This window comes from Corvus cornix, chromosome Z (assembly GCF_000738735.6).
Source record: "Corvus cornix cornix isolate S_Up_H32 chromosome Z, ASM73873v5, whole genome shotgun sequence".
Taxonomy (NCBI): Eukaryota; Metazoa; Chordata; class Aves; order Passeriformes; family Corvidae; genus Corvus; species Corvus cornix.
In genome coordinates, this window is record NC_046357.1 from 69,741,324 (window position 1) to 69,813,412 (window position 72,089).

Consider the following 72,089-nt stretch of genomic DNA (forward strand, 5'->3'; position numbering starts at 1 on the left):
TTGGAATTTATTTTAATCTCTCAACACAACTTCATCTCTGAATATCATAAAAAAGATTTAATTTTTTTATACAACAAGGAATTGAAACATAATATAAAGGTATACATATTTTTTTGAAAAAGCAGTGATGATAGAAGGAAACTAGTTTTGTGTTCTGTGTCAGTAATGGATACATGTGTTCTGAAATTTAGAAAGAACACACAATGTCATGGTACAAGGCTCTTAGGAAGTAGCTAATGGAAGATGTTTCTAAGAAATTATAAGATTCATCAAAAGGGTAGGGACATGCTGAAAATTAGTACCTTCAATTACCTTGCATGTGCATTGGAAAAATCAGAGAGCATATGAGTCCTCAACCTAAAACTCAAAGGTATTTGGAGGTTTATTGTATATTTCTTAGCCTAAAGCTAACTCTCAGTACTGTAAGGTTTTCACAGCATCCTTCTGGACCAAATATCCATCATACAGCAGGAAATGTTCACAAACATGATGGGTAAACTGCCTGAAGGGCCAGGAACAAAGGCATGTACTCAGTTTTTGGGCCAACTCTTCTATGTCTTTATCAATGAACTGGACTCAAGAGCTGAGTGCACACTAAGTTTGCTGATGGTACTGAACCATAGGGAGCCATAGATTCCCTTGAGGGTAAAGAGGCCTTACAGCGAGACATAATAGATTTGAATGCTGAGAATCCTGTGATTTGACAATTCACTTGTTCTTATAGTTGCCCAGGTACAATACTCAGAACCAACACAGTAATGGTGAAAACAATGGAAAATATTCAAAGAAGAATTTCTCATGCTTATAGAGACTAATTCTCAAGATACATATATCTGAAAATTCATTCCTACATATCTGAAAATACATGATTTCTTTCACAATTACCTGTAAAGAGAAAACTGAGATTACTGGTTGTATGAACTTAACATACACATGTAGAGATTAATATTATTTACTTCTTTGTGTCAAAGTTGAGTAAATATATAAGCACACCCCTGCTTCTCTAATAGGAAAAGAAAAATAAAGAAAAGTAGTGATTCTTGTTAATTAACTTCTTTTGAGCCTCCTTTCTTTCCTTTTTATATGGTATGGAATATTGCATGCAACAGGGTTTTTCAATATTCCATGTTTGATTGCATTTTTCTTCTCAAATCAGAGGCAAATTGTCAGAACCAGGGACATGATGCCTTTTAGAGGATGGCTATCACCAGTTCAGCTATTTTGCATAAAATGGAGGTTTTGCTTTTCTGAGACTTGTCCCATCTCACAGGCACCTCTCTACAGAAAGAGTGGTTTTGAACCTGTTCTGGTACTGCTGCCCATAGTCAGAACCTACTTCTTTGTCTTCTGTGGTAGATAGGACTTAGGTAGCTAGGTCCAAGAGTCAAGGACCTCCATCTACCTTGGTGCTTAAATTCATGACGTGTCTGTATCCCCAGAACTCTCACCTACTAAAATCAGGATCATTTTTCAAGAGTACATATCTTGCAGGATTTAACAGGTTAAACCTAGAGATAAAATTAATGGCTGTAAAGTTCTCAGAGCATAAATTATTATTATCATCACAAAAAAAGTGTTAATTATAATTTGCACTAGCTACATTGCCTGACTGTCCTGAAAACAGGTATTCTCAAAATAAGTATTTTTCATTAGTACAGCTGATGGAGGTATTTAAGAGACATGTGGATGTTCCACTCAGGGGCGTAGCAGTGGACTTGACAGTGCCAGAATGATGATCAAACTGGATGATCTTAAAGGTCTTTTCCAACATAAATGATTTTGTGTTTCTATGAAAAAGTGAATAAACTTCATGAAATGTGCATTGGAAAGGGCAGATTCTAATTTCCTCTCTGCCTGATACATTTAGGAGCTAGCCTTGCTCTTAAGTTAAACGAACCCCTTAAAATTTGCTGTAAATGAAAAATTTTCTAGATCTTCACACGTATTTTTACTTCTTCCTCCTTCTCTTATCCATGAACATATATAATTTTGAAGGCCATACAGAGAGAACCAATAAAAGGAGATTTACTCTGTTTCTTTAAATTTACTATACTTACTATATAATAGTTATATCTACTATGTAACTTCAGCACACAGGAGTCAGTGCTTGGCTCTTTTGTAGACGTATTGTACTTCAGAAAAATATATCAGCTGGCAAAATACAGAGAAGTCTTCTTATGGACGCTTACAGGAAGGATAGAGGATTTTTCCTGTGTCTGGTCTAAAACAGGGAGCATCAGGGTAAGAATTAACTCTACTCAGTTCCCTACACATTTGATGTCTATTTGAAATTTAAGGTTGGTAAATTGCAATTATTTTAGATAAATATCAGCTAGTTAATCTGACTGACTCCAAGAAGCTGCCTGAATATAGTTGTGGTTGAAGCAGCTCATTGTGTCTGCAGTTTATTCAAGCAGATTAATTTTTGTTGCTCAAAGAGTCTGTCATACCCCAGGGATGTGCTGGAATGGTTTCATTGTAATCAGAGACTCTATGCACATGAAGGATTTGTTAAACTCATTCTGATCAGTTCATTAAAAGCTTGAATGCCATTTGAGAGCCTTCTATACTGATTGGATTTCACTCAAAAATTCTAATTCAGATAATAAGTATGGAGCAAAAGTTACAATGGGGAAGGAGGACAAATAATATCAATTTCCTTGCAATTTATCTTCTTGAACAGCACTGTCTCTCCTATGATGTGACCCAACAATTCAAGAGCCCTCAAAAAAAGGATTGATTATAGTTCTCCATTTTTTTTCTCAGTTGTATCTTGTATGTGTATTTCTATGTAAGAAATATTCACAGAGGATATTCTATCTCATGATTTAGAAGACACTCAATAAAAATTTTTAAACTAGGCTTTCTTTCCATATTTATACATCTGATTTTCAATGCTTAGCAAAGCATTGAAAGCTTAGGATAAGCTTTCCCAGTAACAGTGAATCAACACCACTAAGTTCTATTTTATTTCAAGTGGTTTTATCCCATTAAAGGTCTGTGTGATAAAGAATGGGCTGTAAGTGATTTTATCAGTGTCTTGTATCTAAGGTTGTCGTGGTTTGACACTGGTTAAAACTCCAAGTACCCACGAAAACCATTCACTCGCTCTCCTCTGCTATAACTGAGCAGATGAGGGAAAGTAAAAGGGCTCATGAGTTGAGGCAAGGATTGGGAGAAAACATTCTAAGGGCAAAAGAGGTTCAAATTTAAAGGTATCAGGTAAATTTATTATTAACAGAGTCAGAGAAGGATAATGAGAAGTAAAATAACCCTTTAAAACACCTTATTCCCCCCCAGCACTTCTCTCTTTCCCACCGACAGCGAAGGGAGACAGGGCATGGGGGGTTTTGGTCAGTTCATCACTCGAGAGTTTTCTTCAGTTCGCTCAGGGAGATGAGTCTCTCTTTTGCTGTGTGTTGGGGTCTTTGCCACAGGAGACAGTTCTCCATGAACTTCTCCAGCATGGTTCTACTCTCATGAGCAGCAGTCCCACTCAACCTGTTGTAACATGAGTCCCTCCCACAGGCAAAACAGTTTTCCCAGAACTGCCACGGCATAGGTCACTAGTCCATGGGGTGCAGTCTTTAAAGGATAAGCTGCTCTAGTTTGGAAGCAAGGGCCCTCTTTCTCTATCTCTGGAAGCAGGTGCCCTCTATCTCTCTGTTTGGGACTCCTACTGGATTACAACTTTTTTTTACATTCACCCACTCCAGTGTGAACCTTTTCTCATGGGCTGCAAGTGCATCTCTACATTCCCCCAAGGACTTCATAGATTACAGGGGGACAGTTTGTTTTATTATAGTCCTCACCATGGTTTGCAGAGGAATCTTGACTCTGATGCTTGGAATACCTCTTCTCCCTCTTTCTTTCCACTGACTTTGGTGTTGCCATGTTGTCTTTCTCCACATGTCCTCACTTCCTCCCTTTCTCTGACTAGGAGGAGAAAAAACTGCTGCTCGTAAGTACCACTGCCAACAAATTCCACCAATTCAAAGATTTTTGCAGGATCTCGCAGCACTGAGAAGTTGATCTCATCTAGGTTCCGCGTTGGGGATTCACTCACCGTTTCCACTGCTGGCCATGTGGCCCGGCTGCCATCACGCGGGTGGTGCCGGCCACCATGGCACTGGCACTATTCACGTCTCTCTTCACACAGGGGGCTGCAAAGGAGACACCGCCGCCACTGCCCCTGCCCTTCCGCTTGCAGCACGGCTGGCTAAGGGCAGCCAGGCAGGCAAAGCTTGCTGTGGGCCATGCCAAAATGGCAGCAGCCATGGTGGCCGCATGGCCATGCTCAGCTCCAGGATTGCTCCGGTGGCAGAGGCTCTTCGCCACCCCTGGGAAAAAAAACTGCCTGTGCGCTGTGTTGATTTCCTTCTTAAATATGTCATCACAGAGGTGTTACCAACATCTCTAATTGCATGTCCATCTTCAGAGCCATCAGATATTGGCTGTGGCAGACATAGTACAAACTTCCAGCAACTTCTCACAGAAGCCACCTCTGTGGCCTTCCCCTGCTACCAAAAAACTAGGCTGTGCCTAAGTCAGCACAAAGGTGATGCAATTCCTTGTAAAATGTATAGAATCATAATGTTAGCATTTGTGATGATATATTCTGTTCTATATTGTCACTGTTAAGAGGCAAATAAGGTTGATATAAAATTAAATAAACTGGAGGGGAATAACACGTTAACCAGAAAAAGCAAGTATCTATAACCAGTCATCTCACATTAAAATTGTTGAGTCAAATGCAAAAGTAACATTTAAGCTTCCATTTCAAATTTTTATGCAAGTCAATTAAGTAATTAATCTGTTTATAGAAGAATATAAATGTTTTGGTCTTACAGGGTCAGATAAAAATCTCCTTAGCCAAATATTTTTTTGGTCTTACTATTCTTTTAGGGTTCAAGACCTAGAAAAGATGGTAAAAACAAGGAAAGTTCACGATAATATTTCTTCAACATTTGCCAAGTCCCACAAGGGACATCCTGAAATAGACAAAGTGTCTGGCATACATTTATGGGTAACATGCACAATGGAGAAAATTACTGCCTATGGTTTCCATATTGTTCTGGTAATGGGAAATGATTCCTGACCTAGTGAGGTTTGTGAGTGCTCATTTAGCTGGTGTTAGCAGCACACAAGTGCGTGGATCTTCTCTCACAAGTGTTTCAGAACATTATAGGGGTTTGGTGTCTTCCTGTCATGGTCAGCTTGAACTTTTCAAGTTTACATAATAATCTCATTTGCAAATTAAGCTTTTATTTATTTATGAATTCATAGGGTTAAAAAAAAATAGAACAGGGGATCAATCTGCTTTGTGCGGACTAGTTTAATATGAAATCTCTAAGGTGATTTAATTTTTCTCATCAGCTTTGCTTCTGAGTGTCCTGCTGTATATGCAAACAACATCCCGGGAAGTAGTTCCCTTTGTTGACATGATTTTGTTACTCCTATTTTTATGCTTTTGTGTTATGATACTTTAATGTGTATTTAAACTTTCAAAGCCATGGTTTGGTATAATGTTGTTACTTACAGTGGTCAGATAGAGCAGATTTTATTTTATTTCACAGAAACTACTTTCATGTTATCAAGGACAGTAGGTTCCAAATAGGTACAGAGAATCTTGTATTTTTCTGTATGACCTGAAGAAGCAATGCCTTCTTAGAGAGGGAAAAATGGGTGGGCAAATGTTTCTGGTCTTGTGACTTTGGCCTTCAGACTATAAATTGGTGCTCTGCTCTTCCCGCTAGAGACTGAAACAAAGTGTTGCAGTGTCAAAACAGAGATGAACTTCAACTATCTATCTTGCTGAAACATGGATTCTGAAGCCCTGTTTTGACCAAGGACTAATCAGGCTCTGGGAACTTTTCCAGGGAGGTACATGTCATGAGACTGCTGCCTCACTGGGGAGTCCAGTCACCCACTTCCCTCCTCTGGTGTTGATTGGGACCTGCAGCAGGACCAGTGCCTTTTGCACTCCCTCCAGCAGCCTTCACTCCAGCAAAGACCCCACAGAGGTAAAGCCTGTGGCAGCTTGTGGATGTCTTCTGGCTCCAGGTCTGCTACACCAGGAGAGTCCCAGAGACCTTTCCCCTTTCTGTTTGTAGACTGAACGTTTCCTCAGGAGGACAGTCTGACAGCCTCACTCACTCAAGAAAAGATAGCAGTCTAAAGGTCCCTGACACATTTATTTATTTAGAGAGGTTTCTTTTAGGATTTCCCATGTACAGACTCTGTATGTTGCACAGTCTATCTTTGTGTTGGTTTGCTCCATTTCTGCCAACCACCCGAGCTAATAAAAAGGGAGACATACAAAAATTGTAAAATACAGAATGCAGCAAACTTTTTGTGTGATTAGTGTGGGCATTTAGTCATATTTGGAGAACAATATTCACTTTGTAATATATACTTAACGCATCCAAAGTTCACTGTGATGATGGTAATGAGTATTTTCAAAGGACCCCACTGTCACATACAGTAGCACATGAAACAGCTTTCTGTCAAAGACAGATGACTATAAACAAATGACTGACAAGCCCCAGATATAAAACAATTCCTTCTTCCCTTGCTCAAATTCCTTGTAGGTTTTTCTTGAAGCTTCATACAGCTCAAAGGCATCACAGTTTTTAATGTAGTTTCGAATAATATTCCTTCCTTCCTTCCTTCCTTCCTTCCTTCCTTCCTTCCTTCCTTCCTTCCTTCCTTCCTTCCTTCCTTCCTTCCTTCCTTCCTTCCTTCCTTCCGAATTCTGAATTCTTTCCTTCCTTCCTTCCTTCCTTCCTTCCTTCCTTCCTTCCTTCCTTCCTTCCTTCCTTCCTTCCTTCCTTCCTTCCTTCCTTCCTTCCTTCCTTCCTTCCTTCCTTCTTCCTTCCTTCCTTCCTTCCTTCCTTCCTTCCTTCCTTCCTTCCGAATTCTGAATTCTTTCCTTCCTTCCTTCCTTCCTTCCTTCCTTCCTTCCTTCCTTCCTTCCTTCCTTCCTTCCTTCCTTCCTTCCTTCCTTCCTTCCTTCCTTCCTTCCGAATTCCTTCCTTCCTTCCGAATTCCTTCCGAATTCCTTCCTTCCTTCCTTCCAAATTCTGAATTCTTTCCTTCCTTCCTTCCTTCCTTCCTTCCTTCCTTCCTTCCTTCCTTCCTTCCTTCCTTCCTTCCTTCCTTCCTTCCTTCCTTCCTTCCTTCCTTCCGAATTCCTTCTGAATTCCTTTCGAATTCTTTCCTTCCTTCCTTCTACATGTCTTCCTCTTCCTCTGTCCCCCTGTCTTTTATTTTTTGGTCCATTGGAAAATGAAATTACTTGTTATGACTTCATGGAATACTGAATTCTTCACAGCAATATATACCTCAAATCATGATTTTGTTTAGAATCTAAAGTTTTTCTGAGCTAATCACTAAAAGACTTTCAAATATGGAAGATTTCTTGAATGATTACTTAATATCCAAGAGAAAATTTTGCAACTATGAGTAAGACTGTTTATCTGCATATAGTGGCTAAAGACATAAAACCTAACATCTGTTCCTGAACAATATTCTGCATGTATAAGTAATAGAAGCTGTCTTGCAAAGCCATATTTTGGAAAAATACATTTTATTATAGATGGTTTGAGACAAATTCGGAGGAACGTCCAAAAGGAACGTCCTCTGATAGAAGGCAGGTTTCAGCCATCCCTCCCCCACCAGGTTCGGGAAAACAATTTTCCTTGGGCAAAAGTGAAAGGGAAAAAACCCTATTTATTTAATAAACACATGGAAAAAGAATAATAATGCTAAATAAAACCTCTCGCTGTGGAGAGAAACCTGGAAAGATTTGAGAGTCTTTTCTGTGGTCTCTCTCTCTCTCTCTCTCTCTTCTTTGGAGCTGGAGTTTGGTGTGGCCCTCTCCAGGCCAATGTTGTGGGGTCTCCCAGTGTGTTCTGGTATTGTTGAACAGTCCAGAAGAGAAGAAGAAAAAAACCAAAGTCTCAGGAAAAAAGTTCTTCAACTCTCCATCTCTCTCTGGAGAAAACCAAGCTGAAAGCTGGCTGAAAAGCAGCAAAAGGGTGCTTCCTCTGCTCAGCAGCAGCTGCAGCAGCTATCTCTGTGTCCTTGGAGCACAAATTGCTTTTAAAAGTTCATCTGGCTTTTTTTTTTCCTTCTCTCGCACCCGGTTTTAAAGACACAGAAAGGCACAGGAATCATGTCTGGGCATGGCAAAATGATAGGGGATACACATCATAAAGTCACCCCAAGACAATAGAGAAGACTATAATTCTAGCTAACACAAAAACAGGATTGCAGGATATTTTGGAGCAGGCAGGGAGCAAGGAAAGGATTAGAATAAATACAAACAGGCCCCAATCATCTAAAAAAGCTTGTGCACATTCATATCCATCAGATTCAGTGGTTGCTTTGAAGGAAAGAAGGATGAAGAGAAGAAGGAAAATGTTGGAAGGATTTCTTCAAGTACTATTTTACTACTTTGATTTATGCAAAGGGGATTATTCTCCCTTATGCCTTATGATGCCTTAAAGAACCCATAAAAGAAACAACACACTTTCGAGATAGTATTAGTGTAGGACTCAATATAAAGTTTGGTCTTTACTGGGGGCTCCAGAGGCAGATGTAGAAAATGTCCAGAAAAGCCCACCCCCCCCACGAGGTGAATACAGTTTTATAAGTTTAGCAAATTAGCATAATTGACAAAAATCACCAATTAGGAGCACAAGTGGTGATGCAATTATGCTCCCAGTTGAAGCTCTTTCTAAATCCTCCCCTCTCAGATGGAACTAAACTTTGTTGATAAAAATATGTCTTGAAGCGCTGTTTGTCAGCCTTGGAATGTGTTTTGTCTTTCTGCCTATCAGGGTAGTGAAAAGGTAGGGAAAAATAGGCTACAGAGGTACCAATATATGTGTAAAGAATACAGAGAATATATAAAAGAAAAAAAGGCAAAGAATCATTTGACATCAACACGCCAGTCAGGTTTGCCATGGTTAAAGTGTCTTGGTGAGTACTTTGTTTCTTGGATATGTCCCCTGATATAGGATGAGTGAAGTGAGTACTGAATTAATGGTTTTATCACTAGTTTGTCAATGCAGAAGAATCTTTATAGCAACCTTGCAAGCACACATCAATTCTAAATATCTGTCTGAATATTCTTAAGGGACAAAAATCCTCTGTTTTGAGGAAACACTGTTTTGAGTAGGTTTAGCAACATTAATAGGTGTATTATTTGGCAACTGAGTGCTAAAATTAATTCCCAAAATTTTGGATAGCAAGGCAGAGATTAAAATTATTTTTACTTAACTTCACCTCTTTTCTGTTGTGTGTTATGCCAATTAAAAGGACATTGCTTGAAATAAACATAATTTCTTATTACTGGAAGTGGAAAAATATGCCCGGTTTGGTAAGTGCATAATATACCCATCCTCATGTTTGGGTTAGTTAGTTAGTTAGTTCAAAACAATATGACTGTTTTGAACTACTTATATTGTAAAAATGATATTCATAAATAAAAATTATCCCTCTTGGTTGCATGATAATTGCAAAAAATTGAGTCACTTTTAAAATTCAAGTACATGTTTGTCTTTAAGGTGGAAGAGCAGACAGTTTTCCTCATTAGGTGCTAAATTCAATTTTAATCTAGATTTTTAAATGGCTGTGAAAATGACTGTTTCCTATGGGGTAAAGGCTGGTATGCCCTCTTGTGTTAGCTGTTCTTGATGGACTACTGAACATGAGGAGTTCCATAATCTGAGTGAAGGGATTTAAATCAGAGACAATCTGTACATACATATATGAACAGGAGAAAGGAGAGAGACATTCCTACAGGAAAACTCTCTGTCTTTTGGACATGCCAGAGACTGTAGCAGGAAGGAGTCTTATATTTTCTTTTCACATTTGAATATCCTAGAAAGCCAAATCTAAACTGTATGTATAATATAATTATAGTTATGGGAAATGTTATTGGTTTAAAATCCTCTGTTGATTTACAAAAGAACTGAAATCCCTGCTTTTTCCATCCGTACCCATGTCCAAGAAAGAAATAATTCACATCATAGCTAGTTTAAACCTGTGCATACACTTACTGGGTGTTCAAAATAGATGCGCAATTAGCTAGGCATTTGTGTCTACTGATTGGCTTTTGTAGAGTTTCATTTGCTTTTCTCTTACTGAGGGCGCTGTCTTGAATCACTGTCGTCTCTTCAGATTCTGTTCTTTTAGGAAACTTAGTCAATTCGAAAGTTACTTCAAAAGAACTGAATAGAAAGGGGAGAATTGTCAGTGAAAAATTACTGATGCCATGAAGATTTTTGCCTTTTCTTTTATACCCCTGTTACACCTTTTACAACTTCTGTATTCCTAGTGCTTTTTGCCTACATTCTTGGACTTGTTTGTCAAGCTAAGAGACTCAACATTTTAGAAGCTTCACAGCTAGGGATCAGTGTGCCCCAGACCCCAAGGTCCTCTCCAGAACACATTCCGTAAACCAAGATAGAACCATCCAGGGGAAGGTTCCTTGGGGAGGGGGGCTCACTTGAACCTCTCATTGGAGAATCTTTGATAGATATGCTAATTAGTAAAGCCTATAATGTTATACCCAATGTTGGGGGGGAGGAAGAGAGACACGGACACAGAGATAGATTTGGCGGGGTGCATCTCGATGCATATGACCTAGACATGTACACCTAAGGATCCTTAAAATAAATACCAAGGTAAAATCCCTTTTCCCCTTCTAACTGTGTATGACTCTTGATTTTAAGACCAGGAAAAGGCATCATTACAAACAATATAGTGTAATAGATCTAGTAATTTCAATAAATTTGCTTGTTCACTAACACAAATGAAAGCCAATATTATTCCATTTTATGTTTTCAATCCATCTTTCTATAGGTGAAATAGACTTTCCTGATGGTTGTCACCTGCTGAGGCTTTGACAAGTTCTTTTTCTGAGGTTGGATTCTTAAATCCTGGTGTGGTGTGAACTTAATAGCACATAACAACAGTGACTACTATGCTAAAACTGGGTGGAGAAGCAGTTCCCTACATGGTAGGCTGTAATGTTCTTGGAAAAACAGCTTACTTAGGCTGATGATCCTGATGCTGCCAGTGGCCCCTGAAAAGCACTTGCTGTTGCCACTTTGTGAAATGGAGCAGTGTTGCTCAGTCTGTGCCAAAAAATCCTATTTCTCTTCCTGCAAGATGGAACATAAAAGCAGGTCACTGAACATTAGCTGTGACTCCATAAGATTGAAATCTGTAAGTGGCACAGAAGAAATAAAAGAAAAGAGCAGACCCATATTTTTAACTAAAAGGTATTTTGTCCATTTCGAGAAAGAATATGTGCCAGTCAGATCTCACTATGTTATGTGTGCCAACATACAGAGATTTTTTCACTTCATTCCCTCTGCTAAAGTAGAAATGTGTGATGATGGAAAAAAAAAAATTCAAAGGGAAACCACATTTGTGAATGGCATGATGGAGACACTTCTAAAGAACAGTGGAACTAAGCAATGCTTCTGGTAAAAATCAGTGTGCACATGGATTATCTTGTGTATATTATTTGGGGTTTTGACCATGGGATGTTCTATTCAACATCTGATGGGATGTGCCTTTCTCAGAGAGGAATATGATTTCTATGCTTTTGGAATAAAAGAGGGGCTTATTGATAGAGCTTTAAAGTAGTTTGGAAGGGAGAAAGACAAAATACCAGGCTAGCCAGTGATGAGCGGTGGGATAGTGTGACAAAACTTAAGGAAACGAACCCTAATGGGATCCCTCAATCTGCTTCATGAGGTGTTGGCTAAAAAGCACCACACCTGAAGTGTTTTCACACTAACTCACATGAGCATGAGGAATAAGGGGAGATGAAGCTTTCTCCTAGTTGCAGAGATTTGACACCACTGGCTTAAGTGAAACCTTGTGGGATGAGTCCTGTGACTGGAGTGCCCTGATGGACAGTTCCAGGCTCTACAGGAGGGATAGGCAGGGCAGAAGAGGCAGAGGGGTGGCCCTGTATGCAACAAAAGGGATAGAATGTAAGGAGCTCTCAGTTGGCAATGGCATAGTTGAGACCTTCTGGGTAAGAATTAAGGAGCAAAAAAATGGTGTGCACTGTGGGAGTCCACTACCGACCTCCTATGCTGGTTTGAAGGTAAACCACTGGGAGGAATTAACTCCACACAAATACCTTGCTGGAGATTTCAAATCAGAGCTACAATTTAACAGGAAAATTAAGAAAATAAAGGCAATAGCACAGAAACACTGGCTTAAACCAACAAAGCCAGAATACGACCTGACACCCTGTTGGTCATGGTGGTGATAGCAGTCCAATTGAATGGTGGTCGCAGTTCTGTTGGAATGATGAATGTGGTCTTGTCAAAGTGGTGGTCCTGTGGAAAGGTCTGGTCCTTCTCTGGAGGTCCAGTGGTAGTGATCGAGCTCTTGTCCTCTGGGAATCCAGGGGTCATATTGTCCCAGAGGATATACAGGCAGGAATGCTCTGTACCTCCCCCAGGGCAGGAAATTTTACAGTGGGATGACGTAATTCTATGAGTCATTCTGGAGAGTCCTTGATGGCCCATTAGCAGAGATGCCCCCTGCCCTGTGTGCCTTGGACAGGTGTTGAAAGCAACCCACCACTAACAACTGATCAGAAGGTGATGTAGGTGGTGGTAGAATACTTTGGTTACACCTTACATTGAAACCCAAGACATGTCCTAGCTGCAGTGATGATGCTGATGGATTATTCTTTGCAGAACTAAAGGATGCTTCCAAGTCAACTGCCCTTGTCCTTATGGGGAACTTCAACTTGCCCAAAATCAACTGGGACCATCACACAGCTGCTACAACCCAGGCCAGAAGATTCTTAAAAAACCCACATGACAAATTTATAGAACAAGTTCTAAGGGAGTCAGCTCAGGAAGATGCCATCCCTGATTTGCTGTTTGTCAACAGAATGGATCTCATGAGCAAAATGGAGACTGGCAAGCATCTTGGACACAGAAATCATGAAGAGACTGAACTTAAAATCTCTCTTGACAAGACAAGAAATATTAGCAAAACCTCAGCTTTGGACATGAGCAGACTTCAGGCTCCTCATGGAACTAGTAATTAAAATGCCCTGTGAAAATATTTTTGCAGGTGCTGGGGTCCATCAGTTACTTTTTAAACATCACCTCCTAAGGGAGCAGGAAGGCAGAGAGGACCTGCAGGGATACCTCAAAAAGTTAGAGAGATGGGCAGTCGCCAACTGTATGGAGTTTGATAAGGGCAAGTGCTGGATTCTGCATCTGGGACAGGACAACCCTGGATGTGTGCATAGACTGGGGAATGAAATGCTGTAAAGTGATGCCACAGAAAGAGACCTGGGGGTTCTGGTTCATGGTAAGTTGAACATGAGACAGCAGTGCCCTGGCAGCCAGGACGGTCAACCCTGTCCTTGGGGGCATCAGTCCCAGCATTGTCAATTGGGCAAGGGACGGTATTGTCCTGCTCTGCTCTGCACTGGGGCAGCCTCACCTCGAGTGCTGGGGGCAGTTTTGGGTGTCACAAGACTAAAAGGACATTAAGATATTACAGAATATTCAAAGGAGGCCCACAAAGATGGTGAAGGGCCTTGAGGGGAAGCCAAATGAGGAGTGGCTGAGGTCACTTGGTCTGTTCATCTTGGAGAAGAGAAGACTGAGAAAGACCTCATTAGGGTCTTCAACATTCTCATGAGGGGAAGAGGAGGGGCAGACACTGATGTCTTCGCTCTTGTGACCAGTGACAGGATTTAAGGAAATGGCATGAAATTGTGCCAGGGAAGGTTTAGGTTGGATATCAGGAACAGGTTCTTCACCCAGAGGGTGTTTGGGCACTGGAACAGGCTCCATTGGGAAGTGGTCACAGCAGAGTTCTGGGGGCTTTCCTGTGTAGGGCCAGGAGTTGGACTCGATCCTGATGGATCTGTTTCAGCTAGGGATATTGTATGATTCTATTGTGGCAGTCTTGTAAATTTAAAAGCCACAGAAGAGATTATTAAGAATGGTAAATCACCTTTTAAAACTTTCTTAAGAAAATGTAAAGAAATTCAGAAATACCATCCACAAAGGAGGAGTTTAAAACACAAAGGAATTTTATATACTACTATTTTTTAAAAATGGTTTGAGACATTAATTTTCAAGGAATTACCCTTAAAAAAACTCTTCAAGAGATCTGAGTGATTTGACATGCCTTCTAAGAATCACTCTTACAGCTAATACTTATATTCCAGAAGGAAGCAAAAGTATGGTATCATCAGTCAACTGATTTTTATTTTGGAATGGAAAGCATGGCATAGCCTAATTCTCAGCATTGTTTTGCAAGTTAGAGTAAAGATGGAAAAAAATAGCATGACTAGTCTGTTAAACTAAAAATAAGATGCACCCCCAGAGTGTGAAATTACTTGAGAAGAAAATGTGACATTTATATGTTTTTAGACTTTTTCTCATTTTATAATTCCAGAATTAATTCTCTTTGGGAATATAGGGCAGTCTGACACTTGAGAAGGATGAGTTTTCATTCTGACTTTTATGATAAAGGATTCCATTTTTCAATTGTTTTGACTTTTAAAATTTTAAACACTCAGCATGAGATTGATAATGGTTATTTGTCAAGTAGAAAATGAGACTTGGATTTGTAGAATTAGTTCACATTTTTTATTTCTTGTTTTACAGCTTTAGAATGATTTTATTCTAGTTTTGCATGCTTTTGGAATATAAGCTACCAGCCTTTTTAATAGATAAATATACTTAAAATCAGGCAGTGACAAACATATACATACCGTGCTTTCACAGCCTTGACATGAGTAGTACACATGAAGCTAACACTTGCAGCAGTAACATAATTCCTGGGGCTGCTCTCTTCTGGAAATATGGTTAGAGCCAGGGCAATAAATAACATTAGAACGATAGTACACCTAAAAAACAGAACAAAGTTTTGATCACAAGCATATTATGAACCGGTTAAGCATAGAAAACCAAAGGAAACTAAGCCTCTGTGAATAAAACTAATTGGACCCTGAAAGGTTCGAAACATACCCAAAAACCATGATTAAAATCAAACAAGATTAGATGTTGGTGCCAAAAAAATGGACATATTTTATTTACTAGTAAAAGAGGCTAAGAGAAAGAAAGAGCAAAGAGAGAGAGAAAGAAATAGAAAAAGAGGTGGGGAGGGGAAGGAGTAACGGGGTTAGGTGGAATCATCACCCTTCTGAGGGTCCCAATGATGTCTCGTTGCTCCCTCCATCTGGTCTTGGTGGTGAGGGTCCTCTGCTGCCTGCCACCAAAAAATATAGAATCCAGTGGATTAATATACATTTGGGCCAGGTGGGAATGCCCAGGTGCCTCCCTTGGGGAGGGTAAGTTTGACACAACTTGCAACACTGTGGATCTGTTGCATCATTTGCAGTGCTCTGGTGCAGGGTCTGGGGACCCCTTTGGGGGGGCCTTTGATGGGCCATGACACCCGCTCTGCTGTCCTGTGGATGCGGCTTTTCCCGGGGTGAAGGGGCCCCACAGCTGAGCTGGTCTGCACAGCAGAGGATGGGTGCTAAGTGCCTCGGAGCAGAGGCTTCTTCACCACCCACGCAAAACCTCTCCTCTTCCCACCCTTAAGTCTGAGGGTCTGTGTGAGCCTGGTAGCTGATAGCTCTGGGGCTGTGGCCTCCACCCCAAAGGTGCTAAGAATACACACTGTGAGTGTATTCTTCTCTTCATCAATGGGCAGTGAGCAGTTCAGGGCCCCATTCACAGTTTTGCTATAATAGGCGAAAGTCCTTCATGAAGATGTTTAAGCCATAAATTACAACATTCAGTCTTCGACAAAGCAGAAGCTGCATAGCTGATCCCAGCTAACTACATAACCCAAATCATGTTAGTGTCAGCTCTGTTTAGGTGAGAAACAAGTTCTTCCCTTTTCAGTATGGCACTCATAGCCAGACACATGTCAGTCCTCCCAGACAGAGGGAGAACTCTTTCTGTTCAATTAATAGTGTCTAAAAGTGCCACTTTGGCGCAAACCTGTCATCAAAATAGATTTAGTTGTTGTTTTGTTTTGTTTTTTTTTTTTGCAAAGAACCATAGTATTTGTAACATTACTGTTTTTAACTTACGGGGAGTACAACAAAGCAGAGTTCCAAGCCTTCTTTCCTTATTTTGTGTATAGTTTTCCAGTAGTTATTTATTCTGAAATATATGTATGATCTGAAATGTCACATAGAATGTAGCTGAAGGTCTTTAGAGAAAAGGCTTAATAATATAAGGAAGCTAGGGACCTGCAACCCCTATCGACACAGCTCCTTTAACTCACAGTTTTGAAATACATTATGTTCTTACTTTTATTTTATTTGTTGCTTTTTTCCCACCTCCCACTGCCTATAAAGAAAGAATACCTGGTAGGAAACATTCATCTGAAGAGTTTACAAAAAGCCTCCAATGGAGTTCGATTTTAGTTTTGTCTAGAGGCCTAGATAGGTAAGCCAGTCTTTTTGATTTTAAAATGTTGATTGGATTGACAAACAAGGGTTCAGCTCCTTGTTGTTTTGCGTAAATCCTGTGTCACCATTGGCAAATTGCTTACAATCCTACTGTGTCCTAGTTCCCTTTGTGAAAGGTGTAGTTTTTAGTAATGCTTTGCCTTGCAAAGGGATTGTAATGGTAAATACATCAATAAGAGTGAAGAAAAAGATTCTAGTAAAAGAAGTCATAGAGTACCATGGTTATTTTCTCCTTGATGGTAAACTCATCTTAAGTCAATAGCCACCTCTTTCCATTGCAAATGGATGACTTTTCCCACAAATGTTGTCATAAGAGACTTCAGTATATCCTCTGGGTCAATAATGCTCTTCCAAAACAATTCACTGTGCAAACACTTCCTCATGATGATATTGCTTGAAGATTACTTCTCATTTACAAATGCACAGAAGAAAACTAGGAAAAGCAGGAAAAAAAAGATTAAAACCCCCAGTACTATAGAAAACTGAAATATTGTATTAAGTTAATTATAGCAGTGTTGAGGTCTGCACTTTATTTGACACTGGGAGATGATGCTACTTTTTCTTTATCTCTGCTGAAAAATTGGTTCACTGCAGAATTTTAGCTCTTCAGGATAATAAACCCATTTCTGACATTAAAAAAATCTTCTCTGTTTTTCTTGCATAATTTTCTTGTTCTAGGACAAAACATTTCTGTCTTTTCTCCTTTTACCTTGAAAGCCAGAAAGAACCAATTTGTTTGTATAGCAATAGACTTATCTATCTCTTTCATCCAGGGTAGCTCACTGTGCTTTTCAAAACTTACTCTTCAAAACTTCAATTTGTAATCAGACCCTCTGTTCACCTTCAGACTCTACGTTACAATTAAATACTTGTTCTTAGAGACTTCTTAGCTTTCTTTCCTCTGCTTCATCAGTGATAGGCCTGTTGGAAGAGCTTTATTTTCAAACACCATTAACACCTTTATTATTTTTATTTTGTTATTCTAGTAATTGTTTTATTATTATTATTTTTTATTTATTATTTACTTGTATTATAGTAAATTAATTTGCCCATCTGAATTTATTTTATAGGTACTTTGTCTTTAGGCCAGAGGTTAGAAAACTTTGGCCTATTGGTGGGTAAGAATGGGATAGCCCAGGTCTAGTAGATCTTTAGGCAGCCATCCCTTTTCATCTTTTCCCTCCTTTTCCCTTTACCCACTTTGTCTCATTAAGACACTTTCATAGAGCAGAGTTTTGGGAATATACCTGTAATACACTTCAACTTTTGGGAAGCCTTTAAATTTTAAATAGCACCTTCAGGAATGTGAAGACGGATCTTGAGACCATTGCTGACCATGGGGATGCAATAAGTCCTAATTTTTGTATATTAAATTATGTATGCATAGTAATCTCTCATTGGAAAAATAGAATTTCTTAATCAGACATGTGACTAGAATTCATTTAGAACAGGTAAAAATTTAGGTGTGTACTTTATCCTTGAGTGTCACAAGTAGGACTCATTCTTAATGATGTATTCTCTGAGCAGAGTGAGGCAGCAATACATCTGTGTGATTTTGTGCCTACCAACTGGTAACCAGATGTTATTACAGCCCTTACTAATTATCAAGGTGGTTTTCTGGTGGTATACTTGCTTACTACGGACAAATGAAGCCAAAAATATAACCAGACTCAGATGGTCTGCAAATGTACCTGGGGTGCCAAAGATACCGAGTCACTGGCTCCGTGAATTGAGCTGTACTGTGTACCCTACACTGGAAATTGCCTGGTTTATGCATTGTATCTATTTCCTCATTAAAATGGGCTGAATCTGGAATAGTCCTGCTGATCTCAGAGAAACTGATTTGTGATCTTTTGTGTGAATATTATTAGAAGAAATCACCACATCTCATTAATTTACACTTTTTTTGTCTGAATATAGTATTAAAAGAAGTTATATACTTTCCACTGTAAATGTGAAATAAATCCTGCAAACTTGGAGAGTAATTATTCACAGTCACACTTATAATTAACAATGATGGAAAGGCTTTACTTAATATTGTCACACATAAGTGAAAGACTTAAGGCAAAAGTAATTAAGACATGACAGAAACAGAAAGAGTTATTGGTGGCCAACATTAGATTGAACAGATCTGATTTTATATCTTATAAGAAAAAGAGGATGTAGAAAAGTTGTGAGGGCACTTAAATTTAAATTATTTAGCATGGCTGAGTTGCTAAAATATTTCAGAATTAATCATTACAGAACAGTCACAGGAAAGTGTGGAGAAATGGAGGGAGAAGGAATTAAAACCCCCTCACTAGAGGACAAGTTTGTGAATGAGGTGAGAGTAAAGATAAATTGCACCTCATTACTGATGTACTACACTTGAACTGGGTTTAAATGACTTTACTTCAAGAATAGCTTGTATCTAGTGAGCAAGTGGACACATTAAAAGAAATTTTCCATCACGTCTAGAAGGAAAAAGATCTATAAAATTCTACAGAATTAATTTTAAATAAGATAACAGCATCCCCAGTGAAAGTCACAGCAGCTTAAAACTAATCTGAAAAAAGTGTCGTTGAAGGTGACCATAATTTGTACACGTGCAAATTGTACACATACATATGCTTGACTGTCAAATGTCATGGAAGTTTAAGTAGATAGCTTTAGTCCTGAACACATATAGGGTTGTCGCAACTGTGTCTTTGGAAAGAGACTGAAGACAGAAAAATAACTGAGGTTCTCATGACTCATAGGAATAGGATGAATCTAAAAAAGAATCAGACATTCTCTACTCAAATAAATTGCACAAAAAGCAACAGCAATGGACAGAACTGTTTAAAGGACAAGGCAGAAAAAATATAAGCATCTGAAGGCCTTGATGTGATCTATGGGTGCATAGGCCACTGCAGAATCGCACAGTTTGATTGCAGCACTCTGAGAGAAACTGCAGGCAAAATTGGTCATCTTGGTACTGATAGTAGTTTCATGTCACAGTTGGAGAAAAGTTAATTATATGAACATCAGTCTGTGATGTAGAAGAGATTCCCTGTTGCAGTTAAGACCAGCTGATAAAATGAAATAATTCTAAAGCATCATTCCTCACAACTGGCATTAAGCGATATATAAGCTCCACCAATAATGGAGGGCATGTTTGCAATAAAGTAATCTGAAAAACAGTTCTGCTTTGAAAAGTTGCCATTTCAGTATGGTTGTTTACTAGTTAAAATGCCTAATTTATATAGTTCCAACTTCATGCCTTCTTCCTTCAGCAAAATTTTCTTTTATTCATATCTTAGTCTAAAAGCTGATTATTCAAAAAAATTTAAGTATTTTAACTTTTTTGGTCTGCAATATTTGTAAGATTTTTATCCTTCCTTAATCTTAACTGTCCTGCTAAACAGCAGTAGAACAAGAGTAATAAGACTCTGAATGAAACCTCTGCAGCTACAAATACTGTGAACTAGTGAGTTAAATCTGTTTTGGAGGAACAAAAATTCCAGCTAACTATTATACATTTGCTCGAAAGAGGGAATTAAATTATACCTGTATCAAAAACCTGTCTGTGGTATCTTCCGTTATGTTGGTTTCTATAATTCCTGACCATAGTTTGATGTCTTGAATGTATGTAGTGGCAACAGGAATTGACCACACATTTCAAACACTGCAAGTGGTGCTCCAAAGCAATGTTGTTTGTTATCTATTACTGTCTTATAATCATTGAATATTTTCCATTAATGTAAGTTGCTGCCTTTCACATATTTCCACATATTTGACTGTCCTTGGTAAAAAGAGTAATCATAATCTCCTCAGGGATGCAGAGGAGCTCATGCAAGATGCCAGATGCGAGATACTTTTAAAACAGCTGGTGATTGGTGTAGTGAGGATCACTAAATCCAAAAATTAGCAATTTGAAAGCTGTAAGCATGCAATATGTCACACTAGTATGACTAATTTTCATTTTTGCAGCTTAGCTTCCTGAAATTATTAATAATATTAATAATTAATAATATAATTATTATTGAAATGTGATCAATAATAATAACAACACATGTATTAGTTATTAATGAATAAACTTGTTATTAGTAAAATTTAATCTGATCCCTCAGATTAGATTTTTGACTTCGTATATGACTGCACAAGAAGCTCATCATAAGCCTTCAAAAACTGTTGAGAATAAAAATGCAAAGTGCAAGTACATCCAAAGTATGTTTATTTGACCTGGAGAAGGAGTAACAAACAACACCAATAGGAAATATTTTATTGTATTTATTTGGGGGTTTTTTTGACGTATTTAAAAGAAAATAGATGAAGATTTTCTGAAATCTAAATATTTTAGGAAATGTCATGGTCTTGAAAGAAATTTTATCTACAATAAGAAAAATCTCAACACTACCAAAATATACCAATCTTATTTTTTTAAATGGAATATTTTTATCATTCACTAAAAAAATATTTCTGAGAGAAAACGTGTTGCTTTTCATAAACCAAGCTTAAAAGGTGGATATCAGGATGACTTATATGAATTGCATTAAAGGGTAATTTTAATATCTCAGTGACCTTAATAGCATCACTTTGGCAGACATAATTCCATTTGGGATAAAATTTTGACTTCTGGTTAGGGAATTTCTTTTTATAACTGAATGATCTGCTATAAGAAAGATCATTCAACTAAAGCAAAAAATGCCCACTCTATCAACAACCACCCAAAATGCTGGAGAGAGAATAAATAATATGTAGGGAAGAACAAAAGGCATGACATTTGAATATACCAAAACCCTAAAAATAAAAATAAACTAAATGTGCACATGCCCAAGACAATTGCTTTTTTGGTTGCTATTTTATTTTTCCTTTTTTTTAAATTGCATTTAAAATTAGAACTATGACTTATTTTATTTTTTAAGTGGAATTACAGTTGTCTCCTTTCCCCCTACTTGAGGTGCAATAATAGATTATTGAAAGACCTTGGAGAAAATGGTCCAATATTTTGGATAGCAATATTATCCTACCTTTATTTCTTTGCTCTAAAAATTTTTTGTAGTATTTTTTGCAAATCAGTTATTTTCTCTGCATTTAATTTCCTGGTATATAAAATAAGTATAAAACACTTTCCAGTTTGTAGAAAATTTTTCTCAGATTGAAGGTTACCTGCAAGGTGCCACACTGAAGAGCACACATGGTACAAATTAAACAACATGGCAGGATGTAATACATAGCTTTTTCGCGCACACCCACACCCACACACAAACTGAAATGTTGAGACTCAGATTGTTGGAGCCTGATGACTCTGGTGAAACATGAGATGTGCTACTATTAATACCAGGGGTAAAGAATGTCACAAAAAGTCACCTCTTACTGGTATCTACGGCATGATTACGGTTCTATTAGAGTATTTTCTTATCAATGAAGGCTGTAGAGCTATTACCTTCAAATTATGATTGATAAGTATTTGTTGTTTTAATCAACTTGAAATTCTACTAAAATTGCATTTGGGTCCAATCCTGAGATCTTCATCACGATGGATCACAGCAGGAACATACATTTGTAAGGCTTTTATTATTCAGCTATTAGAGTGTATAGTGCCTTTTACATCAATTATTTTTGTTATAAAAATTAGTTAATTTAACTAAGTCATGATTATAAATGCAGATGCAAAATATAGAAACAGTAATTAATGTGATTAAAATCTAGCTTCTGTAACTTTAATTTTTCAGTCCAGAAAATGTGATTAATGGAGTTTGCATAGTGTGATAATGCTGAATCAGTAAAGAGTCCATAAAGCAGTTAATTTGCCTTTTATTAGTACTATATGCCCTGTCAAAAATTGTTATGCTGAACAAAGGCTGTATCAAGTATGTTTACACAGAGTGAATCCACTGGCTGCAGGCCTCTCCAGCAGGACTTTTCTTTCTGAAATACTTGTAGTCAAATTCTTGCAGCCTTTTACTTTCAAAAATCAGTGCTTCTCTTGAGATATCTCCTTAATAGAAAATATTAAATATTACAATAGGACAAATAATTTTGTCCCTGCTGCCATAACTGGTCATCATTCAGCATCTCTTGCTGTTGTCTTTTAGTTGTATTTTAACATCTTTTCAATTGTCTTCCAGATTTTCTATATCTTAATATGCTTGAATACTATATCATCTGACACTATACAGTTATTAGTCCAAATAATTGATTTTAAAATTAACTTTTCTATTTTTTATGAGTTTATTCTGTGAACAAATGCATTCTGTCAAATTTCAATAACTTTGTAGGTATTATATTCTCCAATTTTTGATAATGCCATAAATTGCACATGTGCTTATTAAGCTCAGCAACATAATTCCCTTCTGAAGTTCTGTCCATGCAATATGAAACTCACAGTAACTTAAAATTTCATGTTTTCTGTAATGCAGTTCCTATGAAATATGAGGATGTTCAATTAAACTTACTAATATTTGTAAATTTTGCACACTTGTCAAATCATCCTTCCAATAAGCTGTTTGAGAAATTTAATTGCCTGTAAAATATGGGAAAGAACTTGAGGTTGACTAGCCATTCTCATGGATTTACTGAATAACAATACTTAATAATATTAAACTTTGAATATCTGTTATATTCTACTTGGATAAAGGGATTAAAAATCCTTTCATTTATAAAAGAAACGATTTTCTTTATATTTGCTTAAATAAGCATGGACCCCAAAAGCACAGAAAAGCTGCTCTTTTATTTTGAAACCAGGAGAAAAGATAGGAGAAATACTCTTTGACATATTTTTAGGACATCCTTTGAAACTGGTAAAAAGTGAAAAAATGCAATCAAATAGAAGTTTCAAATCTCACCCTAAATGCTATACCAGAAAGGACATGATGCTTAATAGAGAATAACATTATTGTTAGCGAAACTTAACCTCAAGATACGATTAGATTTTTGTGCCTATGATTATTCCAGGCTTTGCCACCCATCTATAGTGGCTACTCCAATCAAGGCAAAACTATTAGTCTTCACAAGCAGTTGGGAAGAATAAGACTTGTAATTTGAAAAGAAAAGGATAACTTCTTCAAGAGAAGGATGTCCCACTGGTAGTATATTTAGAAAATATGTCCTGGTTTCAAAATATTTATTCAACATATGCTCCGCACATAGATGTGACATGCAAACAAATGCAGGGAGATGGAAGTATTACCCAAACTACAGAAACGCCGCTGCTTTAGGAATGTTGTGTTCAGAGATGCATGAGCATCCTGGATCTGTGGGTAAGAATAAATTAGCAAGCCTGAAACTGCAGTTTTCTCTTGCCCACAGCAAGCTGAGTGTTGGGGGAACCAAGGACTCAAAGGCTGTGATTATGTATAACTGCAGAAGATCGCTTGAAAGCTTCAGTTGAGCATACTTCCTTTGTTTTGTAGGCTACAAAATGCAGCTCTTGTCCATTCTGTCATCCCTTGGAAAAACTTAACCCCCATGTAGAAAAATCCACAATTCCCGCCTTCTGAAGGGTTGCCAACTGCTTAGATTTATTTTTCCTTTCAGGTGGAGGACCCGTATTTGAGGTGCCCCTGCCCTTGCCTGGCCAGGAATTGGAGCACCAGAAAGGGAAAGACAGAGTGAGTCAACGCCTTGCCAAGAAAGTGGGGTACTAGCAGGAGTAAGCCAAGATGCTTCACTGAAGCAATGTAGATCAAGATCAGCCTTGACCAGTGACATTTCCATGCAGCAAGTTAGAGTCTTTCTTTTTTTAAAACAGAATCCATGTCTTCACACCTCAAAAGAAAGTTAAAAGAAACCAGAGCAAACCCTGATGAATAGCAAGCCTCTCAACCCATGCACACTGCTCTCCCAGCCCACCTGGCAGTGGGTGTCTGTGTCAAGGGCAGAATGCAGCCCTTTGCTGTCAGCTTGGAACAAAGATTTCTGTCTGCTCCTGGTAAAAGCTGTTTCTATTTAAAGAGGGGGATTTTGAGCTTTAATCCTTTGTTTCATCATGTTGAAAAGTAAAAAAGTCACAAAACCATGCAGAATGACCAAATAAAATCTGGACTGAATTGAGTGTGCAGGATTTATTTCCTTTATTGTTTTTTTTTATTAAAGAAGAAAACTGATTCCTTAAAACTGTCAGGATTCTTCCCTTCCCCTAAGAAAATAATGTTAAGCTTTAATAAAAACTGTGTCTTTTAAAACGTAGCACTCTTACAGATGTGCGTAATAAATTATTCCTGACTGCACACTATCCCTAGATTATTTAAAACATATGCCTGAACTGAATCTGATATTTTCTTTGGAGTGGACACAACTCTTACAGACAGCCGTGGTTGCAAAGTGCATGCTTGATATGATACATAATTTTAGAATTTTTCCATGTAACATACCAAGTATTTAAAAATAATGTACAGATATGGGAAACAGCTTTTTAGCTTTATTTGTAAGAATGCTTCATTTAAAAAGCAGCCACAATCCTCTTCCTCTCCTCTTAGATTTCTTACATCCTTGTTGTGAAAATCTTAAATTCTTAGCAAACTAAAACTTCAACTTTCTCATGTTCACTGTCTGAAAAGACATTTTTCAAGTTTACAAGCTGTAGGATTAATTGTCATTGCATTTGGCTTGGCCAGCTAGGATCAGCAAGCATTTGTCGTAACAAAAGTAAATATGAGAGAGAATTGGTCAGGAAGTAATCATGCAAGATATTGAGCAATATCTGGAGGAAGTGGAGCCCAAGGGAATTAAAGGTGCTCTGCACTTTCAGTGATTGCTCTATTTCATAGGCTAAAGAAAATATTTGACGAAAAGTTTACTGATGTGTTAAATTTTCATGGTTTTCTGCTGCAGTCCATCTTAACCAGGACAATCTATGTGTCCTTTACTTTTTGTGGGTTTTCTGTCTTTCATTTTGCAAATCTCCTATTATGTTTAACTGCTGATAATCTTGCTATGTGTTCCTAGGTGATCTATTAGGCTACTGTGTACTAGAATGATAGACATTGACCAGCTATTAACTGAAAACTTCATTTTTATAAAAAGAAAGAAATTAATAAATATTGTTTGTAAAAAATTAAAGGCTGGAGGATGTATTTAAATCGATGCAAAGTGGGTAGAAAATATCCTATATTGCCCTTTTCTGATTAGTTTTTTCTCTTGGAAATGTTTAAAGAATACGGCAGGTAGGCCATGTGATGTCAAGCTTATGTAAACTTTGCACATAAATTTGCACTTCAAAGTGAATAGATAGTGTTTTGTCATAGCTACATTTCTAAATATCTATAAAATGTAGAGACAGAGACACCTTGCTACTGACTTGAAGTAGGCAATAGGTCATTTTAAGTGAGAATATGGCATAATATAATTCATTCATGTCAAACTCCTCATACTATCCTATCTGGGGCCGTCCAGAGAGCTCTAAATGCTATAAAGATTAGGATAGCACAGCATTTTAACAATCCAATAATTCTGGTGCTTAAGCAGATGTGATATTCTCCATTTCATTCATTGCTTTGCTTTGCTCTTTGGGAGCTATTGGTGTACTCTTTGTGGGTTTTGCAGATGATAATTTATTAAAGAATACAATAGTAGATCCTAAAACTTTGAATATAAAAACGTTCTGCTTGATAGGAGTCTGGGATGGTTTTGTTTGTTTGTTTCTGGAATCAAACATTCTCAATATTCTCTTCACTTCCTCACTTGAAGCTCCATTCCTGAGGATTACTGTTGTTTGGAAGATGTTAAGCACTTATATGCCCAGTGGTCACCTTCTCACAAAATAATGATAATACATTATGACAACTTGTTGGGTGTCCAAAAACTATTTGTGTACAAAGCTATACTTAGAAACAACCCCAAACTAGATATAGTTAAGTTTGTCTCTGGGCTGCTTTGCTACCAATAAGCTCACTTACTGAAAATTCACTTAATTTTCATCATTTACTCCTATCTGGAGAAGTTAACTTTACTCTGACAGTAGTATTGCTACTAGAAACTGTAGGTGTTGGGGTTCCTCCCCCCTGCCATGGGGTCCTGGGAGAGGGGACCCTAGGGTAGAGGCACGGGGTCTCCCTGCTCCCTGGTCACATGTGCCCTAATCCTGTTCCCCATTGGTTATTTTGTGTTCCCCTGCATGGGGAGGACCCTGGTTGTTCCATGACTGCTCAGTTCTTCGGCAGTTCCCCGGCCATGTGGCTGGAAAATAAAGATCTCTGAAACATCTATCAAGAATCTATCAAGAATATTTCTTTCCACGGGCCTCGCTCTACACATGTTGCAGAAATCCCCACTGCAACGTGTAGGTTCCACATAAAGCTTGTGATTGTTTATCTTCTGGGAAATAAAAATGCATAAATAAAACATGTTAGATTTACTTCCTAGAACTCTTCATTTCCTAGTTTAAAAATATTTTTCCATCAGTACTCTGTCTTAGGCCGTAAATGTTTTCGAGTAAAACTAGCTTCATTATTTGGAAATCCAACTGTCTTTGGGAATCTATTTGGATGAATAAAGCTCATTAAAAGTCCATATAAACACTTTGGTTTCTTTGGCACCAACCCATTTACATGTGGCCATTTAAAGAGAGCCATGTTGAAACAGCTGTCTGTCAGCATTTTCCAAGCTGTACACTTTCACAGGATTATGATTTGTGAAAACAGCTTTTATTAACTAAAAGATCATTTTTTTGCTCATTTCTATGCAGTTCTACTCATGGTCAGGTGGGTTTTGGACCATATGGTCTCTAGCAGGTCCATAAGATTGTCATAGGTTAGCAAGCGTAGTCCCGGAAGGGATGTCCTTGCTAAGGGGTGCTTACAGCTTCCTCTGGGACCTGACAGAACCTATCAGCTGGACAGTTTGAATATGGACAATTCTCTAAGCCACTTAAAGTTGTGACTGCCTCTGTGATCCACATTTAAGAATAGGCAAACTCCCCCCCCAAGCTCTCTCTCGTTTCCGGCGCTGGGACAGGTGGCTGCGGGGCCCGAGTGGGGGCCAGCGGGCCCGGCCAGGCCCTGCTTGGGCCAGGCCGGGCCGGGCCACGGCCATCCTGGAGCCGATGGACCTGTTCCAGCCGTGGAACCCCCCCCCCGCCTTGCCGTGGGCAGCCGGAGCGGTTTGGCTCTCCCCCCCTCTCCACTGCGATGAGAAAAATTCAACATTCCAGCTGCAAAGCTGCAAGGCCGAGGTGAGATTAACCCTTTTTATTGCTGTGAAGAGCTGAAAACCTGAGGGAAGAGAGAGAGGAGATGCTTAAAGCTGAAATTCTGTTGTGAAGCTGTGATATATCAGAGTATCCCGTTGTAACTTCATGAGGATATGGGGGGTGGAGTGTTCAGCTCGTGAGCAAAAGCACCTGCACTGAGATAGGCAGATGCTGAGGCAGCTGTAATTTCATGAGAAGTTTGGACAGGGAGAGATGGACCAGATGAGGACTTTTGCTCCACATGGGAAAGGAGAAAACCTCAGTTCCTAGAGATGCTCCCAGAGATAGTCTTAATGATGAAGATGAGGAAGACCCTTTGCTCCCAGGGAAGGAGAAGGGCCTCTGTTTTTGTTTCTGAATAGCTCAACCTTAAAATTGTACCCCAAAAAATTTCAAGAGTGGACCCTCGAAAGCAGTTGCGGGAAAAGCTGCAAGTTGGGGGAAAGGACTCACACGCAGGCAGAGAGACTCCTCTTCCTAAATGGACTGAACAATATTTGGAAGTGGGCGGCTGTCTCGTTGTGATAATGTTTTCATAGCATGAGCAAGAAGAGGCTTCTCTTTCTAAATGGACTGAACAAGGTTATTATGGAAGTGGTAAACAAACTGAACATCTCAAGGGTTGTCTTTTTACATTGTCAGTGGGAGAAGGGAGGAAGGTGGGGGGAGGACGATAGTTCTGAAGGTGGAATAACTTTTTTCCTCTTTTAGGTCTGTTAATAAAGTTCTTTATATTCTTTCAAGTTTGGTGCCTGCTTTGCATTTCTCCTAATTCTTATCTCACAGCAGATAAACCCAAACCACTACAAGATTCTTGGCACATTTTTTGTAAAACACCAAGAAAAAAATTTATATTTATATTGCACAGTTTATTTAGGTTTTAGTGCATTTTATCTCCAGGAATGGTTTCTAAAGTGAAGACTTTCTCAGTTTCTGTCCTGTTACTACTTTTTTCGTTATTTAGTACTTACGGTGCTTTAATGAGAAAAGTGCAATACAGAATACAAAAGGAAAATATTCTGCAATGATATAAATCTCTCTAGGAACTCTGTTTTGGAATGCATGCACATAAAAGTATCAGGGTATTTCAACTAGTTTTCAGTATTTAAAAATAATACTTTAGCTTGGAATCTGTGCAGCAAATACAATACAAATAAAAATTTTTATTGAATTGCTTAACTTTACTAAATTTTATCCAAAAATTGACCTCCTCAGAAAGACAGCTTCTTCAGCTTAGTGTGACATATACATTTTTGTCCTAATCATCTATAGAAAATTACCAGACCCAACAGTATCATAGAAGTATTTCAGTATTTCTAAAATTCTCTGAGGAATCCATAGCTTTGATATAACCACCTGTAGAGTTTCAAGTTTAATTTCTCCCTAGGTCAATATGTTTTTTAGCAAATAAATTAATTGAAAGCCTTAACAATGGTAAGATTAATGGAAGCACAATAATTTTTAGAAAATAATTTGCTCCAGAATAATCCAGCAAAGCCTTTTTCTGGTTGCACAAAATTACGTATTTAACTCCTCTGGAAGTCAACCTTGTTAACCTTTTTTTTTTTTTAAATTAGTGATTACACATATAAATCTTTTCTTCTCCCATTGTATCTATAACTATGTGAATAAAATATGAATATAATAAAAGTACTCTAAAGAACTTCTAAGACTAATTTTTTTCCGGGGAAAGGAAAGGTGAGTAACAAGAATATCTTGGGGCAAGAAAAGGAAGAAAAATGGCTTCTATGACACTACTAAGAGGTAAAATTTCATGTTTCTAGGTAAAAGATTTTGGTATCTCAATGAGATGAACAGAAATTAGGTTATCATAAAGGTATATTAAAGACACTCAATGCACAAAGTATATAAACTGTCTTATCATATGTGCCCCACAACATGTGTTTTAAAAGCCTACTCTTAAGGGTATAGTCAAGACTGACCTGTTAAATCCATGACTGTCTGTCATGGTTGTGTCTAGAAACCTTGAGAAAAACTTGTCCTGCTTTGAGATAATGTGTTATCCCATAAACAGCATACTCGTTTTTCTGGAGTCCTGTGATCTGAAGTGATTTCTGTGAAAGTTTATCTATATAGTAAATAGCCAGGACTCTTTCTTTTGTTTTATCGTTATATTTGGTTCATCATTAAGAAGTTAATTGTGTTTAATTTCTGAATCTTTTGAGACCAATAGCATAAGCTTATAGGGGTGAGAACTTTAACTTTTTCTTTCTCTGGTTAATTCAAGTGCTAACAACACAAAAATGGTATGACCATGGTTGAAATAATATTATTTTTACCACTACATCCCTGCAAAATGTTCTATAATAGATAATCAGCTTGTCTATATTTATTACTTCATATGTCCCTAAGTAGTTTGTTGCCTACACTACTAGTTATAAAGCCGCCATCTCCTTTATCATGGAGTTGAAATCCACCACACATCCTCCTGTGATGATCTGTCATAGCTTAGTCTGGAATGTGGAGTCCATGACCAGAGGCTGCTGCAAGGTGCAAAATTCTGTCATTGGAAAAGGATGAAAGTCCAGTTACAGTAAGAAACCAGGGCAGGTAACTTTGTAGGAAAACAGGTGATAACAAGAAATCCATTTTCATTTTCACTATCGTTTTGAACATGCTGAGAGCAAAGACACCCTGGATGACACATGTCAAATGTAGTCAAACAGGATATCTTTCAAAGAAACTCAAATTACCTACGTAGCTGCTGTATTGGGTTTGCATGGCCTGGTTTTGGTAGCAGGATGGGGAGCTATGGTGGTGGTTTCTGTGAAAAGCTGCAGGAAGATTTCCCCTGCTCCAGGCTCCAGACCCACCACTTGTCAAGGCTGGGACAGTCAGTGAAGGAAATAGCACCTCTGTGATAAAACACTTACAAAGGAAAAAAAAATAGTAATGTGCATATATAATTGCATTCAGAGAAGAGAAGATTAAGACTATATGAGAGGAACAACTCTGCAGACACCAAGGTCAGTGGGGAGGGAGGCGCAAGGGTGCTCCAGGCACTGGAGCTGAGATTCTTCTGCAGCCTGTGGTGCAGCCCATGCTGGGGCAGCTGTGCCCCTGCAGCCTGTGGAGGTCAGTGGGAAATGCAGAGATCCCCCTGCCGCATGTGGAGGAGACCCATTCTAGAGCAGGGTCAAAAGAAGGCTGTGACTCTGTGGGAATCCTGTGCTGGAAGGTCTGGCAGAGACCTGCAGACTGACAGAGAGAGGAGCCTACCCTGGAGCAGCTTTGCTGCAAGGACTGCACCCTGTGGAAAGGGACCCATACTGGACCAGTTTGTGAACTGTACCCTGTGGAAAGGGACCCATACTGGACCAGTTTGTGAACTGTACTCTGTGGGAAGGGACCCATACTGGACCAGTTTGTGAACTGTACTCTGTGGGAGGGACTCCTGCTGGAGAAGTTCAGGAGAGCTGTCTCCTATGGGAGGGAGAGGGGAAGGACTCCTCTCCCTGAGCAGCAGCAGAAACAATGTGTGATGAGCTGGCCATAACCACCATTCCCATCTCCCTGTGCCTCTGGGGGCAGGTAGAACCGGGAAGGAGAAATGTCGGGGGGGTGGGGACGGTGGGGGGAAGGTGCTTTTAAGATTTGTTTTGCTTCTTGTTGTACTGCTCTGATTCTGATTGCTAATAAATTAAATTAATTTCCCCACGTCATGTCTGTTTTGCTCGTGACAGTAATCAGTGAGGGATTTCTCCCTGTCCTTAACTCATGAACCTTTCACTATATTTTCTCTCCTCTGTCTTCTTGCAGAGGGGAGTGATAGAATAGCTTTGGTGGGTACCTGGCATCCAGCCAAGGTCAACCCACCATATTGATGACAGATTATAGCTAAATTTGCAGTCACGAACTCATGACAGAAGCTAGATTTAGCCGCTTGTGTCTTTGTCAAATCCTATATGTAACGCACAGGTTTTTATAGATTAAGCACAGAAGAAAGAGTAGACAATGAAAGAATAATGAAATTCTGAAAGGGTGTAACCAGTGTGCACAAAAGGCTGCCTGCCATGTTTTTCTTTATATTGCAGTGTGTAGTCTCATGTGACTGAATACCAAAGCTTTTCAAACAGAAACATCTGATTGCTGTAGGAAAATTGCTGCACCTTCACGTCTGTGTAAGATGAATAACAGGCTGGTCAGCCGTGGTGCACATGACAGTAAACATCCACATACAGAGTTTAGCCACTTAGTTTGCATTCTTTTTATTTTTACTCTTTGGCCTTATTCCATTGTGTGTATACCTGCTGCACTTGCACCCTGTCAAACAGGGTTTTTCAGCCATTGACTTTCTAGCATTTCAAATATTCATATCTAGTTCTTAAAAGTACCACAGCAAAAAAAAAAAAAAAAAAAAAAAAAAAAAGAAGTCATTTTTCCTACGTAATTTAGCTGTTCAAAGAGCATAATTGATAAGGATTTTTCTCCTATTCAGCCTTTTGAATGTTAGGATGTGAGAGAACAATCAAAGTTCATTGATCTTCAGACTCTGAATAAAAGTTTTATTCCAGGAACTGAATTTTATGCTGAGCATCTGTTCATAAAATGCACCAGTAAAAGTAATACTTCTGTGTCCAGGTTATATTTTTTCTACTATGTTTTTACCCTCAACAGATGGTGTAGATTATTCACACATAAGAACTCTGTTAAAAATAATGGGAGTGGTCTAGGTTAAATGATAAAAGGCCAAGATGTTCTGAGTTAATCTTGGAAATCTGCATGTAACTCATTTCATCATCTCTCTATACAGAAGATCATGTGAACCAGAAGATTTTCTGCTCTAGGTTGGTCCTGTGTCTCTGATACTTGATCATGCTAGTAACACAGAAAATACACCACATATTGACATTCAGGAGCTGAGGCAAATACTTTTTTAATTCTGATTTTCTGAATGGAGATGGATGAAAAAGGCAAAGCTCAGTTTAAACTTAAAGTGAATGAAAATATACAAATATTTTCTACCATCTTTATTTTGATTGGCTTGATTAAAAAAGTCTGTTTCAAGGTTCCTCCATTTTTTTAGGTATGCTCATTAATTAATACAAATATTAATCAATTTTCTCTAAGAGTTTTGTACAACTGATAAGAAATAATATTTTTTTACTACAAAAGGTATAACTTTTGTAGGAAGCAAGAATAAGAAATTGTTTTCCCACTTAATTTCACTCTTTATACTTGAAAATGTCTATGTGTTTTCCATATCAGATGTGGATGTCTTAGTCCAGGGTGCTTTAAATGAGACATTATTTTATATTTCAGCACACTCAAATTTACTTAATTTTAGCCATATTCAAGGGAGTTTTGTAATCCCATAGTTTGCAATGATTTCTTTGGAGATGTTTCAGCCATTCATGTTTGAGCATACTTGGAGACTCTTAAATACAGAGGCCATTTGTCTGCTATGCATATTCACTCACTCTACACCTTAAACGCACTTGTAAAACTCTCATTGCAAAGGAAAAAGGAATGTTATATGCAAGGGCTAGCAAGAACTCAATAATTCTAAAAGAAGAGAGAAAAAACCAGAAGCTTTCAGACTGCAGAAAATATTTTTGGAGCTGCATGTCTCAGGGGACTGCAGTAGGATACAGACCTCTGTTCTGGAACTGGCTAGTAGTCAGGGTCATGTCTTGGGTGCAGATAAACCATGCTCATACAACACTCCTGAGCCAGGTCATGTGATTTTTTGTTATCTTTTCAGTATGGGAACGCAGACTGAAGACTAGGGATTGCTCTAGTATCTGACTTGTTGGGTTTTTTTAGTATCTCTGTGGGAATATGGATCCCTACTAGCTCCAGCAAGCTGTCCCTCAGCTGCCTTCTCTATTATAGTGAATGGTCTGTATCAGGAAGTGCAATGCCAACAGTTGTGGAAGAAGATGCTGCCCAGGATTTATGTTTACTGACAACAAAAAAAATAAGTTCATCAGTTGAGAAGGTTGAAATCTCACGTATTTTGACTGGTTAAATAAACAGGAGTGTAGAAATGATTGTTGAACCAGCTGTGCCACATTAAAGCTTGAAACTTTTTAATGGGCAATTTATATTTGATAGACACATTATCTTTGTTTTTTTAATTCATAAAAACATACTTGAAAAACATATTTGAATATGTTTTTCACATTGGATGCACTGTTATGGAGAAAATTAAGCAATTCTGGTAAATTATATGTCTTCTGAATGTAATAGAGATTAAAAATATTTTTTTTAATAGTTTTCAGATTTTATTTGGAAGTTTCATTTTTATCCTTAAAGATAGCTCTTTTTTCAGTCCTCTGATCTTTACAGTTTCTTTTAAGAAATTAACTTTCTTTTGTCTTTCTCCTGTTTCTCTTCTCCAAGGTGTGTTTTACAGACTCTTGTCTAACATGTAAGGATAAGAGCATGAGACTTTTTATTTGTAGGAGAGAACAGCAATAGGCTATAACTTTTTGATACGTGACGAGGTAAACATATTTTTCATAATCAACAAGTTATATCTGAGAATTTATGAAAAACATGTTCCCTACACCCTAAATTTTCTGACCTCTCCATTGCATCATTTGGGAACAGTGCGACTTACAAGTGTATTCAGGGAAGTCTTGGCTTTATTTGCATCTATTGGAATGAAAGTTCCTATGTGACCATCTGGGGGCTATTTTTGGCTTTGGGGTCTGTATTGACCTAAGGTCAGCCCATGTGAGTCTAATTTCAAAATAAATGTCAAAGCTCACATTATATGTCTGCTCATTAGTGATGTATCTCGCCAGGTTGAAAGCAGTTACCTGGTTTGAAAAGAAAAACTTTTGAATCTAAAGCTTTCTTGTATGTGTCTTATTCCTGAAAAGAGATCTCTTCTAAGTAGAAAAAAATTGGTCTTAACCCAAAAAATTAAAAAACACCTGGAGGAAAGATGTAGATTCAATACAATGTGTATTTTCCCCTTGAAACACTATTAAAATTTTCAAAAGGTTTTTCCATGCAGGTGTGAGAGTATGATCATGTAAAAAAGATTATCTGTGGTCTTAGAACTGGCATATGGGACATGAGATATTAGGGATCTCCTGAAAAGAGCTTGAGCTTTTTGTTGAAATGCTGAAAAAAAGTTGTATAACTGTCTTGTTACTTTTTGGGACACTTATTTGTAGTTGTTTCCCATAGGGACACAATATATTAATTACATGTGCTGCTTCTCTGGAAATTCTTCTTTGCAAAATAGACATACTGTGGATTATAAAGTGAAGAAAGAGTGCTCTTTTCCGCCTTTTTCCCCTGTTGACTTTATCCTTCCTTGGATTTGTGGACCATTCAGCTATAACAGCAAAGTATTACTTTGCAGGAAAAAAAGTATAATAAATCAGAGGACTGGCTTTCATAGGTAACATGTTCTATACTTTGGCCATTTATACAACATATAATTAATTCAGAGGGGTTTGGAGTTTTTTTAATGAAAAGAACTGCTAGATTTTCACCTCTCCTTTGTGTGCACTCATAAGTCTTTGAAAGTTTGAGTCCAAATTCTGATTCTGCATTTTATGAGCCCCTTTACAACCCATGTTCTTTCTCATTTTTCCTCTTCCCAAGGGCTTTTTTGCCACACACAACTAGAAACTAAATTTGATGTCTGACATAAAAGTTCTATTTTTCTCAATTGTAATGAATCAATGATTTGCTATGACCGAGTTACTTGTATAAAGGTAGGCAGACATGCTGTTGAGTTCAGTGCATGCAGAACTTTCTCTTGATCATCCAACTGGGCTGGATGTAGGTCAGAGTCCTAAGGAAGTTATTTTATCTTATCCTTTGAGAGTGTCTTAATGAAAAGCAAGGAATTTCCTGCAAGGGCTCAATATTCCAATACATTTGCTGAAAAATATAAATCAGTTTCTAGTTCAGGTTCACTTAAGGGCAAGTTTTTCAAAACTCATTTCTTCCTTAATTAGGTATGAATATGTTCACTGCCATATCAGGAAGAGTTGAATTAGGAGTGCATGTAAAAAATAATAAAGGATATTAGAAATCAGTGCAAAAGAGTCAAATATCTTACACAGAATTTTGCCTATGTGTATGTGCTTTACAAGATTAGTATAATTCTGTTGCTTACTATATTGGTCACAAATGAGCCAAGTGAAAAAAATACAGCATTTTCTAAGCCTTTGAAAACATCATTGATGCAAACATATCTAGTTAATTTGTTCAATTGCTTCTTTTGGCAAATGAAGCATGCTGATTCCATGTTGACATTATCAACACCCCCTAATTCATCACTCTTGTATTGCCATTGCAGACAAAAATATTTTCTTTGAAAGAAAAGAATTTTAAATTCTTACATGAACAATTCCATCTGGGATGTAAGACTATACTTCTTATTCCTCTATTCCATTGTTGATATCCTAATCTCATGTTGAATACACCTGTGTACTTTGTTTTATTGGTTCCCAGTGTAAAATGTAATTTTAGATTATCTTTATTCTTCAGGGGGATTATTCAATAAGACAGGCTTGCACTGACCAAGTTGACCTTTTGAGTTTTTCGATAGTACACACTCTTTTTTTTCTTTCTTTGTTTTGAGTTGGTTGCAGGGGTATTTTTTTTAGTGTGTGTGTTTTTGACAGGCCTGGAAGACTACTTGAACTTTGTATTAACAGCTACAGGAGGAAACAAAATAAATGTGATAACTTATAATTACATTTTCTAAGGTAAATATTTTCTGCAGAAGAGTCAGTTCAGAAAAAAAAGAGCAGAAGAGAACAGAGGCAACCATGTTTTCAAGAAAAAGCAACTGTTCATCAGAGAAAAGATGTAACATAAATTATAATTGCATAGCATTTCTTAATTTAAAAAAGGGAAAATAAAAACACTAAGTTTCTCTGAATTAAAAGGGAATTACTGACAAGGAAAAAAACCAAAGCAAACAACCCAAAACCACAAAAAACCTCAACACACAACTGAAATTTTAGCTTTAATATCCAAAGTGTTTTTCCTACTGGAGGGACTCAGAGGAAATAAGACTGCAACACAGAGCTTTGGTAATTTATTGAAGGCAAAGTCTTCAGTAGAATGATGCAAAGATTTGGATCTAGAGATGTCTGGTTTGATTTTGTATTTTACAGAAAAAGGGTGCTTTCCCAACTTGAAGCTATAAAAAGATAGATGAATTCTTTATTTTGTTTTCTTTATTTATTTTTTTGACAGGAAAAAGACTGTTATGATTTTCTCTGAGTCAGTCAGTGAGGCCAGATATCTTCGAGTCAGGAGAGAAAATAAAGGTAGATTTAGTGATCTGTTTTGCAATGTTATTTTCCAGTTGTTTTTACTATTTCCTATAATATCATTTAGATGTATACTGTGTTTGCTATATAGTATGTTCATATAGTTTTCAGAAGTATTTTCATTAGTAGGAGAAATGATGAATTGTACAAGGATGCTATAATACACACTGAAAGCAGTTGGAATATGTTAGGGTTAATGCGCTGCAAACTCAGAGCTTTGAAAGGTTTGTTCAGCTTAACTTCTTTAAATGGTTTGCTAACCTTTCAGAGGTGCAGCAATAGAGAAGCCCCATTAAACCCTTATTAAATCCTGTAAACCTTGGGATTGATTATTCTAGCTGAAATTATTCCAAGAGACACATTGTTTGTCCTCCACTTCCTCAAATCTGATTTCACAGTGATAGCTTTCTGTAGCATCCTTGAAACATTCATATACCCTCATGGAATAAATCACAATGGCTTGGTTGGCTCTACTTGTTTGCACCTTAGCTTATCTGTGCAAGGCACAATTTTAACAAGCAGGACTGGGAGCCTGTATTTAGCTGCTGGTCAAGGAATTATCAAAGTGATGAGGGAGACAAACCATCATGACCTCCAAGGCATGCAAGCCTGAGTGGCTGAAGACAATGCGCAGACGTGGTCTAGGATGGCAGTGACATATTTTTCTTGTTTGGATTTATAAAATTCTTTATAGAAGGGAGATTCTAGTGTTAAAGCTTTTCCAGTAATGAGTTGAGAGTCAGTTTCCAGAAATGAGTTGAGGCCATATTGTTCTGTGAGACTTATGTCCTTTTGCAGTAGATATGTTTGAAGCAATAATCAGACACTCTCAGTGAATTTCAGGACGTGAATTTACATGTGAATGGAACAAGAAAATAAAACCTAAATCCCATAAGAAGTTTAATGGCCAGACTGAGCACAGCATTATTCATGTTTTACTTCTGTCTGTACAGATGGTCTAATGCGCCCAAATTCTGTTTTCCTTTTGTTGGTAGAAGATCCACCCAGACTGCAGTAAGTAAAAACCTCTGTTGCAAGTGTGTCTGCCTTTGCAAATCTGGGTTTATATTTGCAGGAGATAGTAAACCAAGCCAAACCAACATGCACACAACTTTGTTATCCCAAACTGGTCACCTTGCTATTTCCCTTTGTAGATGTCTTTTCATTTTACAGATCCCATGGTCTCTTCTTTAGTCATGATGCAGTGAAGATGAGAGAGACCAGGTGACCCAGTGAGAGCCACATAATGACCATTCAGAACTGTTCCTCTGGAGTTTATCATGCATTTACACGTAACTGCAGAGACAAAAATATCACAAGCTAAAAGCCCTTCCTTCCTGGATTGATGAAAGTGTAGCATTTCACACTTTCCAAAACCTAGGATACCAAAATATAAGCAATTTGTGTGTTTATGCCACTGTAAATAAAAACACGCATCTGGGGTTCTCAGAGAAAGTAACATCACAGGATTGTTGAGTAATATGAGTTGGAGAGCACCTCTGGAGCTGAAATGATATGCTGCTGAAGAAAAATCTGACGGTGCAATAGCCTCATTGTCAGTGAATGAACCCTTTCTGCTGCCTGTGACTGACAGCCCAACCCATTCTTACTCAGTTGCAATGCCCACATTTGCTTCAAGAAAAGAGCAGTCCAGGTGGTCTGCAAGACTACCTTCTTCTAGGCAAAACAGGATAAGCTCTGAAGTTAAAGAGTATGTCTGTATGTGAAACAGAATGGAAATCTGATTTCAATTTTTGAGGTATCGTGCTGAGAAAGTGGCATTTTCTAGGGAAACAAGGAACCAAACCATTTGACCTTTTAAAGGTCACTTCTAATGTCAGTAAGAAATCAGTTGGACACCAGGATAGCCATGAAGGACTGATGTTATATCTCCTGACAAAAGCACTTCAAAGTAAGTAGACAAATGGGTTTTTTCAGTAATGTAGCTCCTTGGAAAGTGCATAAATCTTCCTCAAATGTACTGAAAATGATGGAGAAATAAAAAATAGAAAGGAAAATGCTTGTTACTTCCCTTTGCAGATATCTCTTCCTTTTATAAATCCCAGGATAATTTCCAGAGTCTTGATGCAGTGAACATGAGATGGACCAGATTTGACCCCCATAAATAATAAGTAGCTAAAGAAAATATTTTAGACATTTTGCTTACAAATAGAAGAAACTCAGAAAATTTCTACTCAGTACAAAATATTCTTGATTGTGGAGCTTAGATTTAAGCTGCATGAGTGCATAGTGATGGTCTTTTTTATTTCTCCCTCCTGCTTCCTCTGCTGTTTGAAAACCCAAGGGGAGAGCACTTGGAGGCACAGCCATCTGCTCCTCTAAACACATCAAGTTTAATCGTGTATTTTAGCAAATTATGACACAACACATTTCATTTTTAAGGGAAAATTCTATGGTTCATTGTGCTTTGTCAGGAACTTAACAAACTGCAAAGCTCACTTGGCCTTCTCTTTTAAGGTCTTTCAAAACTGACCCTTTTCTTTTGTCTGGTGGTCAATTCCTTGTTGTCTGTTTGTCAGCTTCTCATGAACATTTTTTCTTTTTAAATGTTATTATTTATTTTCTTCCCGAAAAGAATAAGGTGCTTTCATTGTTTTCCATCAAACTCAAAGATTAAGCTTCAATTTCACATTTGCAACTTTTCAGTTAATTCAAAGGATATGTTGATGAATAGATGAGGTCTGTTGGTCCTCATGTTAAATATACAAACATATAAATGCCCGTGTTTTCCTTTGCTTTCTTTTCTTTGATTTAATGTTCCTTGAAGCTTGGCCTGTGTTTTTGTACAAGAGAAATAGAAAAGAAATACAGAAGGAGGAGTTGCAAATGAAGGGGAAGTCCATGTCAATCCCATCCCTACCAGTTTAATGCCAGGGCCAGGGGGATTTGCCCAGAGTCTGGAGAGGGATTGCAGGTCCACAGGAGAGCACTTTAAATGCAGTGCAAAGGAATTTCAGCCAATCTGGACAGTAAGTTGGCCTCATGGGGAGGCCAATTTAGCTGCCTCCATGCAAACACAGGTAGCATGGGGATGTAAACAAAAGGGGTCAGAGATTTGGGCACACCTGCAGGACTGTGATCTAGCAGCATCATAGTGAAATGGTGTGAGAGCTCCTACACTTCTCCACTCCTGTAGCGGAGAGTTGGAATGGAAAGATACAGGCTCTTTAAAAGGACAGACAGGGAGATGAGGAGTCAGAGGTATTTTTTATGTCAGTGGCCGCTGGAGTGCATGGAGCTCTATATGGTGATGGATGAGAAGCTAAGAGCTTATAATCAGGATTAAAGGGAGGGCAGGGACAGGTGACGTTACAGTGGGGGTCTGCTACAAGCTCTCTGACCAGGAAGACCAAGCAGATCAGTCCTTCCACAGACAGAGAGGACAAGCCTTACATTCACAAACCCTGGTGGTCTTCAACCATCCCAATATCTGTTTGCAGGACAATACAGCAGGGCACAGGCAATCCAGAAAGTTCCTGCAAAACATTGATGATAACTTCCTTCTCCAAATCATAAAGAATCCAACAAGGACAGATGCTTTGCTGTTCCTTGCTCTCACCAAGAAGGAAGGACTTGGTGGGAAAGTGAAGTTCAAGGGCAGCCTGGGCTGCAGTGACCATGAGTCATGGCGTTTGAAATGCTTAAAGCAGAAAGAAGGGCCCTCAGAAAGCTCACTGTCCTGGGCTTTATGAGAACAGACTTGTCCTCTTCAGGGATCTGTTTCAAAGAGTACTATTGGATAAAGTTCTGGAGGGAAGATAGGCCCAAGAAAGCTGGTTAGCTCCTCCAAGCTCATGATGTTGGGATGATAGCATCCCAACAAAGAAGTCAGACAGAAACACCAGTAGGCCTATGTGAACAAATTCAAGCAAAAAATGGAAGCCTGCCGAGCATGAAAGCAAGAACAGGATATATTCCCTGAGAGGAATATAGAGAGATTGTCAGAGCAGACAGGGATCAGGTTATGAAAGCTTAAAGCCTGATAGAATTAAATTTGTCCAGGGATGTCAAGGGGAACAAGAAAAGCTTCTAAAAGTACATTGGTGTTAAAAGAAAGGGTAGGGAAAATGTGATTCCAGTCCTGAAAGTAACGGAAGACATTGTTACCAAGCGTATGGAGAGGGCTGAGATACACGATTACTTTTTTGCCTGAGTTTTTGCCAGCAAATGCTTCAGCCTCCCTGCCTGAAGGGAAAAGGAACGGACAGGTAGAATGAAGAGCCACTGTAGGAGAAGATCAGGGTCAAGAGCGTGAAAGAAAACCGATGATGCACATGTCCACAGAACCTGGTAAGATGCATGTATGTGTCCTGAGGGAACTGGTGGATGAAGTGGCTGTCATGGAGGCTTATAAATTGAGACAGATAACATATTCAAGTGAGATTTACTTTATAAACCCTGTTAAACCAAATAAAGCAATTAAATCAATTAAACCAAGTGAGATTTACTTTATAAACCCTGTTAAACCAAATAAAGCAATTAAATCAATTAAACCAATTAAAGCTCTGTAAACATTTCAATACAGATTTGTGACGTCAAATGGATTAGTCACTACATAAGTAACATAAGAATTCTTAAGGTTTTAGGAGGGTCGCCCAGCATGTACAATCATAAAGACACTACGACTTCCTTTATGATGTAATACTTTCTCAAATTTTTTTAGACCACCGCCTTCCATCTTTATTCTATATTACTATTTTCCTTTCTTTATTTTGTTTTAGATGCCCTGCCATTCACCAACCTAAAGACATTATCACCTTTGTAAAATCAAGTTTACATTTTTCTGTGCTAGAATATAGGATCAAGCAAACGTTTAACTATTGTTCAGGCAAATATATGTTATGTTGGAATGTGCTATCTCATCTTGGTTTACATTATGAGTCTGTGTTTGCACAATGTGAAGACAAAAGATGCATGACTTATGTCTAAGTTAATGTGTAGAGCTTAGGCTTTGTTTCGCATATCATGTTCCTGAAGCTGTGATACACGCAGACTGACTGCAATTAATCTGTTTTAAATATTTTTTTTTGTTTTGTGCTCTGGCAATTTTTGTCACACTAAGTTTCTTAATTTTCAGGGAAACAGAAAGAATAGAATCTAAAATTAGTAATTAATCTGTAACTGCACAGGCTACTGCTTTAAAATGACAGTGCATCTTTTAGAATTAAACAGTCACAGCATGTTGCAGTAAACTCACTGAAACTTAATATCTTCTGAGAGATTTTCAAAGAGAGCATTTAACTGAAGTCATGTAATGACACTTAACGGGATATTTTTTTGCTGGTTTCAGTCAATTGAAAACATTATTGGTGTGGAGCACAAATGGAGCTGAATTTCAAGAGGTGCTCACTGAAACTGTCTTCTCATAATGCCAATAGAACATAGTTCAATCGTTGTAACTCCTGTGGCTGCTAATCTTCTGGATCTGATTAATTGGAAAATCTGATGAGTGTCTATTTTCAGGGTAGCGACCCTGATTCATTGCTTGCAGTTGACTGAAAAGCACATTCCCCAAACCTGGGAAAAACACAAACTAAATGAGTGTCAGCCTTGACATAAACAACAGAGGGTTGACTAGCAAAAGGTAAGATACGGATTTCATAGAAATAAGATACACAGAAGTCTCTCTGAGTGTAATTCAGTAAGAAAAAATGGTCATTGTTGCTTGAAAAGCTTTTTTATAAAGCCATTGTAAGCACATTTTCCTACTAATTGTACCTGGTCTCATTTATCTAAATCCTTCTCATCCTAGCATATTTTCCATCACATTCATCCATGACTACACTTTCATAACAGCCCCTTTGCCTGCAGGTGGAGTGGTGGGATTTTAGGTACCATTGCCCTAGTGCTGGTTCTTTGACAAGTGACAAGTGTCCTGTTTCTGTCCCTGAGGGGTGGGATAATTTATCTCACCAATGAGTTCAGCCTCTGGCAGCCTGGAAACTAAGGGCCTTGAATGTTAACTCCAATTCTGGTTGGGGATGCATAACAAGACTATTTCTGGAACCAGGACACTGCAAAGGAGGATATCCAGCCTGCAGAACAAAATGCCTCTGTATACACTTAGCTGCTACCTACTGATACAACTAGAATAAAGCACACTTGTAGCATATAAATTACATGACATGACTCATTTGTCAGTTCATATATAATTGTAATTGTCGATGTAGTATTTCTTAGCAGGAAATATCAAAGATTTGAATTAAAGTGCAGTGTGTGTATCAGAAATATAAGAGTAATAATACTAATAATATTGAACTTGTGAGTAACATTTAATTAACAAAAATGTAGAAATCATTTCTACAAATATAGCCATCTTACAAAGGAGCTTACACATCTAGAATTCTTGGAAAACTACTGCTCAGACTTGTGGTGATGCTTTGCAGTCCATATGCAGTCATAGTTTATAATTTCAGGTAAAGTTAAAATTACTTCAAAATGTCATATTTGTATATATATCTTTCATCTCTATTTTACAGAAGATTGTATGGATGGTATAATGTTTCTCCCCAAGCTGGAGGTGGGAGGAAAAGATAGCTGAGATATTGCCTATTAATAATAAAGCACTCCTGTGGGATAATTAAAATAACCATGAATTGTTTTCAGACTGTTGTTAAAAATAATCTGATTCTGCACTTAATTTGAATGCATTTTTTTGAGTTACCAATTTTTTAGAAGATGCTAAGTCACCAGAGGCTGGGAATTCCGATTCAATGTCTATATATCCTGCAGAGGAGTATGTGGTCTTTTTCAGTGCTACTACAGTACCAGGTTACAAAAAGAACTTTGATAAACATCATAATTTAATTAAAGCAAATTGAACAGTGAAAGCAAATAAACATAATCATTCCCTCATTACAAAGTGATTTCTTAAAAAAAAAAAAAAGAAACAATATAAGCTAGTTTTAACTTTATGCAAATTATGTTGCCCATGTTATTTCTTAGCTTGTAACAGCCAAGAGGAAGACAAGAAAGTAATTTATTTCTTAACAATCCAGAAACTGGTAGATTTATTAGTAAATTCTTAGAAAATTCATCCTGTATGCAAAGGAAACTCCATAGTACATACCTTCATAGTAAATCATACCATTTATATGTCAAAAACTATTGAATCTCTGTTAGGATGAAACAAAACTCATTACAGGTCTGTGGTCAGATCCTCTGTGCTTTAGAAACATTTAAGGTATTGATGAAAACTCACTTTATGAGTTTCTATTTTATTCTTGCAAGAATCATGATACAAGCAGTAGAAATATTGCAAAACACTGGGGCAGGCAAGGAGCAGAAATAATGTGCAGATTATAAATAGCCCTGGCTATTAACTCGTAGATCTTTTATGGAAGACTTATGGATAGTCTTAAAACAAAAGTCATGGTGCTGTAGCTCAGGCTGGGTCTAACAGAGACTACTAGATGAGACTGATACACTGGGGACAAAAAATCCAACTGTAGTGGTTCTTTCTGACCTTAAAATGCATGGAACAGGAAAAAAAAAGTGACTTATGCCTATGTGACAATACATACTGAAATAAAATCAAGCAACATTTTCAGGCAGAAAATAAGAAAAAATCCCAGCACATTGCTCTTTTTTTAACTTTTTTAACTGAACACTCAGACCATTAAAAATAAATCCTCCCCTGGGGAGAGGAGCTGTGAACACTCAGTGAAACAAAGAAGACATGGTGCCTCTTAATATAGGATACGTGTATATGCGGGTGCAAGCGTGTGTGAGCTAGTGTTATTTCCAACCTCATTTATGGATAAAATTATTTAACTTTTTGCGAGAAGTTGTTAAATTTGGCATTATTTTTAAAAGGATAAAAAATGCAGGCCTATTTACCCTTACTAGTAGAATATTATCCCTGAAATACCTCTTAATTCTATAAATTGTTATCTTGCATGAGCTATTGAAACTGGTTTCAATAACTGAAGATGCTGAGGATTGAAATGGAATGCAATAGTTTAATACTAGAAGCTAGATCTCCCATAGAATAAATGAAAACAAAAATTACTAATAAAGAATCACTATTAATGCTTTGTTCTTCTAAATAATGACTGGAAATTCTTCCAATTTTCCTCTTCTTCACTCACAAAAAAGTAGTTACTTTTTGTTTGTTTGTTTGTTTGATGTATTGCATATGGAAAACAAGAATGGTGAATTTGCTATATGGTAGAAAAATGTAATGAGTATATTTAGCCATGAAGCAATAAATCTAGAGTTTAATAGATGGAATAAAAGCTTTCTAAGCACATGCAAGCAAGATGCTTTTATATGAATCTTGGCAGCCAAGAAAGGAAAGAGCAAATAAAATTTATTATATGATCTGTGGCTACATGCTTGCAGATGTGCATAAATATCTTCCAAAGAGAAGGCTTCCTCCCCTTTTACTTTCATTAGTACATGATTTTTGAAGAAGTCATCATGTAACTATTAGTACATGTGCTAATAAATACTAAATAATTCAGCCCATAGCTGGTGTTTAGATGTTCCACTTAATTTTCAATATGGATTTCATGAATTCATTTAGCATCTCCTTTCCTCTGAAACAGAGAGGATATCATTCCTTCCTCATTCTGATTCTCTATACTGATTATGAGTAAGCACCATTAGACCTGAGGTGTTAAAAGGTTGTTGTTGGGGCTTTTTTTTTGAACAAAGCACTGATTCTCCAACAAAGACCAAAATTTAAGTAGGTTGTCTGAGTGGGTTTTAAATATTTATTACAGTTCAGACTGTATCATTTTTACACTTATGGTGCCTGAGTGCCCTTTTTGCTTTATTCCTCTTTAAAGCTTTTTGAGCACAGATTTAAAATTCATTGTTCTTTTTTTAAACAAAAAGAAAAAAAATCCGTTATTGAACTTGCAACTTCCTTATAGGTAGCTAAGAAGATCACAAGTCAGCTTTACTTTAGTTACAGTATTTCACAGAATCATAGAATCACAGTATATTTTCTCTGGACACAGTTGTAGTGTGATGTCCTTCTTATATTGTAATAATAGTTGCATTGTTTCTTGAACAGGTTCAAAACATGAATCTGTTAGAAGTCAAGCAGATCCAAGAAGGAACTTTTTGCTAAAACACTGTAAGAAATGAAAAATTTTTCAGCTCACCATGTATAAAATAAATGAATGGACTAGCTGATTACCACTCAACCTTGTCTTCTGAAGAAAATTTCATTCTTCTATATCTAATGAGTAAAGGTGGTCTGCTTTGCCATATAATATAAATTCCTTTACAAAGATCCCTTTCCAATTTCTATATTATATAGTATAAATTATTTTTTGATCCAAAAAAAACCCCAACAACCAAAAACACTTTAGTGGAGAAAGCTGTGTTTACTTAGTGTCAAAGATTGAGCCACATCAGCTGGAAAATTTGAATATGGAGAGTTGGAGGTTAAACTCTTAATTCAACGTGGATTATCTCAGATCTCCAGATTCAGCCAAATATTTTATTATCCTGAGACTGGTTCACCACAGGAATCTCATTTTCTCTGCTTATATCCTGGAAAGGCTTTCCTTTTCCCCACAATACCCATAATAAGTGGTGACGTTTAAAAAACTTTAATCTTCTTAATGGCAAAGACAAACATTAGGTCTTTCACACAGGTTAGGCTCAGAATCCATACTTTATAATTTCCTTCATGGAGTGAAATTGAGTGACATGAACACTATTAAGATTGACCTATCTTGGACCATAAGCTATTAGCTTTTTCATTTATTAACAAGATAGCAGGGTCAGTTTTTGTGTGTGTATGATCCAACAATGTAAAAGGCATAACTATTGTCCAGAGGTGCATCGGTGCATAAGTAGTTACCAATCACATAAGAGTAGAACTTCAGTTCTTGTGGATCAATATAGGCCCAAGGATTTCAGTCCAACTGTAACATTTTATAGCACTTAGAAATACCATCTACTTGTGCTTTCTGTGTGAGAAATCAAATGCACACAGGCCAAGGGATTATAGTGTTAAAATTCCCATGGGAGCACTAAAATGATCACAGTACACTTACAGTATGTGGCATTCGTGATTACTGACCATACTGAGAGATGTTTTCGTACAGAGTGTACAGTGTATGTATTACATCAGAATTAGTCTTTGCATGGAAATATTAGCCTTTCAGTTTCCTGGCTGCTGTAATTTTAAGTTCATGACACCTTCTGTATCAATATTAGGTGCTTATTTTAACAAAATTCATAAGAAGAAAAGGAGATGAAAAAGAAGACAATTATCAAAAAGACCAAAATAAAAAGAATTAGATACATGATTAATTTAAAAACCATGGACAAATAAAGTTCCCTGAGACTGCAACAAATATACAGATGCCGGTATCATCCTAGGTGACCTTCTCAGTCACCTTTTCTGTTCAACACTTATGTGGTAAATTCCATTTGTAATCCTAGCATTGTTTCTGCAACTGACATTGTAGGGAACATCTACTATAATATTGCTAACAAAAACCATGTAACTCATCATGTAATTGTCAGAGGCTAACACCTGACAGGATGCCCTTGCAGAGCAGAAGAAGCTGGTTCTCATGACTATCAGCATCTGCTTTGTTGGCACCAGCTAAAGCATTCCTCACTTACCAGCTGTTCTGCTTTGTGGGCCTCCTAATCATTGCAAAGAATGCAAAAGGAAGGTGCATGTAAAGTCTGCAGTCATGCTTACAAAAAAAAAGTAAAAAAGAAAAAAGGAGAGAAAACTGGGGCAGAGAAGGGGAGAGCTTTGGTTTGGTTTGGTTTGATTTTCCTGCAGAAATCATTATAAATTAAGCCTCTGGTCCATCTCTTGTCCAATAATTGTCAGATGATTATGAAAAAACACAAGTAAACACTGAAGGCATTAGTCGGAATGTGTTTTCTCATTTGAGGACTTCCTGCCCTCTAAGTCTTTTCTCTACATTTAGCTACTTTGTAAGTTCAGGACTTAGAAAAGTGAATACCATAAACTCTGACAATGTTTGTCCAGTCATGGTGATGGAAACTTGTACAGAGGTGGTTTCAGCTATCATATCCTTGGTCTTAAGATGTATAAATCATCACAGCACATCAGACTGTATCTGTAAAGTGAGGACATGGCATGTCTTTTCTTTAATAACTTCTGGATCGTTATGTTGCAACTGGCAGGATCATGCTATTTGTAATTTACACAATGACCTCTTAATTGAATCAAAACCTATTTCTATGTACTCAAAGCTTCCCTCCCTGCCCCCAAATTACTCTCAATGTTTTCCTCTACATTGCATTGTACTTATCCCCGAAAATGATGGAGATATTTTGTCATCTCTGGCTTTTCTGTTGTTGTTGTTGTTGTTGTATTTGTTTGTTTGTTTGTTTGTTTATCCTTGAAAGCTTAAATTTAGCAATAAAACTATTTAAAAAGTACTAATTTCCTATTAACTTGGAACAGGGTTCCTATATGTAGCCACAATGGTTGCGTTCAGGTGATTTTTCCCTTCATAAATTTCTACATTTTCCAACATAATCAGTGTGTGACTAATGAGTATAAGCCTCATTCAAGTAAGAGAGAAAAAAATAGCAAGTATCCAAACAAGTCAAAACAATCTGTATCAGCTTCAACCACACTCAGGTCCTCCTGTGGGCATTATTGGTTGTGTTCCTCATTTTAGCTTTTATGCTATGTTGTGTTTGTAACATTCAGGGGAGGATGATGCAGAAAAGATAATGAATAAAAAATTGTTTGGACTCTGTTTTTCAGTTTAGGAAATTCCCTCAGCATTAACATAATAGCACCTCTATTCTCTGCCTCCTACTTGGCATCAATGCCATTTATGTTAGTCACAGGCAGGGTACTGCATCATAGTAGGTGACTATAATCTAAACACTGTGGACAGGTGGCCTTTAAAACAGCATGCAGCAGGGAATTTAAGAGCTCTTTCTGAGGAAATCTGGAAATCTTCACAGTTGAGAGCAAACAATGCAGCAGTTGTGAATATCAACATTTCCAATGTGGAAACTGTCAAGAGCTGACTGGCTTTAAATATAGGAAATAGACAAAATCTGAGGAAAGACAGAAAAACAATTCAAAACAACTCAAAGCATAATGCAATGTCACCCACAAATGTTTACAGAATAATTGCATTTCCCTATGCCTAAAGGGGATGTTTCTTACCTTCAGGACAGAGTGCTGTGAACAGTGTGCTCTTCACCAGCTCTGCAGGGAAGTAAGTTATTTCCAAAGAGGTCTGACATAATTTGAAACTGCTTGTCTCCATCCTTGAGGAAGCTAGTCTGTCTTGTGGAAATGTGAAAGTACTTGAGGCAGCTGAGTGATTGGTTGTAGCTATGTCTCCAGGAGTCTTCTGGAAGGACGGAGGAGAGAGCACTCCCAGAGTGCTAGTGAGTGTGGCTGTAGGGAATTTTCTGAGTTGCTCTCTTAGGCTCTTTACAATTCATCACTGGGGTGAACAGAAGCTTCTGTAGTTGGCCTCTGACAGTGCATGATCTACAAATTTGGGCACCTGAGAAAGATTCAAGCTCATATCAAGGAGATGTTTGAAGACTCCTCCTCTTAGTGCCATTTGTATGCCTCCATCTTTTAGGTCACTCCCTAAGAACTTCGTGGGACTCTTAGGAAAATAATTGCTCAGGTGTTCTGAAGACAGTTTGAAAATAGATAAGTATGAGGGGATTGATTGTTTGTTCAGGTTTTTTTAGTATTATTTCCTCATAAAAACTGCAGATATGACTATCTGAATGGGAATAACCAGAACCAGGAGCTCAGCTTCTCAAAATGCAGCTGCTTATCTAAGTCCAAAGTCTTTTACATCAATCCAAATTTGTGCATGCTTCTTCTAATTGCTTGTCACTTTGTTGCAAGTGGATGTTTCAAAATACCAACTCGCATTCACATTACACATTTCACTATATCAACACCCCACCTAAACCAGGGATTGTTTCAAATTGCCTACCTTTCAGTTCCCATTTACATAGTGAGTTTGCATGGTATTTCATAAATTAACCACAATTTCTAACCTGCTGATTCATTTTCAAGGGTGAAAGGTGAATGTCCAATTACTTCCACCACAGTTAACATAAACATTGACCTGATCAACTGCAGTGCTTCCTCTGTGCCATAACATAGCCACAGATTTATCTTTCCTGCTCTGCTTTGCTCCAGGCACCTGATTAAAAAGCCCAGACCAATGTCTGCTTTTATATGCTTACTTTGATTTTCACTTTGGAGCACTTTACCAGGACTGCACTCATGCCTCCCTGCTGCTCCCTGATGCTTTGTGGCATTTATTGTCTGAGTTTTCCTCTCAGTGTGGCACCACAGTCTTACTGCATAATATTCCTTCTGCATGCAAGGATAATCCACATCCTCCTCATCACTGTACTGCACTAGGCATGATTTCTATAATATTGTGAATATATTAGGAAAAAAGCAATCACAGAAGGCCCTGGGATTTTCAAGTTGCCTCATAAGGCTAATAAAATTCAGCATATGTTTTTTCTATCTGCTGTGAACCAGGCTTCACTTCTTAAATCCATGCAAGAAGCTGAAGGTTTAGTGTGATGATGTAATCTATATCAATGGCTTACTAGAGTTTACTGCTATTAATCATGGCTTACTATTGGTCCGTTCAAAGACATATGGGGCATAACACTAGTACTAAAATGTTTATTAGGAAAAATGACTTTGCAGAAGTAAAGACTTATGGAACTTGAACATGACTTGGAAAAGAAAAAAAAGAAAAAAAAAGATTAAACTACTCTGCATTGCTTAAAATGCAAGCCCTTTCAAATGCATGACAGGGTTTAACATTAAACTCATTATCCACACAAAAATTTGAAGAATAGGAGAAGGTATTTCAATGTCTAAAAGTGATGGCATTTATTTAAAAATTGTTGCATGAGAATATTTACTTTCAAGCTTTACACATGTTTTTCCACTCTGAGCATGAGCTTTTTAATATTACCACCAAAATTCCATTATCTATCAATGCCATCTTTAGTTTTGAAGAATTTAATATGACATTAATAACGGAATAGAAACTTCTTGGTCTGATACAATTTCCTTCGCTGGAGCAAAGCCAGCTCTGTAAAATGTGATACAACAAAAATATAGAATAATTTTAAACATTCGATTTTAGCAGTAGAAAGTATCTCTTCCTAAGGCCTGGAAGGAAAATTAAATAACATTGCTTCCTCTCCTAAATATGAAAAGACTATAAGTGCATTCAGCAGTTACATGAGTTCAGGGAAAAGAGTAAGATTATCTATAAACAAAAAGAGACTAAAATAACTGTACCTGGCTAACCATCTCATTCTTAAAGAACTGTGTTAAACTGATAAACATCAGTGATCAACCAGATTTTTCTTCAGATACAGCAATGATATTTTTGATTCATTATAAATCTTCAGACCTTCCTGTGAAATGCTCATCTTTCATATCTGACATGGAGAACAAACTGGAGGTGACCTGTGCGTTTGGAGATGTTTTCAAAGACAGACAACATTGCCTCCTCAGGTTTATATAAATCACACAATTTTAGCATTCTAAAATTGGTGGCAAGGTCATTTTTTAATGATTTTGAAATTTGGATTTTTAAATTTGAAAATGCCTGTAAATACAACTAGTGTAGTTACTTTTTTTTCCATGATCATCTCACACTAGAGTTGAACAGAAATAAAAGTAACCAAACAGGTTAATTATTCTTTATATGACTATTTTTAACATTAAAACCCAAACACTTACTTCAGAATACGTTTTTGTTGTATTAGGCACTCACTTCAAACTGATAAAATAACATACTTTTAAAATCTGACTCTCTATGGGAAAAAAAGAGGAAAAAAAAACAAAAAAAGGGAAGTTCTGCCCTTAAATTTTACTTGCCATTATCTCAGTACCTGAAGTGATGATGTGATATGTGAGCTCCGGCTTAGTATGCAAAGGTATGTAATAAGCATCTATGATCAGAAATGGAAATTAAATGAAATTAAAAGATCAACTGATCTGTTAGACTCCAGATTAATTCTTTGACAGAGGCTTAAATAATGAGTAAATGTCTTTCTTAATTATATGTTGTTATTCTACCAATTTCATGTTGGACTCTTTGGATACTGAGGGTGATCCAAGAAGTTTATAATTACTGCACAAGTATAATGACCCAGCCTGGTCTCTATTAAACATATCTAGCTAAAACAGGTGATTTGTATTTAAGTATTTCAGTTATTGCAGTCTGATTTTCATGACAGCAGAAATTGAGTGATGTTTTATTTGTGCAAGGTAGGGGCAGGTTCTTAGATAGCAGAGACTAGCAAGGGTTCCCTGAGTAGAGAACTCAGTTATATGTATGAACTAAGGAGCACAATTTTTTGCCTGTAGAGATGAGAGGAGTCTTCTTTTGGTCCTATATAGCAGCAGACCAGGTGTGAGAAGAGTCCTTGCCATAGTAACAGAATAATGGCTCTAGAGGCTTATGAAGTAGTCATTCCCCCCTCACTGCCATCTCTTCTCCTACTCCCAGGAAACATTGTATTTGATAAAACTGAAACATCTTGGATGAAACTGTGCTTTTGAAGACAGCAGAGTCTTCACAACATAACTGAAAATTAGGCATATTTCTACCAGTTAAATGCATACTTATTAAAAAAAAAAAAAGAATTAATATTTTAATTTACTACCATTTGCATCATTTCCTTTAGCATGTACTAGTATCTTATGTCTAAGACAACTTTATTTACTTCTCCTTTTTCCTCCCTTCTTCTTTCCCAGCTGGGGAAAAAACAGTACATTTTAAGGGAAAGGAACTGATTAATGCAGAAGGAAAACAGGAAAACTCAGCCGTCAGTCCTTCACCTGAGTAGTGAGGGAACAATGAATCTTAGCCTATACTTTCTGACACAAATGGTGTAGGCATTTTAGGTATTCAGATTATATCATACCATTTTCCAGACATACCATCAGGGCTTTAGAGAGGATTTAAAACAGAATCCCATTTAGTTTCATCAGTCAGTTCCAAAGTTTTTTATCTTAAAACTAGCAACATGCTGCCTCACCTTATCTATACAACCCAAAACCAGGCTGCACTGGCAGAAGATTTATGCTAATCTAGGTGCTCTCAAACTCAATGTACTCACAGCAAGGCAGAGGGACAAACTATGTCTGGAAGAGGGAAGATCTGTCATACCAAAGGAGCAAAAGGAGGTTTCACAATCCTGGCAGGTGCCTTACAAGCCTTACAGACTCCCCTGTCACTAACTCTGTTGTGACAGTATAGCTGGGTGAAAAGACCACAGTGAAAATACCAACTAATTTTCATACCAATTTAGGCCTGAGCTGTGAAGCTCTGAAGTTGCACAACAGAGTACATGTTACTTAACCAATAGGAACAGACTGAGATTTACACTTCTCACCCTACTGAGCTCAGCAGAAGAGATATAATTACTATTGTCTAGAAAGAAGCAGTGCTCTTCAAGTGGTCAAATCACTGAGTCTTCACCTCTAAAGTGGTCAGTTTCATGATAGTTGTTACATCTAATCAGCTGGACAGAAGAATAGCATGGGATAGACTTGTCTGATTACAATTGCTCTGCTAGATGTGGCTCTATCATCATTTTAAAATAAAAGGTGTCAAGTGAATCAAAACAAGTTGTTTTGATCTCCCAGCTTAGGTCTGTCATGTTTTTCCTATTTGCTGAATAAACTATAGAAATGCAAACATCTCACACTTATATGGTATATGAATTGGAGTAAGTGTTAAGTATCCACACAATTACAGGCTGTTGTTTAGATAAAATCTTCTGCTATTCTGTGGCTGTGAATGATACTCGAAAAAAAACAAGGGAAGAGAAAGGAAAAATGGAAGGGAGGGCATCAACCACAGTAAGAATGTTATTATTTATTCCCTCCCTGTCAATAATGGGGAATTTTTACCGAATGGAAGAAAAATGCAAATGAAAGAAAATGTGGGTTTCTCTTTGTTTGTTTGTTTCCTTGGGGCTTTTGGTTGGTTGGTTTTTCAAACAAGAGCTATGTTAGTAGTAGTAGATTTGTTTGCTTTCTTTTCTCTCCCTATGAATATAAAGAAATTGAGACATAGTTTACAACACACAACATCACAAACCTAATATCTGTTCAGTGGATCCTAAATGGATTTTGTACCTCATTAATACACAAAAGTTTTTCTAGGTATTAATAAGTAATGCAAAGTATTTTGAATTTTAAAAGGCAAACTTTTAATATCATTTGAAAGTGTCAAAAAACCTCATCTTTAGATCTTACAAAATAAATTTTTTCTGACCATCCTTTTTTGGATGGATATTTTCAGTATTGTTTTGTGGATATTTTCAGTATTATACATTTTCATACTTACGAGCTGACAACAAAAGTTGAAATATTAAAATGGAGATTCCATTCTTGTAAAATTTGTACTGAATTTGATAATAGCAATGGGCAATTTTCATTTTATTATTACTTATTCCCCAACAGAATTGCCAGATCTGGGTACATATGTTGCTCTCAGATATTGATCAGTTACTAAAAACTTGTGCTTATTTCATTTAGAATTAAATATTGGATGATAAGGATCTATGGCACAGGTTTTTCATCTTGTTTTACTTTGTTGTTGCTTTTGGTCTAGTTTTTATTTTAATGTAGCATAGTTGGAAGAATGGTTTTATTTCACAGCAAGCAAAATTTACTGATTTGCTGGCATTTCATGCAAGAAGCAATTTTTAAAGTCCCAATCCCACCAATAAGGACTAAAATTATGCCAGATGTATTGCTTAAATCTAGAAAAACCTCAGAAGCTAGTTTATGATTGAAGGCTGAAAACTGATCATAATTAGAGGGGTATGAGAATTGCTGATTTATATACTTATGAAGATGTTACTTTAAGTTTAGAATCAGTCATCTGAAAAATTACTTCTTTTTCCTTTCCACATATATTTTTCTTTATGAAGATAAGTTTATTTGGTAAGAAGAAAAAATCTATGACAAAATTTTTGTGATTGGTATTATTACAGTCTGCCTTGGAATTTCAAGAAAATGCCTTTTCTGTCAGTAGTGGAAGACGGGTTATCCATGATCTCTAATAACTATACAGAGACAATATCTTATAAAATTTGCTCTGCTTTTGAGAAAGGATCTAAATCTCACAAATTATTTGGCACAGATTCTGCATTAGGGGAAATCCCAATACTCATTGCAAGAACAGTAAATTTGCAGTGGAGTCACCTTTGCATGTTTGACAACTGAGTCAAAGATCTCAAGACAGGCTGCTTCTAGTGGAGTAACAGACTTCTCTTGTCTTAGTCTGACACACAACGTGTTAAGATGTGATCTGTAGTTTTACTAAGCAATTAAAAAACTGTACTAATAGTACCAATTAACTGATATGATCCCCATGATATTTCATAGCAGATCAACAACCAATGCAGTGCTCTCTTAGCCAATCTGTAAAGTCAAGCCTATTGCCTGGGGTCTCCTCAAAAAGATTATCCTGTGCATCCATCCATCTGCAGCAGGTTCTCACTACACTTCTCTCATTCCACTCTGTTTTATTGTTTTAATCTACTAAAAAACCTTTGTATGCCGCAACCATGCCCGATCCACTTAGCTCATATTAAGGCAGACATGATGATTTTCATGTGACCATAGCATAAAAAAAATACCCGAATCTTGTGCCAAGTTACTGAATCAATGCACCTCCATCACCAGATTTTGAATAGTTTTATCTATATGGATCTCCAGCTAAGGAAAATTACTTCTGAGTCTCAGAATACATCAGCTCTTCAGGAAAGCCAGCATAAAACCTTAGAACCTTGAGGAAACCTCATGAGGATTTAAAGCCAGCAACTGCAAATTCAGCAATGACAGAATATCAGAGGCGGTACACAAACTGTAACAACAACAAAAACAACAAAAAAATTGAAAATAGTTTCTCTTCCTAGGGAGTGGAATAATGTTTGTAGAACTAACTAGCTGTAAACTTCCCTAAAGAGTAGCAAGAGAGCAGCATGGTACCTGCAGCATTTGAAAGAGCTGAGCAGCAGGGTGTAACACCAAACTCTGTTGCTGTTAACAGTCATGATGAACCCAGAAGAGCCAGAATAAACTAGTAACAGCAAACTCAAAGGGAAAAAGGCAGAGACACAACTATATGAATCATGAACAGCAATACTTCAAAGCTCTGCTTTGAAGTATTTTTGAGCATTTGTATGGAAGATTTCACAGGAGAGATTACTGCTATTGAGAAAAAATGTAGCTGTTAATAAACAAAAGAGTGATTTTATTTTAATTTAGCAGGTTAGAGCTATGCATTGACTGATACACAAAGAAATGACGTTATTTGACAGTAATTTCTCTACAATATTTCTTCACTTTTCTTCTAGAAATAAGAGGGATAAATAATACTTTTCACATTTTATATATCATATTACCACAGAACACTGAATGTATCTGAGTACAGCATGACATAAAGATTTAAGATGCTTCAGTAGATTTTGTCAGCCTAAAAGAACAGACAGGCTGAAAACCTAAGGAGTAAAGGAAACAGAACAGAATTGCTCTAAGTACAGCAAGAACTAGATCATGTTTTGTAGAAACGGGATTTGAAAGTTATTATAGTGTCACTGACATTTTCTTTACAAGTGTCTATTGCCAGTGCTTCATAACTCAATAATAGGCATTTGCTCTAGGCTAAACTAGCAGAAGAGGTCTCAGTCTCAGAGCAACTTGTTTTGGTGTATAGGAGTATATGTGTGCGAAGAGAAAGGAAAGAAAGGATTTCCAAGAATACAAAGAGATCTGGGAAATTTCTTTATAAGGTACGTATTTTTCTTAATTAAATGATCACACTTATTATCTAAAAAAATATATTGAGTGTTTTTCTATACTCATTATCATGGTTTTAGTTTATTTATGTTATAGTGACCAAGGGATTCAGATAAGATGGGTTTTGTGACAATAAATTACAATGCTATATTTAAGGCATGTCTGCATCTGTAGCTTTCTGTTATTTTGATTTCTGGACTCAAAGATTTTTGCGTTGTGTTGCAGATCCTCCCAAAAACATACATGGATATTACTTTATTTTATCTATAAACTTGCCTAACTTGCTAGTCTTTCTCAGATCAAAAGGAATGAAGTGTGGGTCCCAGATGTCCATAAAATGCAAAAACAATTCAGATTATTGGCTGCTGTCCCTGGGGCTATGTAAGTAAGATATAAACCTTGCTAGGTATTCTGTGTTTTCTCATTTTTACTGTCCAAATGAAGTGGCTGAAACTCAGATTCCACTTAAGTCAGTAACATGATCAAGCAGTTGGCAGATTTGTCCAGTCACTGTGGTTTTTGATTTACTGCATCAGCCTGACCGACCTGCAGATGCACAGTAAGTCCTGTTTAGTGATGTGCACTAGACTTGTCATATGCTTCTGTGGTCAAACACATTTGTGTCAGAACTGTCCAAAAAGTCACATTCTCTGCATTTTTGGTATTGCACAAGGAACTACTGAGCCAACAGTTGTCTGGATAAATGATTCTGCAAAACAAAAAAAAAAGGTCCAGGAAAAAAATAGCTAAAGTTATGATATTAGTAAGTTACATTTCCATAGGAATGGGAATATGTGTCTTCATTCTCCAATCTCCTACATAAATTCTGGTTCCTATACTTGTTCAGATGGAAGTAAAACATGCTTTGCAAGGTAATGCAAATAAATTATTATAGACAGAAATATTACTAATAAGCTAAAGTAATGGAATTATTTGGATTGTTATTAAAATCATATAAAGAGGGAAGACTAAGAGTACAGTCAGTGGCACAACAACAACGACAACATGCTATAACATTTTTTGCAGGACTAGTACTTCCCTGAGAAGATCATCAGTGTCTTACCCTGAATACTTTTTGAACCTGCACAGAGTATTCTCCAGATCGTCAGTTTTAAAGGAACTTATTATAACAAAACTTATGGATACCTAAGAGAGAAGAGGAAGTTTTACACATGGTCACTAATTCAGTATAATTTCATGTGAAACAGCTGCTGGTAATGGAATTTGCCAGCAGACTAAGTACATTCAAAACCTTAGCAATGTTTTGGGGGGCAAAGGAGGAGGGAAATATTTCCAATTTGTTTATATTTTTTCTGGATATTGGGAAGAATATGGAGGAAGCATTAAAAGGTGAGTTTGCAGAAGCCTTTTAAAACTATTCAGTTTAAACAATTTTCAAAGAAGGCAAGTGAGTTGCAGAACCAAAGTACTATCCTTGACCTCAGACACTTACAAAAGTCATACAGGTAAGGCAGAATTTGGTTCTGCAGTTTTGCAGAGCCAAAAGTAAAACTTCATGGCCAATAACAATTTTATTTCAAAACTGATAAATTTTAATCATGATCCTTATGTAATCATGGCTGTGGATATCACCATTTCTGTACATGTTTTTGCCCTGCTTTGAACTGAGCTGGGTAAGGAGAAAGGAGGTCTAGACACTCGGCTCCGAAAATCTTCACTCTCTCTCTCACCAGCACTTAGTGTTTGTCTCTCATGGCAATGGGAGTAAGAGTTTCAGGTTTTTCAGGTTACACCAATTATTTTTTTTTTCCTTCTCTGTCTGTCCTTTGGCTATCTGATCAAAGTGCTCCTACCAGCTGCAGTTCTGACAGAAGCTAAAACAGCAGCCTGACCTGTGAAGTGAGAGAGGCTGTTTCTCCCAGGTTTGTAGAGCCCAAGTCATCCCACTATTATTAACAGCTATAACAGAATTACCTCACACAGATCAGCTGCATTTTGGGCAAGGGAGAACAGCATTGCTTGGCCTGACTGCAGTTCTACAGTACAGGAGAGAGAAGAGAAGACAGTAAGACAGGCAGGCAGAAGGGAAGGAAGACAAGAAAGAAACAAGGACAAGGGAGGGATAGAGAGGAAGAAAGTGGCAAGGGACAAGTGGGAAAGAGGGAGAGTTCAGCAAAAGGAAAGATAAAAATGAAGGAACTCAAGAAGGAAAAAAGGGGCAAAATATAGAAAAAAAAGAGATACTTAGAGAATAATTCCTTCCCTCTCCCCCCGATAGCTTTTTTTCTGAGGGGGGGAGGGGAGGGGAGGGGAGAGGAGGGTTGTCCTTCCCTCCCTTTTGCTCTCTTGAGTCTCATTTTCTGTATTTTTTCAATTTATCTCCTACATGAACTCCTTTTCCATGCATACACAAGTCCTGAATCGCAAAGTAAGAGCTCTTCCTCTAAGTGACGTCAGAAGAAGTTAGCTGAATCCAACCTTAGATGGATAAAGCGTTTTACATAGAAAATCTTGTCCTATTGTGGTCAAAGTGTAAATATAGCTGTTTTTTCCATTTGAATGATCTCTCAGAACATGTGCTGCAGAAGACTCTATAACATGAATATGTGACAAAACCAGCAGGTATTAGCTCTGTGCTGTACTCTTCAGGTGGATGATATGAGGCAGTCACAATCAAAGCATGGGAAAAGTATTAGCTTAATGCAATATCCCATAGTATATGCACCTGTCATGTAAGGCAGCATATTACCAGCTATTTAATCAATATTTTTGCAGAAACAAAATTTTTATAGGCCATTACATAGAAATTTGGAGTGAGAAAGAACTGGCTGTGATGACTTTGCTAAAATGTTTTAAATTCTGGTGGAATCCTACAGGCAGCCTAGATTGCAGCTTTTTGGGTGTAGAGGTTTAGATACAGGGAATGAAACCACTGCATGAAAGCCACACTAAACATCTCTAATCAGCCACAGCTTGTAATTAGGCAAAAACCTAATTGCATAAGTATCTTTGTGCTGTTTCTCTCCATTGGTCTGTAAGCCTCAGTGGAAGTTTTTTGTATTTATTGGGTAGTAAATCAACATTAGCATGCTTCAAGCAACAACATGTTTTCTATTTCTCTATTACAATTTCAAGGCAACTGCCTTTCAGGTAATACAGTTCTGGGCTACTCTCCTATGGCAGTAGCACTGACTTGCAACCTGAATGCTAAAAGAAAAAAAAAGCTCCCTGACAGGCATGAAGGTCTCTTTTCTTTTCTTCTTTTCTTCTTTTTTTTCCTTAATTCTTCTTACTAGTTAGAAATAACAGTGAGATTCTGTGCTTCAAAAGTGAATGCTGGGTGTTTTGTCAGCAGCCAAAATATATAAAATTCCTATAAGGAATAATTGATGACTAAGTGATGATGACAGCTCTAAAACCCTTTAAGATCAGCTATCAGGAAGGATACAAATATATTTGAGGCAGTTCAGAGAAGAGCTGTGTGCATGATTAAAGGATTGGAAGACACGTCTTGTAATGAAAGAGTCCAGAAGGTCTATTTTCTTAGTTTATGAAAGAGGGCATCAAAGGGTAACTTGATCACAGTCTCTGAGAAGGTATGATGAGAACTACTTTTTGAAATGGACTCTTCAGTTGAGTAACCAAAAAAAACAGTGAATGGAAGACAACAAGTTGAAACTAATTATGAAACAGGTTTTGCTTTGATGCATTTTAGTAGAAAGAACTCAGGAAAGAGAGCTAAATATCTTCGTTTCTACAGTAAACAAGCTCAGGCTAAAATAAGGTGGAATGAGATAATAATGAATGTGGTTAAGTGTTGGAACAAAATAGTGGATCCTTTGTCCTGGGAAAGAAGCCCTGTGATTTTAGAGTATAAACATTATTTCAAACCAAAATATTTCATGGAGAGCCTTACAGTTTGAAGTACAGTGAAATTCAGATTAATCAACTGCAGCACTCTTGTGGCCTTACTGTGGGAGCTGTGAATTTAACTGTGTGATCTTGTTATCCTTTTTCCTTATTTCATACTCCTTTCTAAGAGGACTGTACTTTTTGTTCTCTTGCATCAGATTAGCTCCTGAGCATGACAACAGTAAGCTTGTATCGGATTTAACTGGGCTTGAGTTGTCAGTGAAGGACTAGATGTATCTTTAAGAGAGGAACAATATTTTCCTAAGTTTCTGCGACATCTACTACACAGAAGTATATGTCCTCAGTGGGCTGCTTGGATTCTGCCACAGCATAAAATGATGAAGAATAATAGGTATTTGAAAAAATGGAAAAATTTTTACTGGATACTTTAAAACTGACTTTTGCCTTTAGAATTATGTTTAACATATGTCTGAAATTTGAAATGCATTAACTGCTTTCTGTCAAAATAAAAGGAGAAAGGCTTAAAAAATAATCTTACATAGATATTGAAATGCTTGTTTTGTTAAAAATAACAGAGTTATTATCAATTAATGTTTTAAATGACCATTTTAATAACCAATTGATAAACAACATTAGGAAAGTGGAAATAGAGAAGTGGAGAAAGGCAGGACTAGTGATATTTTTATATATTTTTCTGAGTAAAAAAAACCTGACTCAACATCCTAGAAAACTAACTAGAAAAAAAGAAGGGTACAATTGGGGAAAAGCTTTAAAGTTTAAAGCAATATATTTGTGTCATAATTTAGATACCTCTGTTAGTGATTGAAAACAAAATGCTACAAATTTTTAATTTGTTTTAGTTCAAGGCCACAGGGAAAAATCACCATCATCAGTCCTTTTCAAAGTTGGAGGGAGGAACAAAAAAAACCAATCAAACAGAAACTATTTTTTTGTTATTAGACATAAGAATCGGAAGTAGGCTTAGAGATATGGACAAACTGAAATAATGGAAATGAAAAAAAGGGAGCAATCCTAAAAGAAAAAATATTAATCAATAAAGACAGAAAAGATTAAAACTAGCAATGAGAAATACCTAACAATACCACAAATGATTTATGACTGTTGCAGAGAACTGTTTTGACCATCAAAGAAACTTTTCTCTCCCTAAGTCATGCCTTTTCTCTAAAGGGATACCTTTTGTACAAATATATGCCTTAAAGATATCCATGCAAAGCCTATTAGTTATACCATTTTCCCCCCTCAGAAATGTATTTCCAGTAGGTATTAAACATGATCTTTGTACCACTTATAGCTCTCTTACCAGGTATAAAAAACGTGTCCCTATTTTAAAGATCTATTTTCCTCACATACCTACTGTTCACAAATTCTATAAGATAAAAAAAGGTGATGATCTGATTGTGAAACAGCTACAAGACAAACATGGAGCCATTTTTGAAGGCTCCCTTCTCCTTGGTGGAGGGACAAACACCTAATTGCCTTTTCCTAGTGTAGGCTTTCCTTAGTGCTGTATCTTGAAGGTGTTGAATCACCAGGAACGGGATTTGCCACGTAATGCGGTGACTTATCCAAAAATGCTTTTTTGAGGAGAGGTTTTCATTGTATGCCAAAGATAAAGAGTGTCTAGGAAAGTGAAAGGAAGCCTTAGGCAAATCTCAGCTTTGTCAAGAGTGGAATAATGCAGATCTTGAAGATGGAAGAGTGAGTGTAACAGTTAGATAACAGAGTTTTCAATGCTATTTCAGAACCAGTTCTGATTTGTGCTGGATTGAATAGGTGTCAATGCAGACCTGACCTGGTTTGACTGAAAACATCACTCTCAACCATCACAAGTGTTGGAGCAGTCACAAGAGCCATCTGACCCTTCATCAGCTCTAGGATTTTCCAGAAGTATATGTATTTTGAGTAACAGGGATAAGTATCAGAAATATGCGCTACATTAATGTTGGACATCTTGTTTTCAGTTTTTTTGTTTTGTTTTTTTTCTGATTAGAGGATTTTCTCATTAAACATTGTGTGTATTGTGCAAATTTCTCATTGGGCATATACACTCAATTTAGTCTCACAATTGGGCATTATGCAGGGGATTAACATTTTTTGTAATGACAATACAGTTTTAAAAAAATTACTGTGACTTTTTAGTCCATAACCACTATTTTTCTCAACATATGAATAATTCAGAAACAGGAAAAAAAACAAAGCAGCAAACCAAATTCACATTTTCTAACCCTTTACTCTGGCAAAGAAAATCTCTCTTTGAGTGAAAAGTATATAATGACAAGAAAGCAAAGTAATTTTGATCTTATTCAAAGATTCAAAGTTTATTGTTAAGCTGAAATTCCAAAGAATACACTGAAGAGGATCAATGCTTTTCCATCTTTTTGCTTACCTTTTTTCAAACTTTTTATTCCTGTTATGTTGCCTTAAATGCAGAGATGCTTGGAAAAAAGTTATGCATTACTGGAGAGAATTTGATTTTCCACGCTCCATATTTCTTACTGCTTTAGAATATAATGCATTGTATCTTAAATCCAAGTATCTTGTACCTCTTTGTGTAATAAGCTACTTTAAGCACCTATTTTCATGTATGTTTTCCATTATATTGAAAATATAGTGCATATAAATAGTAGACTACTTTTTTTAAAGAATCCTTCATGTTTAAAATCTCTCAGCAATGAAGTAATGAGTAGCACAAAAATAGTGGAAAACTCTGTTAGGAACAAGGGTCTGTCATCATGTCCAATGTATTTTACATGGAGCTTCTAAACACTAGTTGAACTGAGGAGATGTGTCTTGGCCGGGAAAATGAAATTTTGTGCAACAGACAGGTTAAGGATTATTCTTTGTTTCTTTTAACAGTCATCTCCAAGTCACATACACTACAGCTACTCAATAAGCTACAAAACATGAATCAGCATGTCTTATCTCCTACCAGAACTAAGAAGTGCAGTATTAGTACCTGTTCTCCTACCAGTTTAGTAGACTATGCTAATGCCCAGATATACCCCACCTTAAATACTCACTGGGGTGATTGGACTCTCTTCTGAAGAGTTCTGGGGACATGCATGACAAACCACATGCTCAAACTAATGCAAGCTTTTGCAAGACATTACTACCACCTAGATTTTGTATGAGAAAATGTGGATTTTGTACATGCAGAGCTTTGATACACGTTGATTCTTAGAAAGTTAAGTTCTTAAGGGACTAGTTTATACACCTAAAACTACTTAGTATAAAGTTTATAAGAAAGGGCTATACTGTCCTGTTGTTGGTATTGGTACAAAGAGAGAATAATTAAATACTCTTAAACCAAAATATTTTCATTATAAGAACTCCTAAAACAAGTATTTCACTGACATCTGCTGAACAGATGATAATTTAAATGGTCAGCTTGTGCTTTCCATTACTAGGAGTCTTTCTATAGAGTGACCTGCAAAGAAGCTTTTCCTTGACTTCCAAAATACGAGAAAGATGAGGAATATGAAGGCTGAAAGAAAACTCTATTTATTAGTGTTTGTAGTTTGGATTCTGCTGTAGATTAATCAAAATGTAAACCTCTTGTGCTTGTTTACAGTGTACAATTTTCCTTGTTCTGACATTAGTATTAGATGCCTTTAAGACAGGTTGAAAGGTACCCGTTTGTTAAAAGAAGGGCAAAACTAAAGGAATAAGAGTGTTCTAGAGAAAAGATGCCTAGAAAAATAAGAACAGCTTATTTACGCTGACTCTTTGGTTCTTCACCTGCATGTGTGCAGAAGAGATATTTACTTCAAAATTAAGTACTTCTACTCTGATGCTAAGACAACACAAGCCATCCTCTTATGGGTGTAATAATGTTGAGGAGTGGTTAAGTCATAGAAACATGTAATGAATACAAATCTGAGGTAACAGCTAAATAGTTTGTGCTCCATGGATGTTCAAATCACTGCTTTAAAAACTCAGAGCAATCAAAGAGAATATAAAGGAGAAATAACCTAGAGCAGGAAAAAAACACTTTGATGAATATTAAAGTTCTTTTTTTTCCCCTCAGCAAGAGAAGAGATAGACCTTTCACATGAATATAATAATATTTTTATATTCAGAAAAAGAAAAATTAGAATCTATTCCTTGAGGAGGATATTTTACATTAAACCCTACTGGTTTCTTAGGAGAATTTTCAACACAAAGCCTTTCAAATTTAGCTAAAGGAGGAAAATGAAAAAATTCAATATCAGGGAAAAGATGATGTGCATCTGTTCACAAAAGGTTCTTGACTGGGTTTACCCGCCCTTGTCAAATGACATGTTGAGTAATCATATATTTCAAATGTAGCCTGTTCGTTCATTTCAAGTTTCATGTGGAGACCAGTCAAATTCAGCATCCACAACTGCTTCTCAGCTATGTTATAAATAACATATATTTAATCGCAAAAAACATGACATAATAAACAGCCCATGATCCAAAATCTTGAACCTGTATCATCAAAGTGAAAAGAATATTTCAGATGTACTGTGATAGCTTCAGGCCTTTTCCTATTCATAATAATGACCTGCAATTAGCATGAGACAGAAGAAGTGCTCACAGTGATGGAGGCTGTTGTAGATCAGCTTCTTCTAGCTCATATAACTCTGCATTAAAGAAAAACCTAAAATACAGCAAATAAGAAACATGGATGATTCTTGTCTTATTAGTGAGCTTTCTCACTTGGGTTGTCTTTGAAACAACCCCTTATAAGAATTGTTTTAACTCCATTGCTTTCATGAACAAATATTTTGTTTATTAGATTCTACCTACCTATGAACATAAATATGTATAGATGTTTACACACATCCATATTCAATACTGAATAAATATACATCCACAAAGCATATGTATACACACACATACTTGCAAATACAGAGAGAAAGATGAAGCTTACTAATGCAGCTGTGCAATTACCCTGTATGTACATGAATGAAAGATATTCTTCTGTTAAGAGATTAGCATGAATATTTAAATAAACACAAAAGGGTAGCAGCTTTTTGTAAGATCAAGGGGTCCAGTGAACTTCTAAAATTTTAAATAGGACTATAATTATGTGTATTTCTTCAGCTTTACATGCCAATACATGATTGTGTGCATACATATATTCAAAATGCATGGCATATTTTAAAGAGAATACTAGTGTGTCACCCAAAGTGGGGCTGGAGAAAAAATTGATTTCATTGTTCTCACTGCAACCTCCAGGACCTATTTGAAGCAGGTGGGCAAATAAGGATTTAAATATAAGGTAATTTAAAACTGAACTCAGAAAAGAGCTAATTTGTAGGACAGCGAAGTTCTCTGTCAGTTCTTATTTTACATCATCCCATTCTATTATTTTGTAATTATGTTGCATCATGTTGTTATGCTATTTGTTCAAATTACCCTTATATTACAATCAAATATTATTACTGGCACTTAGTAAACTGCATGATGTATTTAATTGCCATTGTGTCAAAAAAAATGATGTTGAATGAGTACTGTATTGAATATTTATAGAAAATTACTTTTAGAATTTAATTTCCTGTTCTAGAGTTGAGGTTTTTTATTTTTTTTCTTCAGTTTGGAGAAGTAATTAGCACAGGCTATAAACTAGGAGGATACATAACCAGTGTCTAAAAATAGAATATTTTTGACTCACAGAAAGAAAGATTTCTAGAAAACTCAAGTCTAGTAATTCAAGTTTTTCAGGCAGGAATTTATGCCTATTACAACTGTGAGTTCTAAGTACCTGATTTTCATGAGATTTTCACAGTGTATATAGCCACCACATACAAGCATCCCCTTGAGGCAGAATTGAGAGGAATGTGGGTAAGGGAAATTATAGTTCCAGTCTTGATTGTTTTTCATTAGACTTATGTTCTAAGCACCATACCTCCATAAAAGACTCTGCTGTACAAAAATGCAAGAAGTGTTCTGAAAGAATTATTTTCAATATTTATTTAGTTATAAAATTCTATTAGTCTGAAAAAGTAAACAAAACTCTTCTTTTTTTCCTCCAGGTAACACAGCCTATAGGTTTGCAGGGAGGGTAAGATGATGTGATTCTGCAGAAGTCAGCATTTCATGGATTTGTATCAATTGTGGATTACTTTCTCTTCTTTACTTGTCAGTAGCAAATGCTTGCTTAAATTACTTTGGTATAGCCTGCACTTCTATCTTACCTCTGCTAGCTTTTCTTCTTTCTCATTCTTTTCATCCAGAACATTTTTGTTACCCTTATGTTTTCAATTTATTTCAAATAGTCAAAATATGAGACTGTGGTGTATTTTCTCTTTAAAATAGACATTTTGTTATCCGTCTTCTTGGAAGTTCTGTATTCTGTAAGTGGCGTTTGAGTGAATGCAAATTCTCCAGCTGTGTTAATTACTTGGTAGTAGTTGTCTGCTAACATAATGTCTGATTGCTTTCTATATAAAGATAAAATTATAGTTTGTAAAATGTACAAATATACTTGCTATGCTTTTTGTCTATCAGTTGAGTTTTCACTAAAATTTTGGGAAAATAACATTCTTCTACACAAATACTTTTTTCATAAAATACATTCAAGCAAATAAACAAACAAAAAATGCTTAAAGAATTGAAGATTGCTCATATTCTGTAACAGTATAAATCAGGAGAGTAAAATAAAAGTGAAAATGAAGGTTATAGCCATGACTTACTGCTTGCTGCCAGATTAGACACATCATCAGGAATAAAAAATGGTTCAATTTTCTTCCCAGACTTATTTTGTTTATTTATTCCATAGCTCATCTAAAATCTTCTAGGCATAGTTCAATTTCATAATTCTACAATGAAACCTTGTGAAGACTCTTTATTTGTCTGACTTCCTGATCCTATTTTTTTTGTTATTTTTGTAATATTTTGCTTTCCAGTCCTCTATGTCACTCCCCTGTCTTTTTTACATTCCTAGGTAGTTTCACTCTGAACTAGCCGCAGCCACTCTCATTACTGGCTTGCAAAGTGATTCTTCAGACTCGGTGATAAGAACAACATCAGCAGCATACCTGATATTACAGCATTTGCTTCCTCTAATTTGAATTCCTCCATTGTAACCCTCAAGATAAATGCGCATTACCATTTCAATATAAAGCCTGAACAGATGCAGTGGCATAATGCAGACCTGCTGAACTCCTTCCCAGATGTTGAACCTCTCTGCTGGTCCTTTTGTTGTTGGAAGTGCTGCTTCCTGCTCATATTACATTTAGGATGGTGAATAACCACATTTAAAAAATGTTAATTGAATACACATTTGTTTAGAAATTAAGTGGCAAAGTATAGAGGATACTTCATACAGCATGCAGTTGTTTCATTGTTGCATCCTTTTCCATTTTCTTATTACCAGCTAAATCTAGAATCTGACTTTTATTATTTTTTATGCGAATTTATCAAGTTTAAATATTTAATGCAATTAAGGAATTAAGGAGGTATATTTTACAGGGCCTCTCACTTAGACCTGTAACTTATCTCCACTTCTTATTAACAGAATTCTCAATTATGTCTCTAAAGATTTTAGTGACACAAGATATTTGTGCTATCAGAAATGGATTTTTGGAGGTAAAGGCTAACAAAGAAAAGAAAATATTATGTTATGCAAAGACATGGTCACAGCAGTTGTCCAAGACTGAGTGTACTGACATCTTCCCGATCTGAGTGGTCCTCCAAGTAAAATTTGAAAACATGACATAGTAGGTAGATTCCTTCTCAGCCTGTATCTTGACAACAATGTACCCCAGCCTTCAAAAACAAGGACATCATTATAACCATTTTCAGTATCCTTGTAACAGAGTTTTCTTTCTTTAAACCCACTGTTGTCCAGCCAAAATTAGAAATTTGGAATCAGTATGTATCAGTGTAGTTGGTCCAGTCAGGCCACTTTAGAGGAAAGAGGTGAAATGTGGAAGTCCATTACCAGAAAGTTCTCTTCTGCTTTGGTACCTATCTCTGCTGTCACACAGAACCAACATTTCATTTTTTTCTGAAGCTTCTTCAAAATAGCTCTAAGAGATATACCAAATCTCATTTTGGAAGTGTTAAATGAATTCATCATATATTTTGGAAAGTTTTTGAGTGTCTAATTGACCTTAATAGAGAGATACTGCATTTAATTTTGAAACTTTAGAGAATATTTCTCTACCTTCCCTTCCAGCAATACAATAACATTATTTTGTGGTTTTAATAAGAAGGTCTTGAAAAGCATAGAAGTTTTAATTTTTTTTTTTCATGTGTAGGTTCTTAGAGGGGAATATTAATGAGGCTTCCCTTTAATAGCTCACATAGGTCAGAGTTTTTAAAATGCATTATTTTTCTAATACATGGATATGTTCCATTGTCTTTTCATTATACTTTCTGTGATTACCATAAACCTGAGGAGAGGACCCTGGTTAAGTAGTATCTCACCATTTTAAGAGGCCAGGCAATTTCTCTTTAATCAAATAATTGTTCTTATATAACCAAAACTGTGTTGCTCTTTATCATCAGATAATAGTAGAAAACCTTAAATAACATTTAGTTGTCCATCAATATCTTCAGGTTAAAGAAACGATGCTGTTGCACAGGCTATTTTCATTCTTCACTATCCCTGAAAGGTAAGTAGAAAAAAAATTATTTACATTTAACTGATTTATAAAAATAAATTCTGACCAAAAATTCATCTCTGCTGCTATAAAATGATCAGATTACATTGTTGGTAGATTTCTAAAGATCTCTGAATCAACCTTCTAGGTTGTCTACTAATTTCTTATAAGGCAAAGTTTTCAAATCATAATCTCATGCAAAATGCAATGAAGAAGTGTAAAAAACAATCTTACTTATATTTGCATAACTTATAACCTAGTCAAGAGAAAGACAACCAACCTGTTTGACAAGACCTTTGTTCCTGGAAACCATGCTATTGTCATTTTACCTTTTGGTGTTGTAAAAATTTTTTAGTTATGAAGTCACTTTTCCATTATTTTGTGTCTGATCAGGCTGAAGGACTTACAGTCCACTGAGGAGAGAGCTTTTAGATATTGAAACAAAATTTGTAATACACCACTCTTTTGAATATGTTGTTGAGTGATTTTGATTATTTTATTTTACAGAGAATTTATCTGGGAATTGGGTATGACTGATAATTTTTACAGTCTGTCTGACTTGGTTTTCTATGTGTTCTGTATCACTCTGGCTTGGCTTCACTAAACTTTCACCAGGGCTTTTTTCCCTTTGTGCCTCACCCTCGCATCATTTTTGTTTATGTTGTTGATCTAGGAAAGCCAGTTGATGTAAGATTTCTGGACTTCAGTAAAGCTTTTGACATTGTCTCTTCCAGTATCCTTCCGGACAAAATGTCCAGCACACAGGTGGATAAACGTATAATGTGATGGGTGAGCAACTGGCTCACGGGTCGGTCACAAAGAGTTACAGTGAATCAGACTGGTGACCTGTCAGTAGCTGGGTTACACGAGGCTCCATCCTCAGCCCAGCTGTCTTCAACATCTTCACAAATGACTTGGATGCACGAATCAAAGGTATACTAAGTAAGTTTGATGATGACACCAAATTGGGAGGTGCGGTCAACTCCCTCAAGCTCAGAGAGGCCCTGCAGAGAGACCACATCACAGTCTGCAGCCTCCTTGTGAGCTGAAGAGGACAGGCAGCTACAAACCTCTTCTCTCTTGTGCCCAGTGACAGGACTTGAGTAAATGGCCTGAAGTTGTGTCAGGAGAGGTTCAGGTCAGGAAAAGGTTCTTCACCCACAGGGTGGCTGGGCACTTGATCACTCACAGAGGAGTGGTCACAGCACCAGCCTGACAGAGTTCAAGGTGCATTTGCACATGCTCTCAGTCACATGGTAGGACTTGGGGACAGTGCTATGCGGGGCCAGGGGTCAGACTTGATGATCCTGATGGGTCCCTTCCAACTCAGGAGATTCTATGATTCTCTGATTCTATGATTGTGAAAATAGCAGTTTATTTTTCATTTTCTCCTGGTGGTGGAGAAGCTAAAAATGCTTCAGCAAACATTTCTGTTAGATTTAATGGCACCACCTATGGGATAAATTCACAGGGAAATTTTTCTGCTAGGAGAGGTATTTTCTTCCTGCAGAGTACTTTAGCTAAGCCACAGAAAACTCTCTTTGGTCATACAGACATGTTTTCAAACCTATTTAAACATCAGCTATATTGGCTGGAGATAGCTCAAGTGTCTGTGGCAGAAGAAAGGAGTGCAGTAGGAGCACAAATCTTTGGGATATGCTAAACCTTTGAATTAACTTGTAACTTTATTTACAATATAAAAAATGGTGGCAATTTATACCCAACTGACTTGTTATTTCTGAAGGCTATCCTGCAGTTTCTGGAGGTGACGTGTGCCTGATTATTGCTGCAGCAGAGCTATAATTTTTATTTGCGTTAGTTCCAGACAACACTATGATCTGAACAAGTACCTACAGTGAAGAGGCCAGCTATTGGTATAGAGAACTACTGATTTTCTGAGAGAAAAGTGTTTTTTCTTCAGGTTTAGGTCAGGGATCTGGCCACTGTAAGTGACATTTTTCTTACACCATGAATAAACTTACAAAAAGAATCTCGTAATTTTATATCAGATATTTTGAAACTAAAAATCTTTTTTGTACCTGCGGATTTACAAATTAGAAGAAAGGTAATGCTATTGCCTACTAATGGTTGACATTTGTTGGAAAATCTTTGGGTGAAGTCAAAGTAGAGGGAAAACCCTGATGTCTAGAAGAGAGAGAGAGGGAGAAAATACGCACAAAACCAGTGGGGTTTTTTTGTATATCAGAAGGTTAATTGGAGAATTTAGACACTGATATTTGTCAAATACGCAGTACAGAGTAATAATTTACAATTAGTTCCATTCAGCTTATGTAATTGGCTTCTATTTTTTCTTTTATTTTTTAATATACATGTGTAGTTGTGTGCTTTTGAGTGGTAGAGTCTGTATTTAACTGCATATCTACTACTATTTTTGTAGATTTTTATCTCATGTGTATAGCATCAAGTATATGTTTATATTCACACATACATATGTATGTAATTGTCTTGGAAACTATTGGTATTTTTCAGTCTGTGCTGTTTTCATGCTTGTTTAGTTTAATGAAACAGGTCACATTTAGATATATGTCAACAAGTAGTCCATTTTGAAAAATAAGCTTCAAAGGCGCTCTACAGATGACAGCATCGACAGATGAAGGGACAGATATCTCTGGGGTGGAGTGGGGTGTTTTTGTCTGTTTGTTTCTGTTTGCACAACAGTGTGCTACTTCCTTTTGAAATATGCAATATTTGATCTACAAACAAGTTTGTGATCGAAATACCATAGATTCTAGGAAGAATATCTATCTGGTGTTGGGCACTGGTCATGTTTTCTAGATAGTATATTTCTTTACTCATATGTTCTGGGTAAAAAAGCATTCCTTGACAATTGGTGAGATTGTCAATACAGGTCTGAACCTCCCTGAAGGTTTCACTCTTGTCT